The sequence below is a fragment of the Leucoraja erinacea genome, chromosome 2 (assembly GCF_028641065.1).
Source record: "Leucoraja erinacea ecotype New England chromosome 2, Leri_hhj_1, whole genome shotgun sequence".
NCBI classification, from domain to species: Eukaryota; Metazoa; Chordata; class Chondrichthyes; order Rajiformes; family Rajidae; genus Leucoraja; species Leucoraja erinaceus.
Genome location: NC_073378.1, coordinates 76,699,536 through 76,771,624, shown reverse-complemented (window position 1 = coordinate 76,771,624; position 72,089 = coordinate 76,699,536). Strand labels below are relative to the sequence as shown.

The 72,089-nt window shown below is 42.2% G+C and overlaps 2 protein-coding genes across 4 annotated transcripts; one reads left to right on the top strand and one right to left on the bottom strand.

The window, feature by feature from the left end:
• Positions 1-37,820: 37,820 nt before the first annotated feature.
• Positions 37,821-51,160, bottom strand: ndufs6 (NADH:ubiquinone oxidoreductase subunit S6). The gene is made up of 4 exons (XM_055658988.1): positions 51,003-51,160; positions 42,052-42,105; positions 39,887-40,009; positions 37,821-37,959 (listed from the first exon to the last, which is right to left on the bottom strand). Exons 1-4 carry the CDS (start codon positions 51,150-51,152, stop codon positions 37,891-37,893), a joined length of 396 nt encoding a protein of 131 aa, XP_055514963.1. The 5' UTR covers positions 51,153-51,160; the 3' UTR covers positions 37,821-37,890.
• Positions 51,161-53,667: 2,507 nt separating this feature from the next.
• mrpl36 (mitochondrial ribosomal protein L36) lies at positions 53,668-57,310 on the top strand. Of its 3 annotated transcripts, none has more exons than XR_008725827.1 (2): positions 53,668-53,796; positions 56,906-57,045. XR_008725827.1 is itself a non-coding variant. In XM_055658968.1 (2 exons), the coding sequence occupies exons 1-2, from the start codon at positions 53,693-53,695 to the stop codon at positions 57,259-57,261; spliced, it is 549 nt and encodes a 182-aa protein (XP_055514943.1). In that variant the 5' UTR covers positions 53,678-53,692; the 3' UTR covers positions 57,262-57,310. The 3 variants fall into 3 exon arrangements, 1 of the variants encoding a protein (XP_055514943.1); XM_055658968.1 differs by having other exon boundaries at positions 53,678-53,885; positions 56,906-57,310; XR_008725826.1 differs by lacking the exon at positions 53,668-53,796 and adding an exon at positions 55,092-55,668 and having other exon boundaries at positions 56,906-57,039.
• Positions 57,311-72,089: the final 14,779 nt, after the last annotated feature.

The following is a 72,089-nucleotide window of genomic DNA, read 5'->3' as shown; positions in this document are numbered from 1 at the left end:
ACCACTCAGCTCAGTGTTGGTTTGCATTAGCAAAACTTGATTCAGGAAGGTTTTCTTTTGGTTATGTCTTTACACATGTAATAAAAGTCGATCATTAAGCTCTTGAGTACAGAAATTTAGCAACTGAGAAATCTAAAGTGTTATATGAAGTGCAGACATTCCCTCTGAGGACACAAGTCACAAGTTACGCACAGCTCTAAGAACTTCCTTAAATGTATCACACAATAGTGCTTGAGTTTAAACACAGAATAATGGTAAGTTTCCCAGTCTTTTCCACTTGCCATTAGGAGTGTACAGAGTATTCTAGATCCAAGTAGAGGAGTCTCAAACATCAGCGACAGGCCCATCCATCTCCCTGTGTTGGCGTGAGACATACGGCTATGCAATGATATACAGTGCCTATGTGTGTTCCAGACTTCCCTACTTCATGTCTATAATTATGCAGTCCTTTACAAAATTAGCACAGAACAAATGTATGCTGCATTATCCCAATACATCATTTCAAATTTTACTGGGGGAAGGAAGGAAGGAAGGAAGGAAGGAAAGGAAGGAAGGAAGGAAGGAAGGAAGGAAGGAAGGAAGGAAGGAAGGAAGGAAGGAAGGAAGGAAGGAAGGAAGGAAGGAAGGAAGGAAGGGAGGAAGGTAAGGAAGAGAGGAAGGGAGGGAGGGAGGGAGAGGGAGGGAGGAAGAAAGAGGGAGGAGGAGGAAGGAAGGAAGGAAGGAAGAAGGAGGAAGGAAGGAAGGAAGGAAGGAAGGAAGGAAGGAAGGAAGGAAGGAAGGAAGGAAGGAAGGAAGGAAGGAAGAAAGAAAGAAAGAAAGAAGGAAGGAAGGAAGGAAGAAAGAAAGAAAGAAAGAAAGAGAGAGGGAAAGAGAGAGGGGAAGGTAGAAAGGAGAACAAAAGAGAAAGAAAAAAGAAAAGAACGAGAAAGAAAGAGAGAAAGAAAGAGAGAAAGAAAGAAAGAGAGAAAGAGAAATGAAGGAATGAAGTTGGGAAATGAATAAGAACAAACTTTCACTACAAGAAAGTACTTCAAAACTCAGTATGTCAATGATGGAATTTAGAAGATTAGTCAAATGTGAAATGAAAAACGCAGCAGCCAATTTGTGCACAGAATTGTCGTATAAATCGTAATTTTATAAATTGGAAAAACACTGGCCATGTTTTACTCTTTTACTTACAGTCCAATTCCCTTCAACAGTGCTAGCCTGGATTATGCACTTGGGTTTCTGGTGTTGTTACTGAATCGAAAAGCAGGTATCCATTGTCCTCAGATTTCTAGCTGAATTAGGTGAATATAAATAGTAAGATTAAACGAGAACTTACCAGTTTGAAGTTTGATCATTATTTTATGAGGAGTAACGTTGAGGGATTACGTGAAGAACCCCGCCAGGACGCATGCGTGTCATTCTTCAAAGCAGCGGTGTGAAATCACAGATAACTGTAATGACTAAACATAGTAAGATTAGAGAAGAGATACCAGTTGAGTATATGATCAAGGGTGGGAGCGGAGGGCACGTAATCCCTCAACGTTACTCCTAATAAAATAACAATCAAACTTCAAAATGGTAAGTTCTCGTTTAATCTTACTATTTTACTTCGGAGTCACGTGAGTGACTACGTGAAGATTTTAAAGCTCTGTGATTTCATGCCGTGGAAACGAGTCCATGCATCACACCTGCCTTGATTATGGGGAGAATAGTGTTAACATCATTAGACATCAATACGGTATTGAAAACCCAACGATAAATATATTAACACCAAATTATAGCCCCTATTTATGGGGTAAAATTATATTACAGAACTTAAAATTGTTTCTGCAAATGTTCCAGGTTCAATGACTGGTTTGTTATAAAATCGTTGGAAAGTTTTCTCCGTTGACCATCCTGCTGTCTTGAGGATTTGGTCCATAGGAACATCCAACTTCATAGCTGCCGATGTAGCTGCAGCCCTGGAGGAGTGAGATTTAAAAATGCTAGTGTCTACTCCAGCCTTTATTAGGACCTGTTTTAGCCATCTAGAGATGGTCTGGACTGTCACTTTTTTGAGTGGCTGTTTGTAGCTGACTAAAAGTGACATTTCTTTGCCTCTGATGATCTTAGTATACTCCATATATAATAGTAAGTGTGTTACAATACAGAGACGATCATCTGTCGGGTAGGCCCTGAATTCTGTTTTTAGGCCTGCTGACCCCTGTCTGTTCTGTTTGACTAATTCATTGATGTGAAAAATTAAATTTCCAGATGAAATAGTCATGTTGTCCAGCCTTAGTTTCTGTGGCGACTGGACCCTTTGTGCTGTGACCAAGGCCATCAGCATGACTGTTTTCATAGTCAGTTTCTGTAGGGACAGAGCTGTAGCTGGAGACCAGTTTCTTAACCTGGTCAGTACAATGCTCTCATCCCATATTTGGGAGTACCTGGTTCTTGGGGGATTAACATAAAAAATGCCCCTCATGAGTTTGGTTACCAGGGTGTGTCCCAACAGAATGCCGCTCCGTTCCTTGCCACAGGTATGTTGACAGAGCACTTCTGGCGCAGTTGATGGCACTATGACTGAGCCCCTCATTGTAGTGGAGGCTTGCCAGGAATTCCAGAACAGACGGGATGTTCATAGATCTGTGGGTGATGTTATTGTTGTGACAGTACTTCCCATTTCTTGATGACACCAAGTACTGTTTTTTGGTGGACTGTCTGTGGGCCGCTGAAATAATATCCACTGTTCGGTCTGTCAGTCCTAGATGTAGTAGAGGTGCTTTCAAACTCTACAAATTAATAGGTGTATATAATTATGACATGGGTAACCACCCCTTGTTACGGGATGAACCAGTAAATTAGGTCTATGATAGATGGTGATGCATGGTTCTAATACCATGTCAAGTATCCCCGGGACCCATTGTTGAGTAGGCCAATCGGGTACTATCAAAATACCAGACGCGGTCTTGCTGTATTTTCCTAAATACCCGACTGATGAGGCAGAAAGGAGGGAATGCATAAATAAACAATATCCCCCAATGCAGCGAAAATGTATCTGTTGCCGCTGCCCCAGGTTCTGGTTCCCATGAACATAATTTGATAACTGGTGTGAGCCTGGATGCGAATAGGTCGATATCTGGTGTTCCATACCGTGCTGTAATTTCAACAAATACATTTTTATCCAACATCCATTCAGTGTTTTCATTGAATTTGCGTGACCTGGTGTCTGCCACTAAATTTAGTTTACCTGGTAAGTAGGTAGCTGATATCCAAAATCTCTCTGGATACACTATTGCCAAATTGTGTTGGCCAGATTGTCACATGATGTCGATTTGTTTCCAGCCAAATGGTTGATATATGCTACCACGGTGGTATTGTCAATTTGTAGTCTAACATGCTGGTGATATAACCCAGAACAGTATGACTTAAGGCCATGGAATTCACTTAACATTCCCAGGTAGTTTATGCCCAGTGTTTGTAATAATGATGCCTCCTGTGCATTCCATCTCCCCCACAGTTGGAGATGGAATTGGTAGCACCCCAACCAAGTGCACTGGCATCAGTACGTAGTACCACAGACGGGTTGCTGATAATGTTTGGATTGGAACAATGCCTAATGTTATCTTTCCACCATTTTAGTTCCATTATGGCCTCTGTTGGTAGCTTCATTTGTCTGTCAAAATGACCACCATAATTTTTGAGTGATCGTATTTTGCCCTCTGTAATTTTTAATAATGTAAAGGTCGATCTGTGTGGCTGGAAACGCAGCCACTATTACCAATTATTCTTGCTACCAGTCTGATGGATGGTTTTGTGATGTCAATGATTTTGCTGCAAGCCTCCATTAAGGCTGTAACCATTTCTTTCGGCAAAGTCACTGACATGTGAACTGAGTTAAGGGTGAATCCCAGATGATCCATTGTGTTAAATAACATCTGTGGTCACCTCTAATGGGTACTATATAGTAAGCATCTTTAAATCGATGCTTGCCATGTAGTAACCTTAGGAAATCAATTGCATAGCAGTAACAAAGGTTTCCATCTAGTAATGTATATATAGTACGAAAGTATTCAAATTAGTCAAATCTATGATGATGCGGCAACCACCATCTTGTTTATGATAAAGATTTTGGACACGAATTCCTGTGATTCGTGTTGGGTTTCCTCCATTACTCCTTTTTTATATGGGCACTGTAGTTCAGCATGCGCTTTTGATTTTTCTTTGCCTGTAAGCACGAACATTCGGTTCGGTACATGCTGAGCTGGAGGGTTATGTTTTTGTATAAATTCTATGGTATAACCCTATACTTCTGAAAATATAAGTGTCGGTAGTTAATTTGTTCCATGCATCCAGATAGAATTGTAATCTCCCACCAACCTCGTAAGGAACCAGACCCACCTACCTCCATGGTTACTATTGGTAGGTTTGTTACTTTTTCGGCATCCTCCGTGGACGTTGAAGCGCCGGGGTCTGGATCTGTAGTTGGGTCGGTGTTGAGGGTTAGCGCATTCCCCAGGAAGGCCGGTCTGGGCCATGGCCTAAAAAGACCGATGTTCAGTGTTCCTGGCCTTTGTGCTTTCACCAGTTTGTCTTGGCCGACTGGTGGTGCGTAGGGGTGCTTTTTCTGGCCGAAGTAGTTTTTAGACGTTGCTTTAATGAGCCCCAGGGTTTTACCCTCTTCGTCAAGTTCTTTTGCCTGTTTTGATAAGTTGCCTCCAAATAGTAATATTGGTGGTTTGGAGGTTCCAGGTTTGCATAGGCCTGCAAATTAGGGTCTAAAGCCGGTTGGATGGCACTCTTCCTAATGCTGTTTACTCATATTGGTAGTTGCGAAATAAAGCCAGTGCATCCTGGTGATCTTGTGTCATGTCTTTTTCTTTTATTGTGCAGGCGAAAACCGTAATTCCCGCGTTAGGACTTTCAGAACTTTCTGTAGTTTCAAGTTCCTGGCTCTGATTGAGGCTCCGACATGTTTTCAAATACACTGGTTGACACTGGGAACATTCAGTGTTTTGCAGTTCCCTGGTGGTAAGTGTCTTGCTATGGTGTCCAATAATGCCTGTCCTTGTAGCTGGTTGAATGACAAGTAGTCGATACTTGCAGCTATTTTAGGTTCCAGGTTTTGGCCAGTTTGGTTGGGTTGAATAAACTGGGACACCATATCCAATAGGTTTTCTTGCACCCCATGCCCACTAGGGGTATGTTCTGCACACCCCTCTTCAGGGTCAGCCCAGAATTGACCCCCTATACTCCCCTCTGATGAGGGAGGAACACTGTGCAGCCGTACAAGAGGTACTGCTGTAGGACTTACTAGCTGCCCACTGTGACTAGTCTCCATCTCCCGGAGCCTGCCACTTTGGAGTATTTGCTCCAACAGCCGCTCCAACTGGCTCCAATGCTCTCGGGCACTGGCCACTCGCAGCTGCTCCTGTCCTCAAGCCACTCCAACCGGCCCCAATGCTCACGGGCACTGGCCGCTCGCGGCCATTCAGAGTCGGACTCATCGGAGTCAACGACTCTGTTGGTATTTTGCTTCGCTCTACCGCCCGGCCATGGCCGGTGCGGGAGCGAAGTCGGGCACAGCTGTTCCCATTACGGGAGATTGCCATGCCGTTGGCTGCTGCTGCTGGCTACCCGCAACTCCGCGGTTCTCCCCCGCCAGCTTTTTTGCAGCCTTCGTGGATCTGGTGCATGCCTCCACCTGTAAGGTAAGTGGAAGGAATGCAGAGTCTCCTTACCTGCTGTTCCCGGCCTTCAAATTCTGCCGCTAAGGGGAACTTACTCACGTGACTCCGAAGTAAAATAGCCAACTAGATAGCACACCTTGTATTATAATATAATATATTACAAACTTCCTGCTCTGAATTCTAAATTTAATCAGAATATTATTGTTAAAAAGGGTAGATAGGGTGATGAAGAGGCATTTGACAAGCTGGGCTTCATCAATTAAGGCACTTGAGTACAGACATTGAGTTGTTATATTGCAGTTGTACAAGATGTTGGTGAGGTCGCACTGGAGTATTGTGTTTGGTTTTCATCACCCTGCTATTGAAAAGACAGCATGAGGCTAGGAAGAGTACAGGAAAGGTTTGAGAGGTTATTGCCAGGACTGGGGACTGAACAGTAGGGAAATGTTATGCAGGCTGGGACATTATTCCTTGGAGCAATGGAGACAGAGGGGTGATCTTGTAGACATGTATGAAATCATAAGAGGCCTTTATAATGCAAATAGTCTTTATCCTAGGGTGGGGAATCAAGAACTAGAGGTCATAGGTTTGAGGTAAGAGCAGAAAGATGTGAACCTGTGCGTCAACGTTTTCACACTGAGATTAATGGGTATATGGAACAAGCTGCCAGAGGAAGAGGTTGTGTCAGGTTCAATAATAACATTTAAAAGATATTTGAATAGGAACATTTTGGCAGGATATGGTCAAATGCAGGGAAATGGGATTAGCTTGGAGGGGTATCTTGGACAGTTGGGCCAAAGGGCTTATTTTCAGACTCTATGACTCCTTACCTCTATCAGCATTTATGTCAGTAAGAATCTTCTCCATTAATTTCTGCATTAAGTTAAATGCTATGGAACTGGATTTTGTATTTGTGAATCTACAATAATTTATTATGCTACAACATGCCATCATCACACAATAGCCACAAAATGAAAGATCCAAAATGTATTTAGTATTTATGAATGGAAACCCATTGGTAATTTCTTAACAATTCTAGGTATGACTGTTCATACCATGTGTATTTTTGTCATACGTTAAGCAAAACTGCAGGATTATTTTGCCATTTAGAACCTACATCATTTAAGAATTTTTAACATTTCCAGGCACCTATTTACTAAGATTAAAAATTATCTGACTAAGCCATACACACAAAAAAGATGTATTATAATTGTGAAGCAGAATAATGAAAACTTTTTCATGGAATATCTCCTCTCTTGATGTTTATTATCCTGAGCTCAGATCATAGCACTAGGCATGTAACAAAAATCTTATGGCATATAATTTAACCAGTGCATTTCTTCACAAAAATTACAATTTGCAGGAAATATACTAATATTATAAACGATTCATTTTTAAAGTGTACTAAAAGAAATTTGCAAATAAAAATTGAGCTTTTACATAACATAACATCCATAAGTTTGTAACACATTGAGTAACATTATGTAATTGTGTAATGTAAACAAAAATGCTGGAGAAAATCAGCGGGTGAGGCATTACCCTTAAATCATTTCCAATTTTCTATTTAGAATCTATATTAAATACGAATTCTGTTTTTAAAAAAGGTGATTCTCTGTGATCTTTTTGAGGGAGAAGAGTGAATCAAAAATAATAACATTGAAAGTTTGGGGGAGAGGAAGAAAAAAAAGATGAAGAGATATATTCTATGGTAAGTATGCTTCAACAAATTTCATACACATCTGGTCTGCTTGTTTTGGCTATGGGTTTCTGGTCTGCCCAAGCCTTTGGTGATAAATTGTTTGCACATCTTAGATGATAAAATGTTTCTGCTTCTGGACTAATGGACTACCTCCATAGCCTGCCAGATTGCTTGTTTCTGAGTACAGTGCCTGTGTCTGAATTTCTCCGATGTCTGTGTTACTGATCTATCAAGGCATCGAGTATCAGTGTCCCAGTGTACTGGTTGATTCTGGGTGTTACTTGCAGTTGGACTAATGTTTTTTTTTTCATTGTTTGAACTCTTCTTATATATTTCTGCTGGACTACCGTGTAGCCGAACACCACAATTTGCTGTGCATCTTGGAGAAATCAGAGGGATCAGAAATGCAAGTGGTTCATTTTTCTGCAATTAATGGCAGATAAAAAAATTGTAAAGGGTGAATGCACAGAGTATTTTACTGAAGGGAGCGGTATCAAGAACCAGAGCTCATAGGTTTAAGGTGAGTGGGGCAAAAGTTAATAGGAACCTGAGGAACAACTTTTTCATTCAGAGGGTAGTGGTAATATGGAACATGCTGCCAGAGGAGGTAGTTGAGACAGCTTTTTAAAGACCCTTGCACGGGTACATGGATAGGAAAGGTTTAGAGGGATTTCAGCCAAAAACAGGCATGTGGGACTATCTTAGATGGGACTTGATCAGCATGGATGAGCTGGGCCAAAAGGCCTGTTTCTGTGCTGTATGACTTTATGACTCATTGACTCTAACTGACTTTCAGATGTTTGTTAAGATGGATGACAGTACTGCTCCTCCCCAGCTAATGAACATCTGACTTTTGCATGAGCAATTGAGAGACCGGCAATATGGTTTGCCAGCTGCAATGAGCTGCAGGCATCCTCTGACATGTGGGAATTCTGTTTGTAGCCTCATGTTGGGTTATGATCAGTTCACAAGGACAGAAACGCCACAAACTTGGGATGACCTGTATTATCCATTTGAATGTGATTTGTTTATTTCAAATAATTTGATTCATACATCTTTGGGCTCATGCATTTCTTCGGTGAGTTTCTAATTTGCCAACTGTTTATATCCTTTACACCAATCATGAGTCTTGATGGGGCATCTATATTGCTTATTTACTGAGATCATTAAATTGGCTACTTGGCAAGATGGCAATTCTCCATTCTAAAAGGGTTTTAGTTTTTTTATTAAGTGCTTACAATATTCCAACTGCTTTATCCATTTTATTGGTAACTTTTCTTCGGGATTATAGTTCTCCAAATACTATGGTCAAGTGCAATTTCAAATGTCCTGATTACTAGTCCTGTCAAATAAGAATTACTTCGTTATGCACTTCCATGTTGATGATATTGCACTGCTTGTGTTTTTGGAATTTGGAACTGCCTGAATATCTTGGATGTTCTGCCCACCTGGAGTGTTCAGTTATTTATTTCTTGAGTATTGGGTTGATCTCTTGTCTGAACTGTTGGGAAGTTGCATTAATATAGTCTAGGCTTGCCTCTGTATCTCAATTGTTGTATTATCCACACATCTGGGATGTTGTATTGACTTGCATCAGGAATAAGGTGGCTTTGTATCTATGATGCTGGTGCCTGTTTACCTGGCATTCTTTAGATTTAAAATGCTAGATGTCTAAATTTGAAAACAATCCAGAATATGTATCTGTAAAAAAAGGTCTGGCTGTGCAGATACAATTCTGAACACACAGACAGACCACTGTCCCATATACTGCATTAATGAAGATGCAAAGAAATGCAGATTTTTCTTAAGTAAAACACAAAGTACTGGAGTAACTCAGCAGGTCAGACAGGATTTGTGGAAGGAACAGTATGGTAAGGTTTCGGGTCGGGATCCTTCAGCTGAAGTAGGTTCCCAACCCAAAACATGGTCCTTCCATTCCTTCCACAGATGCAGCCTGACCTGTTTGGTTACTCCAATACTTTGTATTTTATCCTAGATATGCATGGCTGCACATACTGGACATATCTGGAATTCTGGAATCACTGTCTACATGGAATTCTGATTTGTCAGTATTTCTGTGATGCAGAATGTCTTTGCATTTGTTTAGGTACAGGTTAGATACAGGTTTGAGTATCTCGATTGCCAAACTGGGGGTAGACTTGGAAAACTGTCTTGTCAGGTGCATCTGAAATTCTGGATTGCCTCTGTATCTGAAAATCTGGATTGTCAGATTACAATATATGTGTGTCTGGAAAGCTGTGTCGCCTGTGGATGTGGGGAAACTGGGCTGTCTGTGTATGGGATATTAGATTGATAGTGCCCAGTTTGATGGACTGCCTCTGGAGGCCTGGGACTACCTGTGCGTCTGGTCTATGCCTTGTCCGTGGGTCCGTGATGCTAGATTAAGCGTGTGATTGATTTTCTCTGCTTGGATTGGACCTAACCGAACCCATTTCCCCGCAGCGGAAGTCCTACTTGTGTGCATCATTTTGCCTCTCGGCTCTGTTCGCCTGGATCACAGTCAAAACATTGTCTGATTGCGTTTGACTTGCTTTAAAAAAAATCCATGATGTATCTTCACGGTATTTCACATGGGCAACTATCTAGTTTGTAGAACTTGAATTGTGTTCATAATTTCTGCCGGCAAACACAGTGCTGTTTATTACACGGGGTGAATGGTCAACATCATCACTTGTAACAATTATGTTAAAAGATTGCTTGTAAATTTAGTCGTATATTATAAAGCCCGAAAGTAAGGTGGGGGCCATATATTATGTACTTGACTTCTGGCGCTATTTGCATTGATAAAAAACAGCTTTGCCAAAAGACAATCGCGTTAAGTATTCATCAGTCTGGAGAATTCGTGAGACGTTTGTACGGTCTTAAATATATCTAACTTGAATAATTAAACACAATGAGACGTGAGCTCAACGGAGATCTTATTTTACTTTTTATCCCGTATTATAAATAAGTAACATATGGAATAATAAATAATAATGAAATTTTGCATCTTAATTTTAGTTGCTCACCCAAGGGCCTCGCTGAATCAAAATGCTATTTCTGGCAATACAGCGCGGCTCTGGAAACAAACGGACGCGTGAAATCAACCCCACTGTTTTCTGCGTAAACATCATTTTGCGCTGCCTCAGGATGACTCCAGTTAGGGTCTTGGGTGGCGCTGAATTTGGGTTCGTTTTACCCAGCTATTCCCCCATTTCATTGTGATGCAGTGGTTTTCAGTCTACTTTAACTAGATGGGGGGAAAAACGCATGTAAAATTAAATATTTAAGATTGGCGGCGCTCCAAAGCAATCTACTTCTCGCATATTGTGCTCTAAATAACTTCATGTATTGATATGCGTTGACCTCGGGTCTGTAATTTCAACGCTCAGCTCTTATCATGGGCCTGGTTGGACACAATTAGGAAGTGTACGGTGCGCATAAGCATAGGTACTCTGTTTATCAGGTGTCCCAGAACATTTCTTTGATATTGGAAATGTAACGGGTTCGAGAATTTACAGAATCGAATCATGTTTGGGTTTTACTGGAATCATAATGTAACTGAAAATTATAAACTTGCACTAAACGCTATTCGCGTCATTTACTTTATCTTGTTGGAGGAGGTGTGTGATGCAGGGACTATCGCAACATTTAAGAAGCAATTAGACAGGTACAGGTCTCTTTACTCAGAGAGTGGTGGCTGTGTGGAATGAGCTTCCAGTGAAGGTGGTGGAGGCAGGTTCGTTTTTATCATTTAAAAATAAATTGGATAGTTATATGGACGGGAAAGGAATGGAGGGTTATGGTCTGAACGCAGGTGTATGCGACTAGGGGAGAATACGTGTTCGGCACGGACTAGAAGGGCCGAGATGGCCTGTTTCCGTGCTGTAATTGTTATATGGTTATATGGTTATATGGATGGATAGGACAGGTTAGAGGGATATGGGCCAAACGCAGGCAAGTGGGACTAGTGTAGATAGGACATGTTGGTCGCTGTGGGAAATTTGGGCCGAAGAGCCTGTTTCCACACTGCATAACTATGGCTCTGTGTATCTGTACACTGTGGAAGGCTCGATTGTAATCACGTATTGTTTTTGTCTGGTTAGCACGCAACCAAAGCTTTTAACCGAAGCCACACTCATTAAAAAAATGTATATCAACAAAAAAAAGTCTCCCCCTCCACTACATCTATTGATTTCCCAGTGGGCAATTCTCTTCTCAGAATATGTTTCAAGGATGCAGCATCTGACCAGATTACACATTTACGGCTCTGAACCACCTTGAGAAGGATCGGGGGGGAAAATCATGCGTAAAACAAACTTTTGTTGTTGGCGAAGCTATTAAAATATCACACTTTCCCATTTGCTGCGACGCACTACACGCAATTCAATATTATCTAAAGGTAGTTCTGAGTTGTGTGCACATCAAATGAAAAGTTAACTGTTGGGTGCCTTACTTTCGGTGAATCTCTGAAAGGACAAAAGTGCTGGAGTAACTCAAGCAGCATCTCTGGATAACATGGACTGGGTCGAAAGCGGTTTTGGGTCGAAACCGTTCTTCAGATCCAAAACGTTACCTGTCTATGTTCCGCAGAGATGCTGCCTGACCTACTAAGTAACTCGTTGTTTTTAGGAAAGAACTACAGATGCTGGGAAAATCTGCATTCCAAATCCGACCTTTCTGTCCTGGGCCTCCACCCTGGCCAGAGTAAAATCCCACCGGAAATTGGAGGAACAGCACCTCCTATTTCTCTTCTGTAGTTTACACCCCAGCTGTATTAACATTGACTTCTCCAATTTCAGGTAGTCCTTCATTCTCCTTCCTTCCCCTACCCTTCCCAGCTCTCAGCCTACCGTCTCCGCCTCTTCCATTCATCCCCCCCCCCCCCCCCCCCCCCCCCCCCCCCCCACATCAGTCTGAAGAAGGGTCTCCACCCGAAACGTCGCCTATTCCTTCGCTCCATAAATGCTGCCTCACCTGCTGAGTTTCTCCAGCTTTTTTGTCTACCTACTTAACTCGAGCACTTTGTAGCCTCATGTGTATTAACCAGCAGTTCATTGTTTCTATATATTTTTTATCTGTTTGGAAATAGCAGATATCAAATGCCATGTCAGATTAAAGCACAAATTATGACTATATTCTAGCCGTAGTGGAACTTCATGTTGAACCCTTTGTGAAACTTGGACGCTTCTGCTTGTTTTATGATATGAGTTTATGATTAAACTATCATTCCCGCGTTGTATTGAAAGCAACAGCGCGTGTAGCTGGTTTCGCTCCGTGCGTTTGATTAAATGACCTTTCCGAAGCATCATTATAGATTCTAGCAATAAATACAGAAGTTAGGCAGCAATTGAAACTTGTTGCAGCATTGAACGACGGCTGTAATATTGGAACTTCGGGCAAGGTTCATTTAAAGAAAATCGTTTTGTGCCATCATACGATCTGTATTTTGCACCGAGTGACATCCAATTAGAATTTTTAAAGGGAAATGAGGTGCTGTTAAAAATAAAGCAAATCGTAAACTAACTTTCGCCTGAGTTTGTAATCACAACTTAAAAAATGTGAATGATTGTGTTTGTACAGATAAACTATTCTATCTTTTTTCCAAATTGAAGGTTTTTATCATTAAACATTAAGTACAGCTATGATTTCATAAATTGTAGTTAAACTATAATTATGGTTTACAGAGGAAGTAAAGTTGTTGCGGGGTCCACATCAAACTGTCATAACGTAGACACTAGGAACTGCAGATGCTGGTTTACAAAAATAAGACACAAAGTGCTGGAGTAACTCGGCGGGCCAGGCAGTACCTCTGACTAACGTGAATATGTGATGTGTTGCGCCGGAACCGTTCTTCAGAATAGCAAAACTTCCGGCATCAGATATTTGGCTGCCCTTTCAAAATAAAAATACTCGTTCGGAAGAATTGCATTGGGTTGCACTGCTCGTTACTGCCGGGAAAAAAAACTTCTGTGTTTGCAAGACTTAATGCATTCAGAAAGAACTATTCGTGCCACTTAGGCGCTGCAACTTTGTGGACTCGGTACAAGGAAATGGAAATTTGTCTTCCTCTCTTCAAATGAGCTTGTCTTTCGGCACCAGAGTGCGCTCTTTCAGTTCGCTTCCAACGAAAGTAGAAACAAATGAATTTAATTGTGTCATATGAGTTAACGGACATTCCTCTCGTATCTGATAGTGAAAATATGGTCCGTGTCGTCCCTTACTGACAATAGTAGCGAGTCGGATTCCCAGGGCCGGCCAACCTTCAAGAGCTGACGGGAGGTCTGAGAGATGTCCATAGACGGACAGCGGCGCTACGTTGATATGACAGAGATTGGTGTACAGGCTAAATCTGTTCTGTTCTATCTTCACTTCGACTTGCTGTGACACTCTCTGACTGCTAGATGGCTCTGTGACTGCGATGACCTCCAAGATGCACTTGAGTATCAAAGCAGTGCCACAAAACCCCACAAAGGTCAAATTAAGATAACTCCAAGAGCATAAAGCTTCAGGCTTTTCCTAAGACTCCCGATTTTAATCTATTATGGTTTACATGCCATGTCCCTGAAACATATTAAAACGCTTTCTAGAAAAAGGTCCAAAATACATGGTTAAAAAATTGCTATTTACGCAACGATGGTCAAAATGTTTCTGTTTCTCATCTTGTTAAAAAAAATGCTGGCTTTTTCGCTCAAAGTGTTTCAACGTAATAACTCCGCCATTATCTTATCTCGGGGTGATGATAGCACCTAATGCATCCGGATGCAGTGAACTGACTGTGAGTTATTGATTAGATAGAGTGCAGTCATTTATAGGAGCGAAATTTACAGAATCCTCGCCAATCATTCTGCGTAGAATTTCATCTCAGAACATCGGCGACAGATTATTGTTACATCCGAGCCTTTTTACAGAACTATAATCAAGAAGACTTAAGATCAAATTCCGTCATCTTGTCTCGAACCGAGAAATACAGTTTGATCGTGTTAGGGAGAAATGAAAAATAATAATGGACCAAGTCACCAATAGGAGAAGCATGAAAGTGTGGAATTAAAGCAATGAAAATAAAATAGTTTACTCTCATGTGTTGATGTTTTAAAAGTTAATTCGGTGGTATGTACGATGCAAGTATAAAATCTACAAAAGCTGTAAAGTACAAAATCTTGAGTTACCATATCACATATCACAATCCAATGGCCATTGGCGGATAATTAGAAGGACGGGGTGCATTGGTTCCACTTGACATTTAATGCAAAATCTTCCAAACGTACAACCTAACCACGTTTGCGCGCCACGATTCGGAGGCAATGCTCATTTGCAAAAGCTCACCAACACTGTGCCATCCCGACAGAGTGTGAGAAACACTCGGGGAATGAGTATTTGACCAGTAAACCTCCTCTACCATAAATTACGCATTTTAACTGTTCATATATCCTTAACTGTTCAATAGCCCCCGTAATCCCGCATATTTAACCGCAGAGCAAGTAGATGGGAGTGGAAGTACATATTCTAAAGATAACAAAACTGTAGGCAAGATGGTACACATATTGAGACTCTAAGCAAAACCAAAACTATCAGATTAACAAAGTTCAATTCATTTGAGGTTCAGAGACATTTTGGAGCAGATATGTTCATTCTTGGAACTGAGCCCTTGAACAGTTCTCTTGCCAAACACTTCCATTGATTTGTTTATATATATATATATGTATTCGTGATTACGTTAATTAAGGTACTATATTAGTTATAAATAAGTTTGAAACCATTAAAGAATAATGAATGCAGTGATTGAGAACCGTTTCTGGGATACAAAAAATAATACATTTGATGCCAGGAAAGTGTAGAATGTAACTTTTGATATGCACTTTGCACGTGCCCAGTTTTCTTTTTCACTATCTGTCAATGAAAATCATAGAAAAAGATGGACTAAGGAAAATGAGCTGAAGAAAACCCAAAACAAACAGAACAAGAAAAGGATTTGACAGGTCAAAAGGTCTTCCCTTATGCCAGGCGCACTACAACATTTCTGCGCAAAGGGTGCAGAAAGTAAGTCAAAGTACCTATCAGATTACATGAAGGCACATCCAACATTAAAGGAAGTATATCAAAACAACAAAAAAACTATTGAATTAAACAGAAATGCCCTCATTTACAAGATTTTTCACTATTTATTGAATTTTGGATACACAAATCAATTTCTCCAATGTCATTGTTTGTCATGTTCTGCACATTTTACTATAGGAAAATTAGAAGAGCTATTTGCAATGCATGTTTTATAAATTTTAACCTCATTACATCAATTTCACAATGCTTTATAAAACACCTAGAATCTAAAGTTGGCAGAGGGATGGTTTGGTTCACCTGTTTGTGTAGTCTCACAGAAATTCATGTCAAAAACCTGGCTGCTCAGCTACAATTTGTTTTCCGTCAAAATGACTTGTTTTTCTTTTGGATTTTTTTTTGTATCCTGCAGTATTCTGAAACCAACCTTAACTTGACCCAAACTATTCCAAAAAGAGACGTTCATCTATGTCAAACTGTTTAATTACATTGGTCCGGGGCCTTCGGATATCTGTAAGACTTAGCCATTTCGAGTAAAAATAAATAAATGTTGCAAACTTGACAGCTCCCTAATCTAAAATGGTTTTTGATGTTATAACTAGACTTTCAGAACAAACAAAATTCCAAGTCAGGCCTGCATCAGGTCTTTCAAAATAGCAAATTGACATTTATTTCCGAAAGCCAGCTGACCATCTCCACTCTTCTCAAAATAAGACTAACTGAATACATTCCCAAAAATATACACTCCTGCAAAATAGCAAGTAAAACCATTTTTGTTTTGCAATTTAGAGAATTTTTCATTCACTTTCTGGAAATAAAAAATATCCTTCCAAGCATTCACGCCAAAACCTAAAGATCTTTCTGAAGTAGACAGCCTATCAGAATTCACCCAAAGTGAAAAGGACAACACACATTTTCACCAAAGCACAGACTCACACCCACTGCCATACAAAGCTAAAGGACAACATTTTCTAAGAGTTATATATATATATATATATATATATATATATATATATGACTAAGATCTCTGCATCCAAGAGAGCAACTTACATTTGTTGTTAGGGAGCACAGAAAATATTTTGAATAGAGGGAGGTGTTGTACCTTTCCCATTGGAGATAGCTGCATCAACTGCCCACCACTCACAAAGGAACATAATATAAATATATTGAATTCAATATGTTTATATTAAATTACAGATATAGGTAAGATAAATTGAACATGTTTTGTGATGAGTTTTGGAACTTGATACTGAGAAAGGTTTTATCGAGGTGCATAATCCAAAACAGGGAGACAGAATCTTAACTATAGAGGCATGATATTCAACTGAATGGTCATGAAGCATTTTTCCACACAAAAGGTAATGGCAGTGTAACCTGCTCCCCTCCCCCACCTCAACCCGCATGCAAAAACAAGCTTTTGATAATGCTTTCTTTTTAAAGAGATTAACAGATGTTTTGGGTAGATTTACAATATAGTAAAAACTATTGGAGAAACATTGTTGCACACAGATGAGCTACCGGTCAGCTATGGTCTAACTGAATGACAGGGTTGAATGACCAAATGGCCTGTGGTGGCAGATGGATATTGGAAAGAAAGGTCACATTGCTTGAAACTGGATGGGGTGCAGGTAGTTTGTATGAAAGCACAATGTAAAGCCTCAACCACCTCCAAAGAACACAAACAGTTATGTGATGGATGGATGGACTTTTCAAATAATCAAAGCTTTTGCATTTATTTTTTACCAAAAGGCTTTTTAAAATGCCTCAAATGTTAATACCCGGTCTTGTGTATAGAGTTCAAAGGGAAAATATTTAAACTGATTTAATGTTTTCTGTGCTTGTTGAAAGATGGGGGCATAAAATATCACCTGACTACTGCTCACCTAAAACCTTACAAAGGGATATTGCAGTTGAACTCAATTCCATGCTGCATGTAACACATACAGTCCCATTAACATTTGAGATGCTTTTATCTTTTGGAATGTAATAAATGCAAGAACGTTTAATTATATGAAAAGTATTCAAATCAATGACATTACCGTTCGGGACTGAAGGTGCATACACTGTGCTTTCTAACCAATTACCTGCATTTTCCACCAACTTATTGCAAATGTGACCTTTCCTTCCAATTTGATTGCAAGCTTCTGGTGTATATACTATCTCTGTGTCTTGGAACTGGTCATTCTCTTCCCTTGTGATGGCTGCTATTAATGTTAATATACTCTGACGGTTGGAGCCTAAATAAGTGTTTCTGACATAATACAGAAGCTTTTGGAGGTGGATAAACGGGCAGCCGGTTTAATGAGGCAAGTTCAGCCAGCCGAGGCCAAGCGCATGACAGCCAGGCAACTTCACTCAAAAGGATTGCACGAACACCGAGAGATCCCCCGTCTGTTGTAACCGCATAAACATAGAATGAGATTAGAAAGGTGAAATGATTATCCACAAACAGTTTATAGTGATATATTGCTGAATGTTAATTTGGTTGAAATTTAGGGACTTAATCCTTATTTTTAATTCACACGTGACGGATACATTTTTTTGGGAAACACGAATTAAAACGTCCTAAGTTTAAAATACCTCGCATTGGTGTCAACGTGAAGCTTGTAATGAATTGCAGCTCACCTGCCCCGCTGAATCACACCGAACGATTATTACTTAAAATTGATAAATATGAATGTATGTATATGCCGCCTGTAGATGATTGGATTGATGTAGATTTCACTATCCCTCCGGGGTGGCGGGATTCCTATACAGTGACACTGCCCATTCCTCAAATAGGCAGAGGCTGACCGAATGCCAAAACATCAACTTGTGTTAACATCCGGAACCGCGGTGTCAGAGATATACAGTGTCGGTTAAGTATGGAGAGGGTAATGAATTTCTGGTTTTAGTGAGATCAATGCAGATTTTAAAAAAAATATTTCGCATCTTATCTCAATTACCTCACAATAAAAATATGGTCAAATATATTCTTAATCTGCGACCTAAACTTACTCCAAGCGAGTTGCATACCAAGATGCCCCTTAAATCAGTAATGACATTTGTTTCTCATTCGTTGCATATGACTTGCCTCTTTACAATAATATTTCATATTTTTTTTAATTGAACTAAAACGCAAGAACCTATTGCCAATAAATCTCTGGCTACCAGACAAGATTTTTAAATATATAAACGTGGATATTCTATAAACAAATGAAATAGCAAATACATATAAATTGAGTTGTTTTTTTACGAGATCTGCGTGAATAATTTGTAGTTTAGGTTTTGTTTTGCTTAATTCAATTTCCCTGGCAGTTGACAAAGAGAGATGGGAGGTAGGCGAAGGAGCTATGTTTTATTCTTCTATCAAACAGTTCTGATATGTGATGTCTGGAAGCCGGAAAATAAGAAGCCACTGATAATTTGCAACATCGAATTATTGATTTACTTATAATCCCTACATTAAAAAAGCACAAATGTACGAGATCCATATATCATAGAAAATGTCAAATATGACATCCCTTTCTTATTTCTCCAAGGAAAACCCCATTATTTCAAGAATGTGAGATGCATGAAGATTAGCTGCATTTTCACCCACATTCAGTGATTATAGAGTTATAGAGTGATACAGTATGGAAACAGCCCCCTCGGCCCAATTTGTCCACACCGGTCAACGTGTCCCAGCTACACTACTCCACCTGCCCGCGTTTGGTCCATATCCCTCCAAATGTGTCCTATCCATGTACCTGTCTAACTGTTTCTTAAATGTTGGGATAGTCCCTGCCTCTGGCTACGTCCTCTGGCAGCTTGTTCCATACACCCACCACCCTTTGTGTGGAAAAAGTTACTCCTCAGATTATTATAAATAATAAAGCTAATTACTAGTTTGTCAAATAAAAATGCCACCGTGTGTCTCTAAACGTATCGCCCGATAAGTGCAACGTATTTAGAAGGGTCTGAAGAAGGGTCTCGAACCGAAACATCACCCATTCCCTCTCGCCAGAGATGCTGCCTGTCCGCCGAGTTACTCCAGCTTTTTGAGTCCATCTTCGTATTTAGGGAGAGGTTTTCTATAGATAACCGACAAACAGATTCGGACGGAAAGCAGGTAAATGAAAAAGTGGGCAGACAGAGATTCGGTCAATGGGTTTTCAAACAAGACTGAAGAATTGCTAATTCTCAAACTCAAGGAACCGTCTCGCAGTTCCCTGGACCAACAGCGCCCTCATTCTGTCGAGGCGCCGAAACAGCTTGAAATATTCAGTACACAGACATGGAGCTCTCCGTTTGACCACGCGTTTGTGCGGGCTTTGATTACCGGGAGTTGTTATGCATCATTCCTGCAAATTCAATGTACGTGATGTTAATATAGTTAGGACTAAACGAATACAAATAAACTTTTCGTGGACCTATTAAACGCAACTTTTTTTTTTCTCAACAAAATCCTTTTAATCTGAAACGACTCCCCTGTTTGCGTTGTGTTGGTTGATATTTGATTGGGTGTGGGGGAGGGGAGGCGTACAACAGGCGCTAAACTGGGCGTTTGCAACAGGGGCTTGACAATACCATGAGGGACCAAAATAGCCAAGTCCCAGGGGACGCGTCTGCTGCATTGGCATGCAGCGGCTCCTGAGCCAACTGACACATAGAGCCATCTATCTACCAGTTAGACGTGCACTTACTTCTCCATGCCTTCGATAGCAGCTGGCCATGGAGTGGTAGTTGTTGGTCAACTACTGCTGCCCCGGGGGTGTTTATTGGGGCATAAGGTCATAAGGTATAGGAGTAGAATTAGGCTATTCGGCCCATCAAGTATATTCCGCCATTCAATCATGGCTGATCTATCTCTCCCCCCTAACCCCATTCTCCTGCCTTCTCCCCATAACTTCTGACAGTTGTACTAATCAAGAATAGTAAGATTAAACGAGTACTTACCAGTATGAAGTTTGATCTGTATTTTATGAGGAGTTACGATGAGGGATTACGTGAAGATCCCAGCCCAGTGCGCAGGTGCGGCATACTTCGAAGCAGCGGTGTGAAATCACAGGATAGACACAATATTTGAAGTAAGATAGTAAAGATCATGAGACATCAGTTTATTAGTTTGATCTATATATTGAGGGTGGGAGCGGAGGGCACGTAATCCCTCATCGTAACTCCTCATAAAATACAGATCAAACTTCATACTGGTAAGTACTCGTTTAATCTTACTATTTTACTTCGGAGTCACGTGAGTGATTCCGTGAAGACTTCAAAGGTCTGTGATTTCAAACCGTGTAACAGTTTTTATTTCACTCACTGCCGAAGTTTTTGAGGGAGGAAGTGTTATCGTAATCAACCAATGGGTCTGCTTTCATAAGAAACAGAAAGGTATTTGTTAACAATAACAACATAAATAGCTCCCCTGAGCTTAAATTAATATTGCAGTTTGTAATATTCTTTCTGCAATTAAATCAGGCTTATCAACGGTTTACAATAAAAAATGTTCTGAACGTCGTTTCCCTTGACCATCCTGCCGTATTGAGAATGTGGTCAACCGGGATGTCCATTCGTTCAGCCGCTGATATCAATGCTGCCCTAGTGGAATGGGATTTAAATGTATTATTATCTATTCCGGCAGCTTTCAGTACCTGTTTGAGCCACCTTGAAGTGGTTTGGCTCATTACCCCGTCTTGGGGTTTCTGTGGTTGACCCATAGGCTTTCCTCTCCCTCTAAGATTGTGGGTTGTGTCTATATATTGTTGTAGATGGGTCACCACTCTCAACCTGGACTCTGGTGGGTAGGCCCGGAATCCCACCAGTGAATTGGGCGTTCCTGGTCCATATAACCATATAACAATTACAGCAACAATTCTAGTCCGTGTCGAACACATAATCTCGCCTAGTCCCATATACCTGCGAGTTAGGTTTTTACCAGACCTAGAATATGAACGTGATGCGTCTGGGGTAATCACCATGTTATCCAGTCTAGTTTTATGGAGTGACTGGACTCTGTGAGCGTATACGAGAGCCATAAGCATGAGCGTTTTTAACATAGATTGAGCAAGCTGAGCGATCTGGCTGGTGCCATTCTCTGAGATATGTCAATATCACACCGATATCCCATACATGGGTATACCTGGGTTTTTGGGGCTTATTATTATAGTTGCCCTTCATAAGTTTATCTTCAGTGGATGGGATCCCATGCTCTGCTGTCCTGCTGTTTTTAGATAAGCAGACAAGGCGCTCCATGCTGTATTTACGGCACTGTAACTCACCTTTTAGTCATGGTGTAGATGTTCCAGGAACTCCAATACATCAGTGGTTGAATAGTTTGGTATGTTGTCCCTGCGTCGTGGCAGTATTTTACCCATGTTAGCTCTTGGTGACTGTTCGCAGGGATGCCAACATGGTGGTAATGGTTCCTTTGGATAATCCCAGTCCCTGGTAAGGTCTATTCAAAACCTGCACCCAGGAGTTTGATGTTTTTATGGCATGGGTGGCTTATGCCTGATACTGGGTTGAGTCAGCAACCATGGTCCACTAGGGAAATCCATAGGTGACTCGCCCACCATGTCGTGATGAACTGGGAACCATGGCTGTGTAGGCCGGTCGGGCACGTTCAATATCTCGGAGACAGATTCCATCTGTATTGCGAAGTGCCCGACTGATGAGGCAGAAGGGAGGAAGGCAAAGCAGGAATTCCCCCTTCCAGCGTGTAGGCATCTATCGCTGCGGCCTCTGATCTGGTTCCTAAGTCACATACATAGGTTACTGGTGATTCCGTCTTGTGCAACCAAATTGATATCTGGCTTTCAAACTGCTTAATACCTTTAGCAGATATTTTGGGTTTGACATCTATTCAATATTGTCATAACTTTTTACCCGTGACGTGGTGTCTCCCACTGTGTTCTAGCTTCCTAGGAAATAGGCAGCTGATAGTTAAAATGTTTTTTGACACGCCATTGCCAGATCTGTTTGACCAATTTGTTGCACGATAATGATTTTATGCTCCCCATATGGTTGATATAAGCCACAACCATAGTATTATCGATCTGTAACCGCATATGTACGTGCTGCATTTGAAATGCATATGTTTTTTAGCCCAATAGGCGATCTCCAATCCCAAATAGTTGATGCCCGGTGTGTGTAGTAACGATGATTCTGAATTGGTCCATCTGTTACCTGTGCTGGATATGGAGTTTAGTTGCTCCCCAGCCTAAAGTACTGGCATCGGTTTTTTAAATAACCAAGTTGGGATTGGTGATAATAATAGGGCTGAAAACTATGCCAAACATATGTCTGCCCACCACTGTAATTGTGATATAGCTTCAGTGGGTACATTCATGATTTGATTATAGTGACCCAAGTACCTTGGCAAAGTAACAGTCATATGGATGGAATTGATATTGAAGCCCAGATAATCCATGGTAGTTAACGGCTTCAATTCTGGTTTATCTGGGCGTGGGATGAACCTCAGTGCTTTAGGGAGCTGTTTCGTAGCTAGAACTGCTGCCACAGCTAATTCCTTTGTTTCCCCTAATATGAGGATATCATCCAATATATGCCATGATTATGCTTGTTTTCTTAATATTTTCATGGCTATTTTTAATATTTATAATAGTTTAGGGCTGAGGTTAGACCATTGGGAATGCTCTATACTCCCATAGTTGCCCTAACCGGGATATCCATTATCCAGGTAAATATTTTAGGTATCTACAATGATCCTAGTGTATGGGTATAAGATAGTTTGCATCTTCCATATCAATGCTCGCCATAAGGTATCCTTTGGAGATCAGATGTCTGGCAGTGACAAAAACCCCGTCTCCATCTTAAAGTGTATATACTCAACAGATTTATTTAGTGATATTAGATCAATGATGATGCTACATTCACCATCTTTTGTAGTTTTAGTGAATATATTCGATACAAATTCCAATGGTTCATGTTTATTCCCATGATCCGTTTAGTAATGAGCCTTTCTAGTTCAGCTTGACCTTCTCGCTTCTCTTTCTTAGAGGGAGAAAATGCCCTTTGGGCGCATTGCTGAACTGGCGCTAATATGCCCAATTTGAATTCAAGTTTTTATCCACTAATACTGTTGAGTATATATTAGTTATTTGTGACAGCACCCCATGCTTTTATCAACAAGTGTAAATGCCCACCCCCGCAGTTAGTAGAACACCCTTATTTTGTGTAAACTGGGAGGAACCAGACTACCTACCTCCATATTCATTGTTTTTTCATGAAGGCTTAGTTTTGCTGGTATGCTGGTGCTGTCGGTGGGGCGGCGCATTTTCCCACGGCTCCGCTCTGGGCCCCTGTCTAAAAAGAACTTTGGGGGTAATGTGAATCGGTCGCCAGGCTTTCACCAGTCCTTGTTCGATATTTGCTGGTGGATGCCGAGGGGTGCTGCCAGCTGGGTGTTGGATGCGATGTCCTGCTCATTCCATGGCCTGCCCTCATGAGGCGCACAGGTTTAGCTGCCTCTCTTCCCGCAGCAGCGGTTGCATAGCCCCGTATATTTGGGGTTGATGGCAGGTCTTATATGCACAAATGTCAGTCGAGTATCCCAAATTTGGGCACATCTTAGGCGTCAGCACACTCATAGTGCAACGGGATAGTCTCATCCTGGGAGAACCACCTTGGTGATCATGGCGTCTCGCCTGCCAGGTGAGTATGATCCATGGAAAAAACGAGCAAAGGCGGTGACATCTTGACCCTCTGTTAGGAGCTTCAAAGTTCGCTGCTTTTAGCTCTTGTCTGCGAGTCTGCTGACCCAGCTGCCTGCAGATTTGCCTCTAGAAAGGCCTACTCCTGCAGGGCTTTGTTTGGGAAGATGGTCGCGTGGAGGAGCCATGTAGTGGCCCACGACACCCAGCAGCTCTTCCTGATCCTGCTCCCCTGGCATACTGCTGTTCTCGTCCGCCTGCCCAGCGTTTAAGCCAGCCCAGCCCTGGCCTCCTTAGCTAGCCTCAAAAGAGGGAGCAAAAGGGTGTGCTGTAAATTGGAGGAGGCATAGCTCAAACTCCGTTGTTGCATCAATCCCTCGACAAGGGAGATGGCTAGTGCAATAGCACTGGGGTAGGAGTGTCAGCTCCCTTGGCATTCAGCCAGTGACCCCTCGTTTTTCCTGGAGGTTTTGAACTCCATGACCTCCTCTGGCTTGGGGAGACAGATATACTTATTTTTGCTGTCTCCACCTGTTCCAGTGTTGGAGGAAAGTTGATTCCTATAGAACCTGTAGTTTTAGTAAGGTTTTGTCTTACCTGTAGTTAGAGGCTGCCTGCCGTTTTTCAGGCGGCATTGTAGCGGTTCCCGGGCGGCGATTCTCCTTGTCAGGAGTCTGCAGGGCTGCCGGTCGGGTTTTTAAATTTCCCTCCGGTCCGCTGCTGTTAACCAAACAGCTGTTCAGCGGACCGGCATCAGCGCAGCTCTCTGTCAGCGGTCCGCAGCGTGTGCGGTCCCGTTTGCGCCTATCCCCCTCCACTGTCGGCTCCTTCGCTGGAGTCGAACGGGGGCCGCTTCCTCTGCTGCTTTGCTCCCCCTGGAGCAAAAACCACAAGGCCCGATTAAGGTAGGTACTTACCTCACGTTCCTTGGTTGCGGGAGCGCCCGACTCCCGCTGGCCGCGTGTGCACAGCTGTGCGATAATGCCGCAACTGCGCACTGGGCTGGGGTCTTCACGGAATCACTCACGTGACTCCGAAGTAAAATCTATCTATCTTTGCCTTAAAAATATCCACTGACAGCCTCCGCAGCCTTCTGATCAAGAATCTATCTCTGCCTTAAAAATATTCACTGACTTGGCCTCCACAGGTTCACCACCCTCTGACTAAAGAAATGTCTCCTCATCTCCTTCCTAAAGGAATGTCCTTTAATTCTATGACAATGGCCTCTAGTCCTAGACTCTCCCACTGGTGGAAACATCATTTCCACATCCACTCTATCCCAGCGTTTCATTATTCTGTATGTCTCAATGAGGTTCCCCCTCATTCTTCTAACCTCCAGCCCAGTGCTGACAAATGCTCATCAGAGGTTAACCTACTCATTCCGGGGATCATTCTTGTAAACCTCCTCTGGACTCTCTCCAGAACCAGCACATCCTTCCTCAGATATGGTGCCCAAAATTGCTCACATTATTCCAAATGCAGCCTTACCAGTGCCTTATAGAGCTTCAACATTACATCCCTGCTTGTGTATACAAGCCCATTTGAAATAATTGCTATTTAATTTATGGCTTCACTGATGATCTTCTGATCAAGAATCTATCTCTGCCTTAAAAATATTCACTGACTTGGCCTCCACAGATTCACCACCCTCTGACTAAAGAAATGTCTCCAATGTGACTTCAGGAGGTCACATAATGGAGAATAAGCCCCAATCTCCATCTACAGGGACAGTGTGGAGAGAATGTCCAGCTTTAAGTTTCTGGTCACTCACATTTCAGAGGACCTCACATGGTCCACCAACCACTGCGCTGGTCAAGAAGGCACAGCAACGACTGTTCTTCCTGAGAACATTAAAAAAGACTGGTCTGCCCCAACAGTTGCTGTCAACCTTCTACCGCTGCACCACAGAGAGCATATTAACGTATGGCATCTCTGTGTGGTATCTCAGCTGCACGGAGGCGGAGAGGAGAGCTCTTCAGCACGTCGTCCACAGAGCGCAGAGAATCATTGGGACAGAGCTACCAGCCTTGGAGGGCATCTACCACACACGGTGCCTCAGGAAGGCCATCAACATCCATAAAAACTCCTCACACCCTTGTAATGGACTGTTTAAACTACATCCCTCCGGCAGACGTTACAAGGCCTTCCACGCCCAAACCTCCACTTAGAAACAGCTTCATTCCCAGAGCTATAGTGGCTCTGAACCGGCCCTGCTGAGTGCCCCCCAACCTCCATGGACTGTCTCCCTCGGATGGTCACGTCACACAGACACATCTGCACTTTAGTCTGTTTGAACTGTTTTACTGTTGTAATGTTATTTTTACAAACCATGTTTCTAGAGGTATCTAAATCTAAATGTTATTAGTTATTTAAGTATGACATTTTATGGAAGCTGCAAACCCAAATCTCGTTGCACTTATGTGCAATGACTATAAAAAGATTTTATTATTATTATTCCAACATGTAGTCAGATGTTAATTGATAGTCACAAAATGTGCAATTGCATTTGCAATATTTTAGGAAACATGCATTAACATATTTCAACACCCAAACATCACTCAAGCATAATGAACAAGCAGAATTTACACCATACAACTGCCAAGCCATTGCTATCTCCTTTGAAATTACAATGATATTACCACCAGTGAAATCCACACCATCAACATGGGGCACACCAGGTTAACAATTGAAGTTAACTGGATCAGACACAAAAATCACTTTCTTGTTGAAGAAGGAACTGCAGATGCTGGAAAATTGAAGGTAGACAAAAATGCTGGAAAAACTCAGCATCAGAATCTATGGAGCGAAGGAAATAGGCAACATTTCGGGTCGAAACCCTTCTTCAGGCTGATGTGAGGGGGGGGCGGGAAGAAGAAAGAAAGAGGTGGAGCCAGTGGGCTGAGGGAGAGCTGAGAAGGGGAGGAGAAAGTAGGGATTACCTGAAATTAGCTAAGTCAATGTTCATACCGCTGGGTGTAAACTGCCCAAGTGAAATATGAGGTGCTGCTCACTCTGGCCATGGAGGAGGCCCAGGACTGAAAGGTCGGATTCGGAATGGGAGGGGGAATTGAAGTGCTGTGCCACCGGGAGATCAGGTTGGTTATTGCGAACCGAGCGGAGGTGTTCCGCGAAGCGATCGCCAAGCCTACGCTTGGTCCCACCGATGTAGAGCAGCGGACATCTAGATCAGCGGATGCAATAGATGAGGTTGGAGGAGGTGCAGGTGAACCTCTGCCACACCTGGAACCAGGGCCGGATTTACATATAAGCTTGACAAGCTTAAGCTTAGGGCCTCGAGATCTAGGGGGGCCTCGCAGAGCCGGATTTACCACTAGGCTTCATAGGCTGAAGCCTAGGGCCTCGAAATCTAGGGAGCCTCCGGCCAAGGCAGGACACCTGCCGTTCAACTCTGGGCGGGCCCCCCTCTCTATCTCTCTCTCGTCTCCGCCCGCCATCCGTATCTCCATGTCCGGGTCTCCGCTCACCAGTCGCTCCTTATCCGCCGGCACGGCAGGCCGCCTTGCACATGCGCACAACCACGGCCAGCACATCCTCCCCCCTGCACATAACCACGGCCAGCACATCATCGGCCGCCCTGCGCATGCGCACTGCCACAGCAACTGGTCGGCGCTGGGCACTTTCTCCCTCGCTTTGAATTGTGGGAGATCTGGCCGCCATTGCTGTCCGGTCGCCACCTCGCCGCGAACGCTGAAAACCAACGCAGAATCACTCCCTGACCTTGGATCTGGAGTAACTCCCTGGAGTAACTCTTGCTTCCGGTTTCCTGGTCCTCCATAAATATTCTAAATGAAATTTAAACTGGAGGTGGTGGAGTGCTGAACAATAACAGCCGATTGCATTTTATCTTATTTATTGTGTGTATACAGGGCCAGATTTACGTATAAGCTTGACAAGCTTAAGCTTAGGGCCTCGAGATCTAGGGGGGCCTCGCAGAGCCGGATTTACCACTAGGCTTCATAGGCTGAAGCCTAGGGCCTCAAAATCTAGGCAGCCTCCGGCCAAGGCAGGACACCAGCCATTCAACTCTGAGCGGGCCCCTCCTCTCTATCTCTCTCTCTGTCACTCTCCGTCTCCTTGATTCGTGACTTGGACCTAAGCAGAAAATGGTTCTCGGGGAAAAAAGATGTACCTTAAATTTAGTTGCTTCTGGTTGGGTAACTATGGTAGGGTGAAGACTATTCCATGCTTTAATTGTGCGGGGGAACTCCATGGAGCAGCCAGCAACTCTGGATAGAAGAAATTGCGTGACATTTCGGGTAGAGACCCTTCTTTAGACTCCCTCTGGTTTTAGTGTTTTTAGTTTAATTTAAAGATACAACGTGGAAACACTGTATTCTTCGGAAACACCTTTGGCCCACCAAGTCCACGACGACCACCGATCACCCGTACACTAGTTCTATCCCACACATTAGCAGAATAAGTCAAGAGTCAAGAGTGTTTTATTCTCTCACGTCCCAGTTAGAACAATGAAATCCTTACTTGCAGCAGCACAACAGAATATGTAAACATAGTACTCTGTAAACAATGTTATAAACGAGAAAACAAAACGGTGTATATTTATACATGAATATATAACTATATAAATATACATATATATGTGTGCATACATGTAATACACATACACACCCACACACCCACCCACACACACACAATTTCCCTCCTGGGATTAATAAAGTTCTATCGTATAGTATCGTGTGTGTAGGAAGGAACTGCAGATGCTGGTTTAAACTGAAGACAGACACAAAAAGCTGGAGTAACTCAACAGGTCAGACAGAATCTCTGGACAAAAGGAAGATATTACGTTTTGGGTTGGGTCTGAAATAGGTTCCTGCACATCTTTGGAATGTGGAAGGAAACAAGAGCACGCGGAGAAAACCCAAACGATCAAATGGAAAAGGAGCAAACTCCGTACAGACAGCACCCATATTCAGGATCAATTACGGGTCTCTGGCACTTTTAGGCAGCAACTTTATGACCAATGTACTGCCCCATAGTCTTGAACTTAATTAAAACATACAGTAGCTGTAAAGAGAGCCTAGGATCCTAGGATCTCTAGATGAGATCACCAGTTGTGGAGCTCCAACCGGCGCGGCCTTGTTGGCTTTGGAAGCTGCGGCCTCCAGTACGGAAGCGGCCGTTCCAAGGTTCCCAAGCCGCTGAGAGGACTTTCCCGACCTCGGAGCAACATCACCCGGCGAGAATGGCCTGGAACATCGGGCCTCCGTAGAGGCAACTGTGGAGGCCTCAATGGGCCCGACTATGGGTGAACTGGGGTTGGGGACTGGACTTTGTGCCTTCCCTCATAATGGGAACAATTGTGGGGGGATGTTGTTTATGTTTAAAACTCTTATTAAGGTTATGTCTGTATTCCTTCTTTATGTGCTGCAAAATGGCAAGAAGCATTTCACTTCACTACACCTAGGTGTATGTGAATGTGACCAATAAAATACCTTTGAAGGGGGGACATAGCGTCACTTGGAGATTTAAAACTGAAAATGGATATTTTCATTTTTTTAGTAACCAACGTACAATTTTTTGTGTATTGGGAAACAAAATATAGTGGCACAACTGGTAGACTTGCTGCCTCACATGCCAGAGATCTGTGTTCCATCCTGTCCTCAGGCACTATCTGTGTTGAATTTGCACATTCTCCCTGCAAACGTGTGGGTTTCCTCCCACATCCCAAAGACGCGTTAGCTTTGTAGGTTAACTTGTCTCTGTAAAATTGCCCCTAATGTGTAGGGAGTGGGTGAGGAAAGTGGGATATCAGAACTTGTGTGAATGGGTAGACAAAAATGCTGGAGAAACTCAGCGGGTGAGGCAGCATCTATGGAGCAAAGGAAATAGGCAATGTTTCGGGTCGAGACCCTTCTTCAGACTGATGTGAGGGTGGGGGGGACAAGAAGAAGAAAGGAAGAGGTCGAGACAGTGGGCTGAGGGAGAGCTGAGAAGGGGAGGAGAAAGCAGGGATTACCTGAAATTGAAGAAGTCAATGTTCATACCGCTGGGGTGTAAACTTCCCAAGCAAAATATGAAGTGCTGCTCCTCCAATTTGCGGTGGGCCTCACTCTGGCCATGGAATAGGCCCAGGATAGAAAGGTCGGATTCAGAATGGGAGGGGGAGTTGAAGTGCTGAGCCACCAGGAGATCAGGTTGGTTATTGCGAACTGAGGGGAGGTGTTATGCGAAGCGATTGCCAAGCCTGCGCTTGGTCTCACCGAGGTTGATCATACGCTGAATAATCCAACCACATTTTTGTTTGGAAGTGGAAAAAATTAGAGAAATGGCATTAATTGCAATGTGTAAAAAGAGTTGAGATACTGTATTATAATTTTGCTACATTACATTGTGGTATATATCATGTCTTGATTGGTGAATATGTTTAGTTTGTGACTTTAGTTGAAGCAGAAATAGTATGTGAATGCTTCATTGAGCATAATTCCGATTGGTAACTACGCACTTCGTCCGAGCACATTATCGCACGCGCCATGCAAGCCGTCTTAAATGACCACCTAAACTGTCATTTGGCAACTTAAATGCTGCCAAGGTTGCCCAGCTGACACCAGAGAAAAAAAATTAAGTGAGAGCACTGCAAGATGTATGTTTTTGACACTGTCATAGGCCTTTCTTACATATGCTGTCACAATGCACTGTAGTCTCTAAACAACCCTTCAGTAATTTTCCTTGCCCTCCATTTCAGAATAATAGTGTTTTAAGCCAATAACTCAACACTAGCACTGGCAATAAATAAATAAATAAAAGCACAGCTTTCCAGCCCCTTATCTCACTGGCCACTCTCGGCTGCAAATCCATGTCAATGTGGTGGACCATCTTCCTCTAGTCGTGGGGGTGGGGCATTGGGAGGGGCCTCACAAGTGGAACAGCTTAGGGCCTCTCTTCATCTAAATCCGGCCTTGGGGATGTCGACAGTGACGTGGATATAGAACAAATGAATGAAAGATAGGCAAAAAAGTAACAATGGTAAAGGAAACGGGCCATTGGTATCTGTTTTGTTAGGCGAGTATGGCAACCTTGTGCGACCTGTTAGGCAGATATATGGAGAGAGTGAAGGGTACAGGGGTTACTTGAAGTTAGAGAAATCATAACTCATACCACTGAGCTACCTTTTTGATTAGCCTCACTTTGACAGTGAAGGAGGCCTATGACAGAAAGGTCAGTGTATGAATGGGAATTAAAGTGTTTGCCAATCAGGAGATCAGGTGGATTGAGCGAAGGGGATTCACTGAAACGATCGCCCAGTCTACGTTTCGTCTCGCCAATGTTTAACAGTCCACATCTTCAACAACGGATATTGTAGATAAGGTTGGAAGAGGCTCATTTACACAATCTACCTTTTTTATGGACCCTCAAGACTATCCTTGATCGGATTTGTTGGCTTTATCTTGTACTAAACGTTATTCATACCAAATCTCGTTGCGCTTATGTGCAATGATAATAAAATATATTATTATTATTATTCCCTTATCGTGCATCTGTACATTGTAAATCGATCAATTGTAATCATGTAATCTTTCTGCAGGTAGACAAAATTGCTGGCAAAACTCAGCGGGTGCAGCAGCATCTATGGAGCAAAGGAAATAGGCAACGTTTCGGGCCGAAACCCTTCTTCAGATGTTTTGGCCCGAAACATTGCCTATTTCCTTCACTCCATAGATGCTGCTGCACCCGCTGAGTTTCGCCAACAATTTTGTCTACCTTCGATTTTCCAGCATTTGCAGTTCCTTCTTGAACATTTAATCTTTCTGCAGACTGGTTAGCACACAATAAAAAGCTTTTCACTGTACCTCGATATACGTGACATTAAATTGAACTGAACCCCAAACGTCACCTATTCCTTTTCTCCAGAGTTGCTGTCTGACCAGCTGATTTACTCCGTTTTTTTGAGTCGATCCAATAAATTAAAATATTGACAGCACCTCGCTGGATCTTATAGGCATGGTTCGCCAGCCAGGAATCATTTTCTGGAGAGCTATACCCACTTGCCTTCACCAGATGCAAAGACTTTAACTCAGCAGAGCTCTGCTTCCAGTGTCCAGTGGCCAGGCCTCAGGTGGAATAGGTACTGTAAGTTCGATTAAGGTAACCAGTCCCTCCCCCACACAACTTCAAACATCTGGCAAAGCCCTATCCACAGTTTTAAAATAAAAATAAAACGGCAGATGCTGGCTGGAAAAGGTGTAAATAATTTAAGTTGATGTAAAAAATAAAATGAACTAAGTAGAAATCAAGAGTTATAAAACGTAATTACAGGAAAGATCATTTAAAATTAACCTCTTTGCACCCATAATCCTTGGCCCACATGCTCAGTGAATCAATGAGGTTTTGGTATGATCAGATGAATGATTCCTCAACATTATGCGAGGGGGGGGTGGGAGATAGCAACCTTCACGTGGTCCGCCCTGTTTCGAAGAATGCAATCTACCCGGCGTGCACAACTAAATAAGATCAAACAGAACAAGTTGTCTTACAACTTTAGGCTGTGCAAGCAATACGCAAGATGATTATGCTGGGGAATTCCAGCAAGACTAGGCACTGGCACTGGTTTCCACGGGAGTCTAGACACAGATCAAACCAATCAATCCTGCTTTCAACATCAGTAAGCTCCAGACTTGTGTGCTTGATCACAGATGTCTGGGTTGGCGTGTAGTTTCAAAGGCTGAACGCTGAGAGTTCCGATCAGAACAGCTGGCAATTGCTTGCAAAACCCAGCATATTATTCTAAAATTTAAGTGATCTCCACGTAAAAACATAGCATATAAAACATACATGGTCTGTGTAAAGCTGAAATGTTGTCTGATAATTAATGGTGCAAGTTATCCCTTCCATGATCCCATTTCTGCACTGCTGATGTATCCCCATGACTTGGGAATGGAAGACATAAGCTCAGGAAACTGTTTATTAATGCCCTGATAATAAAAGCAATATCAACTGTGCAATGGTTGATTTTGAGGACTGTCAACTTGATTAAACAATCATTTATAAATGATTGAATACATTCTTATTTTTCAACTCTGATTTGATCTAAACATTATCTCATTAATTACAATACAATCAAACATCTTAAAATTAGTTACATTACTCCCCTCTCCTCCTCTGCCGCACTCTACAACCTCCCACTGCACCATCACTGGTGGGAATGAATTGAAAACCTTTTTTGTAAGAATGAAAGATTCATAATTGATTGAAATACAAGTTGGAAAACATCCAAAAAATTACTTCATGTTGAATTGAGTTTGATCCAAACGAGAATAGCAAGTTCCCTGATGCCATAAACAAAAGGACTGAAGCTTCCAGTTTTACACATCTCAACTGAAGCCAGATTTTAAACATTCACAAAGCTGAGATCAACTTTAGTGTGACAGTTACATATAATCAGCAAAAAGGGCATTTTATATTGAGCATTACCACCAATTAATGTTGTATCAAATATATTTTTTTAATTCACTGTGATCAATATAAGACCCCTCACACCCCAACATCCCTCACATCAAAGACCCCTCACACCCCAACATCCCTCACATCAAAGACCCCTCACACCCCAACCATGGACTGTTTGCCCTCCTCCCATCAGGGAGGCGGTACAGGAGCCTCAGGTCACGTATTAGTAGGATGAGGAACAGCTTCTACAACAACACAATCACATTGCTGAACTCGGAGTCCCACCGATAGATTTCACTGGTCCCTCCGTCCCCATTGTTTAATTATTCTGTATTTTTTGATTATTCTGTATCTTCTCTCTTTCTATTTTTTTATGCACAACTACTACGGACTGACGCAAAACTGCATTTCGTTGTACTCATACTTGTATTTGTGCGATGACATTGTGCGATAAAGTTGAATTGAATTGAATTGAATAACACGGTGGTGCAGTGGTAGAGATGCTGCCTTATAGCACCAGATACCAGGATTCGATCCCGATTACGAGTGCTGTCTGTACAGAGTTTGTACGTTCTCCCTTGTGAGTTTTCTTCGTGAGCTCTAGTTTCCTCCTACATTCCAACGACACTCATTTTATAATTTGATATGTCTGTATAATATAATGTATTCGCAGAGAATACCAAACGAATACCTAACAATCATTTCACTGGACACCGAAGGCTTTTGATCAAGTGGAATGGTCTTATCTTTTCAGTGTTGGAAAAATTCCAATTGGGAGAAAACTTCACTTCATGGGCGAAGCTTTTATATACTAATCCGACAGCCAGAATACTAACAAACCAAATGCTTTCACCTAAATTTCATTAATTCAGGGGCAATAGACAAGGATGCGCTCTCTCCCTGATGCTATTTTCATTAGCCATAGAACCTCTTGCCGAGAGTATCAGGTCCCATCTAGGCATATATGGATACAATACTAAACATACTCCTAATAACATTTCTCTATATGCAGATGACGTACTCCTATACTTTACTAACCCCCAAATTAGTATTCCAAATTTATTAACTGCTATAGAATAATTTGGTTCCTTTTCTGGCTATAGGATCAATTGGAACAAAAGTGAAATTATGCCAATAAAAGAACAAGACGTCACCCAGCTCCAACAGTTTCCCTTTAGAATCGTTACTGAAAAATTCAGATACCTTGGAGTTTACATTACCAGAAAATATTCCCTTTTGTTTAAAACACATTTCCCACCATTAATTACTAAACTCCATATGTATATTCAATTTTGGAAAACACTGCCTATTTCTCGTCTCAGTAGACTAAATGCTGTAAAGATGATCTTTCTCCTGCAACTTCTATACTTATTCCAGTCAATACCGATATATCTTCCCAAAAGTTTTTTGTTTTTTTTAATTGATTCCATTGTCACTAATTTCATCTGGGACTATAAAAGCCACCGAATACACAAATGACATTGTGCAAATTCAAAGAGAATGGAGGACTAGCCTTACCTACCTTCCTCTTTTTCTATTGGCCAACCAATATTAAAACTATAATTTTCTGGCTGGATGATTCATACCAACAGGCAAACTGGCTAAAAATGGAAAGGGAAGATTGCGTGCCTTTATGTATAGGCTCGATTGTCCTGTCTCCAATATCCCTGAATAAGTCAACGTATGAGCATAACCCGATAATACACAGTACTATCCGTATCTGGACATAGTTGAAACTCAGTCTCAAACTGAGAAACATGTCTCTCCTTCTCCCCATTACAAATAATCCCTCTTTTAAACCTTTACTGTAGATGTGGTTTTTGTTCAATGGAAGAATCAGGGAATGAATACTGTGGGAGACCTTTATCAGAAGGGGACTCTTTCCTCCTTTCAAGAATTGCAGGAGAAATACGAGCTGAACACCAATAACTTTTTTAGATACCACAGGTAACCATATAACCATACAACAATTACAGCATGGAAACAGGCCATCTCGACCCTTCTAGTCCGTGCCGAACACGTATTCTCCCCTAGTCCCATACACCTGCGTTCAGACCATAACCCTCCATACCTTTCCCGTCCATATAACTATCCAATTTATTTTTAAATGATAAAAACGAACCTGCCTCCACCACCTTCACTGGAAGCTCATTCCACACAGCCACCACTCTGAGTAAAGAAGTTCCCCCTCATGTTACCCCTAAACTTCTGTCCCTTAATTCTCAAGTCATGTCCCCTTGTTTGAATCTTCCCTACTCTCAGTGGGAAAAGCTTATCCACATCAACTCTGTCTATCCCTCTCATCATTTTAAAGACCTCTATCAAGTCCCCCCTTAACCTTCTGCGCTCCAGAGAATAAAGACCTAACTTATTCAACCTATCTCTGTAACTTAGTTGTTGAAACCCAGGCAACATTCTAGTAAATCCCCTCTGTACTCTCTCTATTTTGTTGACATCCTTCCTATAATTAGGCGACCAAAATTGTACACCATACTCCAAAATTGGCCTCACCAATGCCTTGTATAATTTTAACATTACATCCCAACTTTTATACTCAATGCTCTGATTTATAAAGGCCAGCACACCAAAAGCTTTCTTTACCACCCTATCTACATGAGATTCCACTTTCAGGGAACTGTGCACAGTTAGGGATTACGTGAGAACATGAATACAAGACTGCTCCTCTGTAAGTTCAGACACACTCGATGAATGTTTGAATAGATATGCAGATACAGAGATGTTGATATCCCACATTTACAAAGACCTCCAAAACAGCGACACTCCGTCATCTGAGATTTATCGGCGTTCATGGGAAGATGAGATGGGTCAACACATCTCCAAGGATATATGGGATGAAAGCCGACAACACATACATCATTGCTCTTTAAATGCCAGACACTGCCTGATAGTTTAAAGTACTGCACAGGCTATATTACTCAAAGACCAAATTGAGCAAGATTTTCCCCAGTGTTTCCCCCTTTTGTGACAATTGTCATTCTGAAGAAGCCACCTAAACCCATACTTTTGTACTATATACAAAAATAGACAATTTTTGGACGGAGGTCTTTAATGTTGCCTCTAAAACAATGAAAATTCCACTAGAACCAGATCCAAAGCTGATAACACTGGGAATATTAGAGGCATGTGTCATACTAACGGTATTTCAAAGACGCTTTCTTGATTACGGTCTAATATCAGCAAAAAAACATATACTTAAATTTTGGAAAAAGACAACAGTCCCCTCAGTGAAGATGTGGATTACGGAAATGACAGAGACACTACATCTAGAAAAAAAATAGGTTTGTCTTGACTGACAAACCAGATCAATTTTTAAAAATATGGTCTCCTTTTATTGAATTTCTTGAACAATACAATGGTTGAACACAAACTCAAAACTGATTGTAAGGCTGGGTGAGCGGGCGCATGGGTGAGTCGACAGACATATCTCTTCTTTCTCCTTCTTTTCATCTTTCTCTTTCCTTTCTTCTCTTTTTTATTTCAATTTAATATTCTGTTTATAAAATGTTAAAATTGAAGCTGTGCTAGAGTTGTAGAACTGTTAATTCATTATTTTTTGTACAATTGCTTCCAATAAAATTATAATTCAGTAAAAAAAAGTCAGGAACAAATCTGAATCTCTGGAGCTGCAAGTGCTAGTGCGACATCCATTATTTCACTCAAGTGAAAATATTGTATAGGCAACAAAATTATACAGTAATAAAACTTAATCACGCTTTCATAGTAGCCTGGAATTAATCCCAAAGGATAACTTTAAAAGTCGCTGCAATTATTAATGTAGGAATTTACCCCCTTTTATTATTAGTACCATTGCATTCCTATTTATTTCCTCTTCCATGACCATTTCAATTCTAATTTACCACTGCTTTGCTGTTTCTTTAGCAATATTTCATTTATGGAGACAGACTTGGCCCTATCATTCCCTTGTCACTTCATTAATAGCCTGCATTTTAACTCAACAATATGAAACATTTTTAAGCTGAAGCCTTGCTACCTGGGACACAGTGCAAGTTGCCACACAACTGCAAATTCTGATCATAAGCAATTATTCAAAATATACGTTATCATTGTATATATGAATTTCAAAACATACCTTATCGCACATCATAGCTACTACGTAAAACTCTGATCAGAATAATTTGAAATGAGAGATATGGCTAAAATGTGTAGATTAATTTATCAAACATTAATCTGTGAAAGTGCTTGTACAGTGAAAGCTGGTTTAAATTAAATCCTTAGTTTCAACGCTTATTAGTTATATTGGTTTCATAAGAGATGTTTTTATTCTATTTTCATTTTAAACTTAGCAACAATCAAACGCAAAGAACAATTAAGTAATTTTCACATCTTTATTTGCCGGCATATAGAAGAGAAAGAAAGTAAGTCTATTCTAAATGATGTCATCTCAATGATGATGCTTCTGTTTAAAACGAAGTCCACAATAACCGCACGTTCCAACTTTTGTCTCTTTATCCTAAAAAAAGAAAGATGAAGCTTTAATTCATTAAATATAACGCAGGATATATTCACCTTGCAATGGTACAGAGCTTTATGCTTAAGAATCATGTCCAGTTATCCAATATCTAAAAAAAAAGCAGCATAACCCAATAGAGTAAAAGTATGATCTCCTTGTGATCTGAACTGTATTGTTTGTTGTTTGTACCAAGGGAGACCTTTAGAAAAACTTCATAAAACTATGTTATTTACAGTTTGTTCTATTATTTCACATTAAGACCAGTCTTGTAAATGTGCACATTGATTCAATTAGATTACATGCGTGATTTACTCATTTACCATCTTCCTTAACTTCGTCATAAAACATAGAACAGCAATGTAGGCCACATGTACACTCAAACCTGATCTGCCAGTACTAAAACAGCTGTCCCTATGCCCTGTCCACTTTACAACCATATCCCCATATCGCCATACTCTCTTATCCTAGAATAAACTCATAATACTTAGCCTCTATTCTTTCTTATCTCTGTCCGAAATAGCTAACTTCATATATTATGCTCCGAATTTTTAATTCAAAAAGACTCTCCAACTTGAGATAAAAGCATCTCTTTAAATCCCTTTCAAAATTTATGGCTATATATCAGTCATACTCAATCTTTCCTCGTGGGAATAAATCCCCTGAATCTCAGGTACAAGCGTAGTAACTAAGGATTTAAAGGTACACTGGCCTCACATATATCCTTTGGCTTCAGAGATCAAAAATATTGCAAATGCGATCTTACCAAACCATCCATAGTAAGACTTTGTCTACATCTCTAAGTTCATTACATTTGTACTGCTCTTTGCAATAACAGAAAACATATCAATAGACTTCCAAATTAATAAATGCACTTGTTTACTTGGAGTGTTGCGAATTAATAAAAATCTAGTGATCTCAGTCTTGAAAACTGATTATAACTAGAATTCCGCATTCCTCAGGGGCGAACATCTCAGATTGCTACTAATCTTTGTATGAAAAAGTGCTTCCTAATTATTTCATTCAGGAATTGAATTTTAGTGACACTTTAACCTCACTTTCAATCAAAATATTAAAATAGGACACCAAAATTAATTCTAATGCCAAGTGCATAATTCAAATCACTAACTAAATATGCAGCATTATATAAACATTTTATTTTATGTATTTTTTCATTTGCTTCCTGAGCCACAACCTGTATGACGTCCGAGCCACATGAAAATGACATCTCCAAAGTACTTTAGTTTGGAGATACAGCACGGAAACAGACCCTTTGGCCCACCGAGTCCACACCCACCAGCGATCCCTGCACATTAACACTATCATGTACACACTAGGGACAATTTACACTTCTACCAAGCCAATTAACTGACAAACCTGTACGTCTTTGGAGTGTGGGAGGAAACCGAAGATTTCAGAGAAAACCCACGCTGTCATGGGGAGAATGTATAAACTCCGTACAGGCAGCACCCGTAGTTAGGATTGAACCCGGGTCTCCAGCGCTACCTCTGCATTCAGCAAGTGGAAAATATCCCAAGAACTGAATCACTTGCGCTGTTATAATTTTGAGGACATTCCCCCAATAAAAACAACAGTTCTAAAAATAAGCAAATGTCTTTCATGGTGATCAGCCATTTGTGCTACTGAATGGATTTGTTTTGTAAAGAAAAATAATAAAAATAGCTTGTATGAAATTTCAATAGGAAATATACTTATGAAAATTGGTAGAGGTCTTATACTGCTTATATTAAAAAAATGTGCTAATATAAATATAATGCTACCACAAATATCCTGTTTCCAGATTTCATATGCATAAAGTATACGGTAATATTTTTCACTAGTTGTTTGCAAAAGTAATTGCTCAGCAACAAGAACATTTATGATCAATTGCTATTGCTGCAACATGCATTATGTAAGTGGTTGCACTTACCAAGTTTATGTACACCTTAGGATGCCCAAGGGCTCCACCACCACCATCACATGAAACCACTCTATCCGTTACCTCAGATATTGGTTCCTCGGCAATTAGATCAATGGCAAACTTTTCATTTACCTACAAAAATAAGATTTGAAAGCAGATTTTTGATTTAACGTTGATTGTAGTAAATGCAAAAATCTCTATCCAGCTGAATACACTTGTGATGTTTTGCCCAAAATGCACTTTGATTTGTTCTGAGAAAGTTACAGCTGTGACCATTTGGCAAGAACTTACCTCAGCCTCTCAAACTAAACTGGACAAGCAATGATGTGTGTCCCTAACCAAATGAAATAAAAACTAAATGAGCCATTCTATCAGAAGTTGAATATGGAGAGGTAATTTACTAAATTTCATTCCATGTCCAATCAGGCACAGAAATAGAGGGAGAAAACCATGGAATTATAAAAAATATGAAAGAGCAAACAAATTAAAAAGTTTTTTTTCAAAGCACACAGCCCATAAACAATAATAAAATCAAACTTGCCAAATAGACAGAATATGCTGAAACCATTCAAGAGAGAGAGAGAAGCATGGTTAATATTTCAGATCAATTACCTTACATCAGACCTGGACCTGATGAAAGTTCATCAACATGAAACACTAACTCATCTTCTCTCCTTCAACAACTAGTTATTTCTAGCAGTTACTATGTTTACGCTATTGAGTGACTATGTTATGTGCCGCCACCTCTCCCCACCAAATCTAATCTTTCGCACCCAAGTTCTGTGCACAATTTAATACATCTGACTGTTATATCACACTTTGACACCATCACACAATTCCCACATTGGTCTATTAGGTGAAACTGCAGATATCCTTTCCTTGAAGAAATGTCAGCATGTTGGTAAAATTTAGTTTTCACGCAGCCCCTCACGCAGATACAAGGGCAACTTGCTATGGATAAGACGAGTTTAACGTTCACAATCTCTTCTATCTTAAAGTTCACTTCAGCGCAGTGCCGTGTCATTGCATTATTGAATGTATTGAGGCTATGGTGGCTCAGGTAAAGAACTAAAGCATTAACTCATCTCTCAAAAAATGCCACAATGCACCCCATATCCAATAAATGAGCATAAGATGTTCATAGATGGGGTGAAATTGTAACTGATAAGATTAATTGATGATAGATATGGTCAAAATTAGTAAGGAGATGGTATCAAACAAGGCCAGTTTTCTCAAAATCACCTACTGTAGATTGATATAGGCCAGGTGCTGAGGGAAATGAGGATAGAGTTGTAGATAACAGGAAAGTGTTAAAGAAGAGCAGGGATTTCAGTGATGACATGTACAATGAGCGATTGGTGAGGGGAGGAGTTGCGATGCTTTGAAGGTAGAATTTGTATGTTTGCAGACAGCAAGAATCAAGTCTGCATTTTGAGAAGAAGTTTGATGATACCAGATGCACCAATGAGAGGGTACTGTTAAAAATAGCAGCTAAAGGAAGAGAAGTTGGGCAAGTCAATACTTTGATTAAAAAAAAGTAAGGTTGAGCTCAGCGAGGGCATGATGGGAGACATAAACATTTGGCCTAGTAACGTAGGGGACGGGAGAAAAAGATCAGTGGCTACTGATCAAATTATCTCCATCTTGATAAAACAAGTGCATGAGCTCCTCACACCTACTGTTTGAGGGGTGATAGTAGGGGTTACAATAGAAACAACTATTAAGAACAATTATGGCAAGAACTGAGAAAAGGAACAAAATAAAGTGCAGAAGTTGATGTTTTTATGTGGACCACCAATCATCCACATTAGGATCCCAGTGGCATGAACAGTGTTTACTAGAGAATGATGGTATGTAATAGATGATTAACTGTAGTATCGTAACCACTGGGAAGTGGTTTCATGCTCTCTCTTTACACAAAAACAGTGACGTTTAAATGAAATTACAGTAAGAGCTCACAAATTGAATCAAAGTAAGGCAGCACTAAGAATTTTAAACACTAATTTTCTTATACTTTTTGAAGTGTGCTTTTAGAACTAAAAGTTCTCATATTAAAGTTGTTTCACTCCTATAAAATTAGTGCTGTTTACCAAATTTTAGTGCATGAACTGAAAAAAAGAGCCAAGTCTTTTTCCGATAGCATCTCAATACAGTCACAATAAAAAAACACTTACTTCTTTTTGTCGAGCAAGAAACCTGACTCTTCTGTAATCATCCTCTTCATAAACCTGAAGCAAAATAACAAAAACTTTGCTATGAATACCTACGTCAATTCCATCGATATCAATCTTCTGCAACATTATCATAAAAACTATACAATCCAAACAAGGGCATTTGATCACTTTGATTTCTTAGCATGAGAACTGCAATTCATCTCAAAGTATGGTTGTATTGGTATTATGTATAATAATGCTTTGAAAGTAGATTTTGAAAATAATGGATTTATTTGACATGACCATAAGAATCCATGGTGAAAGCAAGTTCAGCAAAGGGGGGTGGCCTGGCAGGATTACAAAAATTTCATGTGAAATAATGTGCGCACAACGCACATCACGAGTGCGAAGCCCCTCACGGCCGGGGTCTAGGGCCCGCTTAATTATATTAAAAATGATGCAAAAAAAAGTTGCAAACTATGGGATTCATATTTTTCAGTATTGTTATCAAGAAAGCAGGCCGGAGCGGCGCCTGGTGTCGGGTCACTGCTGCTGCCAGGACTGGGTTCAGATTCAGTCGTTCATGCTCCCGCCAGGCGATGGGAGAACGGTTTCCCTGGACCGCCAGCAGCGGACCCGCTCCCTGGACACCAGGCTGACTGGCGGCGAGGCTCCGACACCGTGGGTGGAGGCGATGGACCGGGCGGGCAGTTTGACACCCCCGATAAAAACAAACAGAACCCCCCTCCCACAACGTGATATTCCAAGGCCCCTCTAACTCACCCAGACTAGACACGAGGCCTGAAAATGGTGATGAGCTGATCCCGCCCGGGTCCACTGCACATGCGCGGAGAGACGGCGTCATTTTGCGTTGCCACTGCAGCACCGGCTTCCCCCAACTGCGCAGGCGTGGATGGTCGCAAATCTTTTTTCCCCAAATCCCGTGCGCCGGAACCAGAATTTCCGGTAATTTCTTTCAAAGTGGAAACACTGATTGCGCTCCAAATTTGATTATTTTTGGGGTTCTTTTTTTACTCTGGAAAAAAAGGTGGGTGCAACCGCACCCATCTCACCCCTCCTTCGGACGGCTATGGATATGCATGATGAAATGGCAGGATTTGCATGGTTAGTACAGCAAACAATATTGATAGACTTCCGCGTCAACCATGATTAACCCAGACAACCCAGTGAACTCTTATAATTCCACAGCACCATTACTGGGGGACTGGGTTTGCGTACGATGAGCTTTTGACAGCACTGGGCCTCGACTCGCTAGAGTTTAGAAGTTGAGGGGGGACCTCATTGAAACATAGAATAACTTATAGAATAATGAAAGGCATAGAGTGGATGTGGGAAGGAAGTTTCCACTGGTGGGAGAGTCTAGAATCAGAGGTCATAGCCTCAGAATTAAAGGGTGTTCTTTTAAAAAGGTGAGGAGGAACTTCTTTAGGCAGAGGGTAGTTAATCTGTGGAACATTGCCAAAGATGGGTGTCAAGGGTTATGGGGAGAAGGCAGGACAATGGGATTATGTGGCAGAGATCCGCCTTGATTGAATGGCGGATTAGACACGATGGGGCAAATGGCCCAGTTCTGCTTCTATAACTTGTGAATTTGTGACATAACAAGCTGTTACAGACCAGTCAAGAAACAGCCAACAATCATGCTCTGCATCATGCCCTTTATTCAATGTCTCAGATTCCTTCCAAGTATATCGTGTCCCACCAACAGAGTAGATGAGACAAAGGTAGTGTGAAAGAATTAAGGTAAATACTGGCAGTCACAGGGCTAAACAATCTGATGTAATAATTGGGCATCATCAGGTCTCACAACCTCAAGTACAATGGAACATGTTGGTGGCTTTTCTCAACTGATGTATCAGGATTCCTTCATGGACGGACAAGGGATATACTCTGGGAGATCAAATTTCAACATCCATCACCAAAGGCTCAATAATACCATTTGCTAAACAGCTCGTCCTGAATGATGCAGCTACCAGACTGAGCCTGTGTCGGGTACAGAACGATGATCCAATACCAGGCATCACATTTTCATCCTTCCCCATTTGTCTGTTGGGGAGGTATTGATCCATTATAACATTAAAAGGGTATAGACTTAGTTCCTCCCACACTGTTGAGTGCATTGGGCAGCAAGCTTTCACCATTCTATTGTGGCAGTTCAGGTTCTATGGACCATCAGCAACAAAATGGTGCTCATGCATAATCTTTAATAGAGGTTATTGGGTCACGAAAACAGTCACCTTGGCTTAGCATGTCCATATTGACCATCAAACACCCATTTACAGTTCTCCAACACTACTGCCATTTTATTTTCCCTACATTTTCCTCGATTGAATGCAGATTCGACCAATGACCTACACAACTAGGGACAATTTACAGGGGCCAATTAACCTACCAACCAATGTTATAGCTGGGTATATATGCCACTCCAGATAGTGCTCAAAGATCCCTCAATCAACAGGTTAGATAAAACCAATAGGTCTGTTATATCTATAGCGGCAGATTTTTATATCGTTCAAGAGATTATTCCCTCTAGCCACCAAAGTAGACTACATGATTAAGGAGAATGTCATAATACGCATGTGAGCTTTCTGTGATACATTTCCTTTCATTCCATCTGTCCTTTCTACAGGTATGGTTGCTGTAGCAAAACTACTTCTCATAGGTTCTGATCTTTCTACAGTTTTGGTAAAGGTAGAACCTTTATTAGTTGCAATTGGTTTACGATCTTCAATAGTCCCGTGGTGTGGCTCTAACATGTATCGCACTTCCTTGTCCAAGAATTTTACCAGGTCTGGTAGCCTGTCTACTTGCTTCCTCTCATCAATTATTTTGCCTGTTTTATATCTCCACTTTTCTCTCAGTCTTCTGGGCAACTTGCTAATGATGACTCTAGTATTACTTGCAAGATTCATTTCCTTCATGTGGCCAAGATTTCTCATCGAGCTGCAACAACCTCTCAGAAATATTGCATAATCATTCAATGCCTCACCATATTCTGACTTGATTTCTTTCCAAGCATGGGGCTGCTCCAGGTATGCGTTAGCAATCCTCTGTTCAGTGCCATAACGTTCTTTAAGTAACCTTCTTGCCTTTTTATGGCCATGGCAGTCTGGCTCATTTTGACAACTTTCTACAAGTACTTGAACATTTCCGCTTGTGTACTTCACCAGAAATCGTAAGCGCTCCTTTTCATCTGTAATTCTCGTTTCTAATACTTCTTCTAATGCCCTTATGAAAGCTTCATACCGCAAAGGATCTCAAAGGTTCAAAGGTTATTTTATTGGTGACATACACCATAGGTGTAGTGAAATGCTTCTTGCCAATGCAGCACATAAAAAAATAAAAATAAAAGAACACAGACATAACAATAATAAAGAGATTTAAACATAAAAAAACATCCCCCCGCAATGGTTCCCATTATGAGGGAAGGCACAATGTCCAGTCCCCATCCCATGTCCACCCATAGTTGGGCCCATTATGGCCTCTGCAGTCGCCTTTACGGAGGCCCGATGATGGTGCTCCGGCGTCGGGAGAATCCTCTCAGCGGCATGGGAAACCTGGAACGGCCGCTTCCCTTACCGGAGACCATGGCTTCCTAAGCCAAGAGGCCGCGCTGGGAAGGAGCTCCACCGCTGGCGATCTTGGCGAGATATCCCAGGCTCCCGATGTTAATGTCAGCGCTGCCGCCAGGAGCTGGCCACTCCACAGACCCGCATCTCCGTGATGTTTCATCGGCGGTCTTCAGCTCACCGGAGCTCCAGCGCGGCGACCTGAGCAAGGCAACGCCGGCTCTTCAGTAGCGCTCCAGTGCTGTGACGCCGCCGAAGCTGGGGTTCTGGGCGGTCCCCTCGGAAAACGCCGCTCCAGGCCCGCTGGTAGGCCATGAGGACGGGTCGAAAGTGCAGTCCGGAGAAAAGCTGCCTTTCCGACCAGGTAGGGACCCTGAAAAGTAGTTTCCTCCATCCCCCCCTCATCCCCCCCCCTCCACCCCCCCCCCCCCCCCCCCCACACCCCCCCACATAAAAAAGACTAGAACTCCAAAAACAAAAAACACTAAAACTCACTATAAATTTTAAAAAGAGTGAAAAAACAACAGCTGCAGGCTGGGCAGCCATACCATACAGGGCGGTATCTCCATCATATGTAGGAATTTCTGCTGGTGGTAGAGTGAGAGAGGTATTTTGTCAAGCTGTGATATGGTTGAATTCAGCTTGCCTATTCGCCCATGCAAATAATCCATCCTGATAACTTTGACCTGGCTCCAACAAACGATAGACAGGCCTCCCTGGCTCAAACTGGCTTGTTTGAGCCTATGCACCAGTCCTCGGAAAGCATGGTCCGCTAATGGCTTGTCCCGAGCATCTAGACGCTCCATAAGTAGTTTGTTTCCATCTAGCACATTAGCTGAGATTAAGTTTTACCCATCTTACTCTGGTCCAATGGGTTTTCAAAGCCATGAAATCCAATGGACCTCGATTGTGGAATTGATCCAGCTGCTGAACAGTTTTTCCTCTTGGTTCAGAGTTCATTGTCTTCGATGCTCTAGAGCCGCATTTGAACCCTCTTTCCAATATCTCCTTTGATTTGCCCACCACCATCTTTGTATCTAGTTACAGTTGTTCCTTTCGTCGCCTCCTTTTGTCACCTCATCTCTTCTTTCATCTGTTCTTCTTGTCGTCTCATCTCTTCTTTTTGTCATCTCATCTCTTCTTTTTGTCACATCTTTTTTCATCTGCTCTTCTTCTCGCTCAATCTCATGTTTCTTCTTCAAGACATCCGCTTCAATTGAGAGAGCGGCTAGGTCAACTTCAACTCCCAATCGAGCAGAAACGCTTGAAACCGAACTGGCTGTAGAACCAGATTTATGTCCTGATCTTCATGTAGATACTTTTGAGATTATCTCATGGTGTAATCTCATCTTCCATTCGTAAATTGTGGTGTAATTTCAGATAACCACTCCTATGCCTTATCCATGAAACCATTGAATATCTTCACCCTGTCTTCCCTCCACTGGGTGTGTCTTACGCATTCTTCCCGAGACTGCTGTGAACACAGCAGCACATTTTGTTTCTTTCCAACCTCTTGGCAGAGGTTCCATAGTTGGCTGAGATTAGATTCTACTTTGATCGCGTTCGGTACTGATTCCATTAGTTTCTTCTGTTTTTCAATTGATTTGGTAACGTTGCCATAACTTGTTTCTCTCCTTCTCGGTTTCTTTCAGGTAGGCAGCTTGAGTATTATCTATTTCTTCTCGATACATGAGTTTTCTGTTGCTTTCAATTGACTCTTGTTCCCATATCGAGTTTTCCTCCTTCTTAGTTTCTTTCAGGTAGGCAGCTTGTCCTTGACTAAGCTTGACTTCGCCACCTTGTGGTTCCTCTGGCGTGGCTTCTTCTTCACCTTGCTCATGATTAAACAGGTCCTGGCAGATTGCCAAGTCTTTTAATTGAACGAACAAAGTCTTCTGCTGGTTGCTCTAATTTAGTTTTGTCAACATTTTCATCAGAACAATAACAAACTGAGACTGTAGCCAACATCTCTCAAACATCCACGGGCTTAACAATGACGTTAGTTCAGAAGGAATGTGTGTATTCGAGACTTCAAAACAAACCAAGGTCAGTTGTCTCCTTTCTCCAGACAGATTGGAAAAACACTTATTTGGCTCTCTTCCAAGCTAGTGGCTCGCATTCATTTATCTGGCTCTTCTTACAAGGAGCCATTTAAAATTAAAGCTTTGCAGTTTCAAAATTCAAAGAATAATAGGCGATTTTACTCACAATATCTTGATAATATCTTCAGATCTTCCGATAAGTCTCTTCGCTGTCGATAGACCTCGAGGCCATCTCTGGCCGAAATCTATTGTCTTCAGTTCCTCGGCTGGAACGGGTCTTCTGGCCAAAGCCTCTTTCGAGATCTTAGCCGAATCTTCTGTCCCCAGCTCTGGGACAGGGTTTCATGTGAGCTCTCCGTGAGACCTTCAGAGCTTCTTTAAAGATAAATCTTCATAACACAGTCTTTTGATTAATAGATTATTTATTGTTGAAGAAAAACCATAAGGCATACATCCAACCTTTTTCCGACTCGTACATTATAATCTTTGTCAAATTCCAGCATATCGTTTTAAAGGTTAGAAAACTCCTCGTGTCTCTGTTAGACTTCACATTGTCAAAGGGTATGCCTTCCTCATGCAAGTCCAAAACAAATCTAAAAACTAAGCTTCTGCGCAAGAAACCTAGCTCCAAACACGCCCTAGAATACGTAATAAATCCCACCCACATAATAACGGGCAGTCTAAAATTTAAAGACACATGCCATAATTAATGACACACAAAAGAGCCAAATGGTAGCGATGTTACAAAACCTACCTTGCAGTTCTGCCACTGGCCGTATGCGCGACTTTGAGGGGGGGGGGGGGGGGTTTAAATGTAGCTTTGTACTGCCTGTCGAGGCGGATTTCCCCAGGCTGCTAGCTGGTGAAGAAAAATCGATTGGACTTCCGTTCCCATTTTTTTTAGTTTTTTTTTTTAATTCGCAGGACAATTTAATAATTGGATTAAAATAAAAAGCGACTTCTAATGCCCTCAACGCCTACAACGTGACGAATTGCAAGAACGGGACAAAACAAAGGGTAAGTCGTGTATTTTACATATAATCCTGCTTCTTGGGATGGCTTTAATCTAATTTTACTTTGCGAAAATGTTATTTGGGCCCCATACAAACCGGCAGTGTCTTTCCTGCTGATATGGGGTTCAAATTCACCGCAAATGCAACGTTCCAATCGAACGCGTTCCAGAATCACCCACTCGCAAGATGATTAAAATGTTCTTTTTTTGGACAATCATGTCATAAGCCGTCTAAAATGTCTATATTTTGTGTTATTCTCTCTCCATGATCATTATTTTTAAACTAACTATTCCCAACAGTTTGAGTCACATGTATTATGCAGAAAACAATAATTTTGATTATATTTTGAGTGGATGTTTCTGGATTAATTTATGGGAATTAAACATTAAATTCCTTGCATTTGGCCTATAAGTTCATGACAGTGAGGTTTAAAAATCATGTTATATTGTGAATTCTTGTGTGAATGTTATTTGGACACTTAGCCTATTTAAAAATGTTAACCTTTTCTTAAGAAATGGATAGATGTTTAGCAATAATAATAATAATTTTATTATTATTATTAAACATCTATTGAGATGTTTAGATCTAGTCATTGAATTTAGATGACTTTAATTGATTAAATTGATTTGATGAAACTGATGAATTATGAATTTCTTGTTGGGTATTTACTATTTGTTTTAGCGTTTAACTTTATCTATAATAACTGAAAATTTCATTCAGTTCTCTTAATTTTTAAGAACGTTATGGGCTTTTGACTGTCCTCGATCACAGCTTTTGAGTTAAGTCAATGGAAAAGCAATAGGGAACAGGATGCTAATTTCCGAGTATGTAAATGGCCATACCTTTTTAAATACTGAAGATATGAAAGTGAATTGGGTATCAAATTAAACTTATTTTTATGCTTTATCTGATAGGACAAATTGCAGACTTGATTTTTAAAATCTCAAAATGTTGTAACATTGCTACAAATGGCCACTACAATATCTGGCTATTAAGGGTGTACAACGGCTACTAGGAAGTTGTTGTCCTGATTATCACCATCCTAAATGATGGCAGAGCCCAGAAGAGGTACAAGAGATGTGCCTGAAGTGTTGAAATCATATCTGTTGGTCAGAGTGGAGTAAAACATTGGTCAGCCAAGGGGCGGAATACAATATGCCACTGACAGAAAGGATGTGAATGCACTGGAAAGGTGTAGAAAAAATCCAAAGACGATGTTTGGGATGTAATGGTTCAGTAGTTGCTGCATTCCAACATATGCTGCTGTGTTTTCCTGCGCCTTTCCCTTTGCCCCACACACACGTTTCCCAGACCTCTCCATTCTTCACCATTCTCTCTTGGACATTCATTGTCCTCTCGCCAGACCCTCCCCCGTTCTTCCCTTCTCTCTCCTCCTGGTCATCCCAAGCCCTCCATCCCGCACTCCCTTCACACCAGGCTAGATGCAGGAAGATTGTTCCTGATGTTGGGGAAGTCCAGAACAAGGGGTCACAGTTTAAGGATAAGGAGGAAATATTTTATGACTGAGATGAGGAAAACATTTTATACACAGAGAGTGGTGAATCTCTGAAATTCACTGCCACAGAAGGTAGTTGAGGCCAGTTCATTGGCTATATTTAAGAGGGAGTTAGATGTGGCTAAAGGGATCAGGGGGTATGGAGAGAAGGCAGGTACAGGATACTGAGTTGGATGATCAGCCATGATCATGTTGAATGGTGGTGCAGGCTCGAAGGGCCGAATGGCCTACTCCTGCACCTATTTTCTAAGTTTCTATCTCTCCCACCCCCACCCTAGACCAGACCACCCTACACCACACTCCCTTCACACCGACATCTCCCCCACCCTGGACCAGACCAGACCACCCTACACCACACTCCCTTCAACACCAACATCTCTCCCACCCTAGACCAGACCACCCTACACCACACTCCCTTCAACATCTCCCCCACCCTGGACCAGACCAGACCACCCTACACCACACTCCCTTCAACATCTCCCCCACCCTGGACCAGACCAGACCACCCTACACCACACTCCCTTCAACATCTCCCCCACCCTGGACCAGACCAGACCACCCTACACCACACTCCCTTCAACACATCTCCCCCACCCTGGACCAGACCACCCTACACCACACTCACTTCACACCAACATCTCCCCCACCCTAGACCAGACCACCCTACACCACACTCCCTTCAACATCTCCCCCACCTCCACCCTGGACCAGACCAGACCACCCTACACCACACTCCCTTCAACACCAACATCTCTCCCACCCCCAGACAACCTAAACCTCCCCAGAACCCAGAGCCGCTCCCTCCACCGACCTGTCCGGTGTGGGTCACCCTCTCCCTCTCCCTCGCCTGCAGGCTGATGCTCGGGCCGCCGCTAACCCGCCTGACGCCCGCTTGCAGGGCCGCCGACAGCTCGCTGCGTGCCCGCCAGAGACGCCGCCCCGCCGCCGCCGCCGCCGCCATGTTATACCGGTCACCTTCAGAGAGACGAGCGGAGCGGAGCGGAACTTCCCTGCTGGGTCCTAGCGCCCGCCCCATGCGCAGAGAGCGGAAACAACCAGTCCTGCAGCCCGCTGGTCTGGGCTATAGTCGCGTCTACTTCAGATCTTGAAGTCAGCCAGTGCATAACTTAGACTGCTCTTTTCCAACCTTCTTTAAAACAAAAAATCCTTCGACAGAACACTTTCCACAGATGCTGCCTGATTAAATGATTAAAACATATTCTGATTTGTAGTACTACTGATTGAGGAATAAATAATGCACACCTAATCTGCATAACATCCCTGTTTTCTTCGAAGGGTGTCGTGGCATTACCTACATCTACAGGATAGTCAAGAGTCAACTAAATGTCATTGCCATCTGTACTGCCAATGGAAAAATTAAATCATTATTTGCTGCAGCTTTACAGATCATTATCCATCAAATGTACTTTAATGTGTTAATAATGCAATAATAAATAATCAATAATACCATAATGGTGTAAAACCGGAGTTCATAGTGCAACCAATGCAGGGTCCATAGTAGACCACAGTTACTGAAGTAAGTCATTGTTATGACACCTGTCCGGTGTGGGTCACCCTCTCCTTCGCTTCGCCTGCCCCACAGGCTGGCGCTCGGGCATTTGAGCGTTTCCTGTAGCGTTTGACAGCACTGAGCCTGTGCTCGCTGGAGTTCAAAAGGTTGAGGGGGAACCTCATTGAAACTTACAGAATAATGAAAGGCATAAAATGGATGTGGACATGATGTTTCCACTGGTGGGAGAGTCTGGGGCCAGAGGTCATCGCCTCAGAATTAAAGGGAGGTGAGGAGGAACTTCTTTAGTCAGAGGGTAGTTAATCTGTGAAACTCGTTGCCACAGAGGGCTGTGGAGCCCAAGTCAGTGGATATTTTTAAGGCAGAGAGACAAGTTCTCAATGGGCCGAATGGCCTAATTCTACTCCTATAACTTGTGAACGTGGAGTTTTACAAAACCTAATGGTTGCTGGGAAGAAGCTGTTCTTAAACCTGGAATTTACAGTTTTCAGTCTCCTGTACCTTCCTCATAATGTTAGTAGCAAGATGAGAGTGTGGCCATGGTGATGCAGGTCTTTGATGATATTAGAAATTCTGTGTAGCCAGACGCTGCTCCAATGCCATCTTTAAATTTGTCAACAATACCACCTTCATTGGACAAATAAAAGGACAAATGAGTCAGAATACAGGAGGGAGACTGAAAATCTAATTGAATGGTGCCAGAGCAACAATGTTTTGAGGAGCTGCTTCAAAAAGACACCAATGTCATCAATGATCCACACCACCAGGCTATGCTGTCATTTCAGTACTGAATTCGGGAAGAAGGTACACGAGCCTGAAAACAGTGACCACTAGGTTCACAAACAACTTCCCAGCAACTATCAGGCTCTTGAACACTACACAACATTAACCTCAGCAACTATGATCTTCCTTGGACAGTGTCTTTAGTTACAATTTTGACTTTGGTTTTGCACTATTATAGGCCAGGTATTAATTCTTAATTTATTATATTATTGATTATTATCTACTTATATGTGCGTTATTAAATTTAAGAGCCTGCAAAGCTGCAGCAAGTAAGAAGTTCATGGTTCTGTTGTCAGCAAAGATCTTATAGCGGTGATCTGCTATAAGATCTTTGGTTGTCAGCACATAGGAGAATTAAACACTCTGGACTCTCACCCCTTGCTGGTGGGGAGGTCAGTACCCGCGATATACTAGGCATTGTCTACCACACTCTGCAACCAGGTTTGAGTTACCGAACAAGGATGTGATGCAACTAGTCAATATGCCTTTTACTACAATTCCTGAAGAAGATTCTCGACCCGAAACATCACCTATCCATGTTCTACAGAGATGCTGCCTGATCTGCCGAATTACTTCAGGTCGTTGTGTCCTTTTGGAAACAAGTTGATAGTGTACTGAATCTCCTCCATCTTTGAAAAAAGTAGAGGTGTTGACGAGCTCTCTTTGTGATTGCATCAATGTCCTGGGCACTGCACTGCTCATCAGTTAGGTTTGTGGAACCTCGGCTTTCTCCTCCTGAAGTCAACAATCATCTTCTTTGTCTTGATAATATTGTTGTTCTGACACCATTCAATCATATTATCGATCTACCTCCAGTCTTCTGATTCATGATACTAATGGTGCTGATTAACCTGAATTTTATATTTCAAACGAAAGATGCCACCTCTGAGAGAGGGACACATTAAAGAATCAGTCTTGATGTGCTTCAACTAGAAGTGAAACCTATCGTGAACAAGTTGACAATGCTGATATTTATATAACAAGTGAGACAGTGACATAGATAATACAATTGCAAACTAGTAATGTTCCCATTATTTTAGAAATCTTTCAGTAATTGTTGATTCTATTGAACTAATTTTGTCAAATCTGTCTTCGACTTCCTATCGCAACAGAACGGATTACAGTTTTGTTTCTGAGGTGACGCCGGGCGTGAGGACCCCGCGGAATCCAGCTGCAGAGTCCAACGCATGCGCCGTGAAGCAATGGTCACCCTGATCCCGGCATCCTTCCTGGAGCGCGAGTACGCAGGCGCGGACCTCCACTGTGCGGTGAAGCGGCGGCTGGAGAGCGGGTTAGTCTTGTCATGTCGTGTGGTGGCCTGTGTGACCGGTAGACCGACCGCCCGACCGCAGGCGCTGCTGCTGCTGCTGCAGCCCTGGGGTATGGGGGCGAGGAGAGAGGGCACATGGGGTGGGCGAGGCGAGGGGCAGGTAGCAACTCTGGAGAAAAGGAGCAGATGACGATTGGGTCGAGACCCTTGGTAGGTGGTGGGTTATTCGGGCCGGGCCGCCCCGGGTGCAGGGCCGGGCTACCCCGGGTGCAGAACCGGGCTACCCCGGGTGCAGGGCCGAGCTACCCCGCTTTCCCGGGTGCAGAACCGGGCAGGACCCCGGGTGCAGGGCCGGGCAGCCCCGGGTGCAAGACTGGGCTACCCCGGGTGCAGGGCCGGGCTGCCCCGGGTGCAGAACAGGGCTACCCCGGGTGCAGGGCAGGGCTTTCCCGGGTGCAGGGCCGGGCTGCCCCGGGTGCAGGGCCGGGCTGCCCTGGGTGCAGGGCCGGGCTGGGCTAGGCTACCCCCGGGGGAGCATTAAGGTAAGAATTTGAGGGGACTGTACTGTTTGCGAAGGAAATGGTTTTTGGACCATCATTTGTGAGGTGCAGGTTTGGGAATTACATTAGTGTTTGGTCATCTGATTTTTTACATAAACATACAGATCAAACAGAAAACGCTCCGTGAACTCAGCTGGTCAGGCCACATTGCTGGTGAATGTAGCAATGATTCTTCCAGGAAATTCGAGCATTTTCTGCTTATTTAATATATGTACAAATAGTAATTTTGCTCTGGTTTCAAGAACATGTTGGAATTACTATATTTGAATTAAATGTTATTCTGATAATAATACCTAAACCTCTCAGTGTGCGAGCATTTCAGCCCACTTTTTCATTTTATGGACCTTTGGGCTGAAAGTATCACCAGCAAAGACTGCACTTAATGTCTACTGACTATTCCGAGAATGTAGACATTACGAATTGCAGATGATGGAATCTGAACCAAAACACACAATACTGGGGGAACTTAGAGGGTCAGGCAACACTGTGGAGAAAATGAACAGGTTGTTTCAGGTTGGGTCCTTGCCGGAGGTTCTTGAATACTTCAAAGATAGACAAAAATGCCAGAGAAACTCAGAGGGTGAGGCAGCATTTATGGAGCAAGGAATAGGTGACACTTTGGTTTGAGATGCTTTTTCGATTTTTTTTTTCCAGCATCTGCAGTTCTTTCTTAAACATTTCTTGAATACTTTTATGTTTTGATCCTGCAAAGGTAGTCGTGGGCCACCACATTGAAACAAATGGCTTGGTAGGCTAAGTCAAAGGTAGTTAACAACATGAGACTGGAAAGTAGTTTTCTGCATTAGGCATGTTTATGATAAATCAAAATGAAGTAGTTATTTGGCTCATAGTCTGCATTTGTACTAATTCTACAACAATCCCATGTTATCCGTCCCACAGTTCCATTAGCAGCTCTGTGTCTCTGCCACTCTACTGTACATTTAAGGAAATTTATAGCAGCTCACCAATCTACACATCTTTGGAATGTGGAAAGAAATTGGAGCACTTGGAGGAAACCCATGTGATCACAAGGAGAATATGCAACTTCCATACAGGAGTTCAGAATAGGAAACAGTCAGACAGTTTACAGTTTACTGTTACTTCGAGACAAGGCAATGGAATCCGGAGCAAAATACAAACTGCTGGAGAGAGGAACTCAGGAGGTCGAACAACATCAGTGGAAGGAAAGAAAATGTCAATGTCCTGATGTTATGAAACAATGACAATTCCTTTCTACAACCCTGGCTGTGAAGCAAGTGGACTGCTAGCTATGGCACAGATGACATATTGTAAACAGGAAAAGAAAATGCTGGAATAAAAATTCTCAAATCAGGTAGCTTTTACCGAGAGATGCAGTTAATATTTCTTTAAAAATCTGTGGAAAGAGAGGAAGAGTTAATATGTCAGATTGATGGTCAATTGTTGGAACTGGGAAATGATAATATTTTTGATTTTCCATTAAAAATAAACAAGTTTGGGTTCTTTCCTTTCAATGTGTTATAAATGACGGTACTTTATCGTGGAGTTAGGCCCAAAGTTTTTTCTTGAAGTTCCAAAAGGAAGTCGATCATAACAGTGCTTCACAAATTCCTTTGCACCATTACCCAACATCTACACCAACGTGCTTCGACTACTAACCTTTGGCATTAAAAACAGGAAGATAAAACTATTGGAGGAACTCAGCGAGGGAAAGGAATTGCCAAGGTTTTAGAACATCAGGACATTGACGTTTCCTTTCCTTCCACTGATGTTGTCGACCCTCCGAGTTCTTCCAGCAGTTTGTTTAGATTCCAATGTCTTGTCTCAAAGTAACAGGAAACTGCTGACTGTTTCCTATTAATCCAAATATTCTGAGGCCAATGGTTGCTACAGTTGGCCGAATTCAACCAGCTTACCAACCATTGGATGTCAGACTGGTAATATATTGCTGGTGAAGTTGCACACTAAGTTGTTGAAAGAATATATATTTCTAGACATCTATGTGCAGTTATTAATATGGTAATTTTTAAGACATCTGTATCATTCAACCCAGTTCAACAGAACATATATTTGCAGGTACACAAAGGTACACAAAAATGCTGGAGAAACTCAGCGGGTGCAGCAGCATCTATAGAGCGAAGGAAATGGGTAACTTTTCGGGCCGAAACCCTTCTTCAGAAATGTACAGTCTGAAGAAGGGTTTCGGCCCGAAACGTTACCTATTTCCTTCGCTCCAGAGATGCTGCTGCACTCGCTGAGTTTCTCCAGCATGTTTGTGTTCCATATATTTGCACTTGATAGGCATATTTTTTCAAAGAAACCCAACTTCCTAAAAAACAGGAAATTTAATAAATATGTAGTAAATATGCTATAATGGAAAACAAAATACATTTAATGAATTACTTTGAAGTGTTTGCTCTGTGTTAAACCTTTGATTAAATAAATTGGATTATTTCTAATCGCTTTCATTTTCTATTAATTTCTGAGATTAAGATTTCTTAAGAATCAATTTCTTCTAGATGCAATACCTCTAGAGAATCAATTTATATTACTATCCTCTGCTTGCCTTAAACATGTACTTTCCATTACAGGTGCCAACAAAATGGCCCTTTTTGTCAAGAATCTGGTCCAAGCAGTCAACAGGCCTCTTTTGCAATGGAATAGATGCTCATTCCTTTGGATGTCGGTTTGTTCGGTGATGCGTAAGCAATCGATTATTGCAGCCACAATGAGGCCCAAGCTGTGGCCAGATAATTACAAAGCAATACGATCAACTGACATGACTTTTCTTGAACCATATCAACTGCAAGGCGTACAGAACTTTGCTGGAATGAAAACAAAGTCTGCTCTAAAGCGACGGTGTAAGGACTGCTTCTTTGTGCGTAGACGAGGACGTTTGTATGTTTATTGCAAGACTCATCCTCGGCATAAACAGAGGCAGGGTTAACCCGGAGATAGAAATTCAAATGATAATAAATTGCAAAGTTGGATTTAAATGCGTACTAAAGGATTTCATATTTTCGATTAAGGTTAATCAATTAAAAAAAAAATATTATCTTATCGGCGGCACGATGGCGCAGCGGTAGAGTTGTTGTCTTACAGCACTTGCCGCTCCAGAGACCTGGGTTTGATCCCGACTATGGGTGCTGTCTGTATGGAGTTTGTACATTCTCCCCGTGACCGCGTGGGTTTTCTCCAAGATCTTCGGTTTCCTCCCACACTCCAAAGACGTACAAGTTTGTAGGTTAATTGGCTTGGTATAAGTGCAACTTGTCCCTAGTCTGTGTAGGGTAATGTTAACATGCATGGATCGCTGTTTGATGCGAAATTGGTGGGACGAAGGGCCTGTTTCCGTGCTGTATCTTTAAACTAAACTAAATAATGCAAAACGTGTATATTTTAATTTAGAAGAATTAAATTTGATTATACATGACTCTTAATTTTTATCCTTGTAAAAAGGGCTCATGTACAGAAAATGAAACAATTGATTATTTTATATAAAGAAAGAGACTTTCATTGAAAATGTAACTTCTGTGACTGGATACTGTCCCAAAGTGTTTGTTGGTGCCAATGAAACTCGTTGAACATCTACTCAGTACTATAACTTAAAATGTATGAAAACACTTTTGCACACAGGAATTTTCTAAAATTTCCAATGGTTCACCTGAATGGATGTCATCTTGTCAATACCCATTGAATATAGAAATATATTTTACTGGTTTCCCTCTTTCCACTCTGGCTGATGCTTTCTCCAGAAAATTTACCAGACACATTTCTTCCATTTGAAGCTACATTGACTCTGCACAATTAGGTTGTGACTTTCCAAGTATTCTGCTATTTCTTCCTTTGCAGTTGAATCAACCATTTTTCCAATGGTAGACATTAGTTGTCATTCCCAAGCTGATTTTTTTTACTTTTGAGACTATTTATTAAACCTGTCTGTACATGTTGAAAGCAGGTCGGACAAAGCAGCAGCGAGAACGACCATTGGCTGGACTTGGTGAGTCACAGGTAGAGCAGGTATAAAAAGGGTGAAAACGGCACTTTAGCAGTCTTTGTGAGTAGCTCGGACAAAGCAGCAGTGAGAACAATCGTTGGCTGGACTTGGTGAGTCTTGAGTGCAGGTTTAAAAAGAGGGCAAACAGCACTTTAGCTGTCTTTGAGTGCAGGTCGGACAAAATGCACATACTTCCAAGCTCATCAGAGTAAGGAAGGTTAGGAGTGAGTGTGGGGATTGGTTGAACAATTAGATTGGTAAATTGGACAATTAAGCAATTTAGCACCTGATAAAAGCAAGACTTGCTCAAGGGGTGCAGCCCTGTCGAGGGAAGTGCCCTGTGAAAAAAGTGCGAGTCTGGCTGCGAGTCTTATGAAAAACACGCGAGTCTTTGGCTGCGAGTCTTGTGAGAAAAGTACGAGTCTTTGGCTGCGAGTCTTCGGGGAGGAGGCTGAGGGAGGACGCCACACCAAACGCTGGAGAGGGAGAGATGAAAGAAGGAATTGGCAAGAAAGCTGATTCAGTGTGATGCTTGCAGGATGTGGGAGGTCAAGGACACCGCTGGTGCCTCTGGCTGCTACAAATGTGACAAGTGCATCCAGGTACAGCTCCTAAAAGACCGTGTTGGGGAACTGGAGAAGCGAATGGATGACCTCGGGTTCGTCCGACAAACTGAGTCGCTCCTCGACAAGTCCTACAGTAAGATTGTTACACTTAAGGTACTGGAAGAGAGAAGGTGGGTGACGGTGAGAAAGAGAAGGAAACATGGAATGCAAAGGTCCCCGTGTTTTGTACCTCTTGAGAACAGGTTCACCCACTTAGAAGCTGTCGGGACAGAAGACGTTAACACACTGAGCGGCGGACTGGCTTGCGAAGTAAAAAGGGCTGCTAAACCAAAACCAAAGAGGCCGACGTCAAGCAACGCTGTGGTAGTTGGAGACTCCATTGTGAGAGGTACGGACAGGGGTTTCTGCGGCAACAGATGCGATTTGAGAATGGTGTGCTGCCTCCCTGGTGCCAGGATCCATGATGTCACGGACAGAGTGCAGAAAATCCTCAAGGGCGAAGGTGAACAACCGTAAATGGTACTACATGTCGGCACAAATGATGTCAGAAAGAAGGGGATGAATATTCTGCAGCGTGACCTTAGAGAGCTCGGAAAAATGCTGAAAAGCAGGACCTCCAGGGTGGTTATTTTCGGTTTGCTTCCAGTTCCTCGTGCTGGCGATTGCAGGCACAGGGAGATACAGGACCTGAATGTGTGGCTGAGGAACTGGTGCAGGGGGCAGGGATTTAGATTCTTAGTCCACTTGGACCTGTTTTGGAGTAAGGGAGAACTGTACAATAGGGACGGATTGCTTCTTAACAGGTGGGGGACCAGCATTCTGGCAGGCAGGTTTGCCGCTGCTACTTGGGTGGTTTTAAACTAAATAAGGAGGGGGGGGGGTCAAATGGGATTGTCAATCACGTAGTTAAAAAGGAAATAGAGTAAAGGGATAGTTAATGACCCCAGAATTAATGGGAAAGAAAGCTCACAAAGGGATAGGAGAGTATGGCCAAGTGTAATGGGGATCGATGTGAAAGGTGGGATGCGTAGGGAATTAAAAATATTGTATATGAATGTGCAAAGTATAAGAAGTAAAGTAGATGAGCTTGAGACTCAGAGGTTGGTAGATATGACATTGTGGGGATTACTGAGACATGGCTGCAGGAGGATCGGGCCTGGGAACAATATTCAGGGTTATACATCCTATAGAAAGGACAGGCAGGTGGGCAGAGGAGGGGGGTAGCTCTGCTGGTGAGGGATGGAATTCAGTTCCTTGCGAAGGAAGACATAGGGACTAACGAGGTAGAGTCACTGGATTGAGTTGAGGCATTGTAAAGGCAAGAAGACACTAATTGGGTGTTATCTACAGACCCCCAAATAGTAGCCCAGATGTAGGGTGCAAGTTGCAGCAGAAGTTAAAACTGGCATGTAACAAAGGTAATGCCACTATGGTGATGAGGGCTTTCAATATGCAGGTCGTCTGGGGAAAATCAGGTTGGTTCAGGACCCCAAGAAAGAGAGTTTGTAGAGTGTCTCCGAGATGGATTCTTAGAGCAGCTTGTAATGGAGCCGACCAGAGAAAAGGCAATTCTGGATTTAGTGTTGTCCAATGAACCAGATTTGATAAGAGAACTCGAGGTAAAGGAACTGCATGATGGTAGTGATCATAATATGATTAGTTTTAATCTGCAATTTGAGAAGTAGAAGGTTAAATCGTTAGTGTCAGTGATGCAGTTGAACAAAGGGGACTGAAGGCATGAGGTGCTGGCCAAGGTAGACTGGAAAGGGATCCTAGCAGCAATGATGGTGGAACAGCAATGGCAGGAATTTCTGGGCATAACACAGAAGTCGCAGGATCATTTCATTCCAAAAAGGAAGAAAGATTCTAAGGAGAGTAGGATGCAACTGTGGCTGACAAGAGAAGTTAGGGATAGAATAAAACTAAAAGAAAAGATGTATAACACAGCAAAGAGTAGCCTGAAGCCAGAGGATTGGGAAACTTTCATAGAACAACAGAAGGAAAAAAAACGGGCAACACGGGCTGAAAAGATGAAGTATGAGGGGAAGTTGGCCAGGAACAGTAAAAGCTTTTTTAGATATGTTGAGGGGGAAAACAGTAGCAAAGTCAAATGTGGGTTCCTTGAAGGCAGACACGGGTGAAATTATTACGGGTAAAAGGAAATGGCAGAAGAGTTGAATAGGTACTTCGGATCTGTCTTCACTAAGGAAGACACAAACAATCTCCCAGATGTGCTGGCGGACAGAGGATCTAAGGGGTAGAGGAACTGAAATAAATTTTCATTAGGTGAGAAATAGTATTGGGTAGGCTAATGGGACTGAAGGATGATAAATCCCCTGGGCTGGATGGTCTGCATTCCAGGGTCCTCGGAGGTGGCTCTAGAAATAGTGGAGGCATTGGTGATCACTTTCCAATGCTCAATAGATTCAGGATCCGTTCCTGTGGATTGGAGGATAGCTAATGTTATCCCACTTTTCAAGAAAGGAGGGAGAGAGAAAACAGGGAATTACAGACCAGTTAGCCTGACTTCAGTGGTGACCTCAGGTTCGTCCGAGAAACTCGTTCCTCGACAAGTCCTACAGTAAGATTGTTACACCCAAGGTACTGGAAGAGAGAAGGTGGGTGACGGTGAGAAAGGGAGGGAAGCATGGAATGCAAACGTCCCCGGGTGTTGTACCTCTTGTGAACAGGTTCACCCACTTAGAAGCTGTCGGGACAGAAGACGTTATTACACTGAGCGGCGGACTGGTTTGCGAAGCAAAAAGGGCTGTTGAGCCAAAACCAAAGAGGCCAACGTCAGGCAACGCCATTGTAGTGGGAGACTCCATTGTGAGAGGTACGGACAGTGGTTTCTGCGGCAACAGACGTGATTCGAGGATGGTGTGCTGCCTTCCTGGTTCCAGGATCCAGGATGTCACGGACAGAGTGCAGAAAATCCTCAAAGGCAAAGGTGAACAGCCGGTAGTGGTAGTGCATGTCGGCACAAACTATGTCGGAAAGAACGGGATGAATATTCTGCAGCGTGACTTTAGAGAGCTTGGAAAAATGCTGAAAAGCAGGACCTCCAGGGTTGTTATCTCCGGTTTGCTTCCAGTTCCTCGTGCTGGCGAGAGCAGGAACAGGGAGATATGGGACCTGAATGTGTGGCTGAGGAACTGGTGCACGGGGCAGGGATTTAGATTCTTAGATCACTGGGATCTGTTTTGAAGTAAGGGGGAACTGCACAAAAGGGACGGATTGCATCTTAACAGGTGGGGGACCAGCATTCTGGCAGGCAGGTTAGCCACTGCTACACGTGTGGTTTTAAACTGAATAAGGTGGGTGTGGTGTCAAATGGGATAGTGGAGGATGGAGTTAAAGGGAAAGGGTTTCTTAAATGTGTGAGCAGAGAGACGGGTGTAAAATAGGGGTAAAAGCAATAGGTAGCAAGGTGAAAATTAGCATGCAGACAAATCCAGGGCAAAAATCAAAAAGGGTCACTTTTCATCATAATTGTATAAGGGGCGTGACATGGTTAATTCAGAAACAATGGTTCAGAACTTGAAGAAAGGTAACTTTGAGGGTATGAGACGTAATTTGGCCAAGATTGAGAGGCGATTAATTCTTAAAGGGTTGACGGTGGATATGCAATGGAAGGCATTTAAAGACTGCATGGATGAACTACAAAAATTGTTCATTCCAGTTTGGCAAAAGAATAAATCAGGGAAGGTAGTGCATCCGTGGATAACAAGGGAAATCAGGGATAGTATCAAAGCAAAAGATGAAGCGTATAAATTAGCCAGAAAAAGCAGCCGACCAGACGACTGGGAGAAATTCAGAGACCAGCAGAGGAGGACAAAGGGCTGATAACCATATAACCATATAACAATTACAGCATGGAAACAGGCCATCTCGGCCCTACAAGTCCGTGCCGACACAACTTTTTTTCCCTTAGTCCCACCTGCCTGCACTCATACCATAACCCTCATCCATATGCCTATCCAATTTATTTTTAAATGATACCAACGAACCTGCCTCCATCACTTCCACTGGAAGCTCATTCCACACAGCCACCACTCTCTGAGTAAAGAAGTTCCCCCTCATGTTACCCCTAAACTTCTGTCCCTTAATTCTGAAGTCATGTCCTCTTGTTTGAATCTTTCCTACTCTCAAAGGAAAAAGCTTGTCCACATCAACTCTGTCTATCCCTCCCATCATTTTAAAGACCTCTATCAAGTCCCCCTTAACCTTCTGCGCTCCAGAGAATAATGACCTAATCTCTGTAACTTAGTTGTTGAAACAGAAGGCTTTCGACAAGGTCCCACATAAGAGATTAGTATACAAACTTAAAGCACATGGCATTGGGGGTTCAGTATTGATGTGGATAGATAACTGGCTGGCAAACAGGAAGCAAAGAGTAGGAGTAAACTGGTCCTTTTCACAATGGCAGGCAGTGACTAGTGGGGTACCGCAAGGCTCAGTACTGGGACCCCAGCTATTTACAATATATATTAATGATCTGGATGAGGGAATTGAAGGCAATATCTCCAAGTTTGCGGATGACACTAAGCTGGGGGACAGTGTTAGGTGTGAGGAGGATGCTAGGAGACTGCAAGGTGACTTGGATAGGCTGGGTGAGTGGGCAAATGTTTGGCAGATGCAGTATAATGTGGATAAATGTGAGGTTATCCATTTTGGTGGCAAAAAAAAGGGAAAGCAGACTATTATCTAAATGGTGGCCGATTGGGAAAGGGGGAGATGCAGCGAGACCTGGGTGTCATGGTACACCAGTCATTGAAAGTAGGCATGCAGGTGCAGCAGGCAGCAAATAAAGCGAATGGTATGTTGGCTTTCATAGCAAGAGGATTTGAGTATAGGAGCAGGGAGGTTCTACTGCCGTTGTACAGGGTCTTGGTGAGACCACGCCTGGAGTATTGCGTGCAGTTTTGGTCTCCAAATCTGAGGAAGGACATTATTGCCATAGAGGGAGTGCAGAGAAGGTTCACCAGACTGATTCCTGGGATGTCAGGACTGTCTTATGAAGAAAGACTGGATAGACTTGGTTTATACTCTCTAGAATTTAGAAGATTGAGAGGGGATCTTATAGAAACTTACAAAATTCTTAAGGGGTTGGACAGGCTAGATGCAGGAAGATTGTTCCCGATGTTGGGGAAGTCCAGGACAAGGGGTCACAGCTTAAGGATAAGGGGGAAATCCTTTAAAACCGAGATGAGGAGAACTTTTTTCACACAGAGAGTGGTGAATCTCTGGAACTCTCTGCCACAGAGGGTAGTTGAGGCCAGTTCATTGGCTATATTTAAGAGGGAGTTAGATGTGGCCTTTGTGGCCAAGGGGATCAGAGGGTATGGAGAGAAGGCAGGTACGGGATACTGAGTTGGATGATCAGCCATGATCATATTGAATGGCGGTGCAGGCTCGAAGTGCCGAATGGCCTACTCCTGCACATAATTTCTATGTTTCTATGAAACCCAGGCAACATTCTAGTAAATCTCCTCTGTGCTCTCTCTATTTTGTTGACATCCTTCCTATAATTGGGCGACCAAAATTGTACACCATACTCCAGATTTGGTCTCACCAATGCCCTTGTACAATTTTAACGTTACATCCCAACTTCTATACTCAATGCTCTGATTTATAAAGGCTAGCATACCAAAAGCTTTCTTTACCACCCTATCTATATGAGATTCCACCTTCAAGGAACTATGCATGGTTATTCCCAGATCCCTCTGTTCAACTGTATTCTTCAATTCCCTACCATTTACCATGTACGTCCTATTTTGATTTGTCCTGCCAAGGTGTAGCACCTCACATTTATCAGCATTAAACTCCATCTGCCATCTTTCAGCCCATTTTTCCAAATGGCCTAAATCACTGTAGACTTTGGAAATCCTTTTCATTATCCACAACACCCCCTATCTTGGTATCATCTGCATACTTACTAATCCAATTTACCACACCTTCATCCAGATCATTGATGTACATGACAAACAACAAAGGACCCAACACAGATCCCTGAGGCACCCCACTAGTCACCTGCCTCCAACCCGATAAACAGCCATCCACCATTACCCTCTGGCTTCTCCCATTCAGCCACTGTTGAATCCATCTTGCTATTCCTGCATTTATACCCAACAGTTGAACCTTCTTAACCAACCTTCCACGAAGAACCTTGTCAAAGGCCTTACTAAAGTCCATATAGACAACATCCACTGCTTTACCCTCGTCAATTTCCCTAGTAACCTCTACAAAAAATTCAAAAAGGCTTAATTAGGAAAGGGAAAATAGATTATGAAAGAAAAATGGCAGGGAACATTAAAACTGACTGCAAAAGTTTTTATAGATATGTGAAGAGAAAGAGATTAGTTAAAATAAATGTAGGTCCCTTGCAGTCAGAAACAGGTGAATTGATCATGGGGAACAAGGACATGGCGGACCAATTGAATAACTACTTTGGTTCCGTCTTCACTAAGGAAGATATAAATAATCTGCCGGAAATGGCAGGGGACAGTGGGTCAAAGGAGATGGAGGAACTGAGTGAAATCCAGATTAGTCGGGAAGTGGTGTTAGGTAAATTGAATGGATTAAAGGCCGATAAATCCCCAGGGCCAGATAAATTGCATCCCAGAGTACTTAAGGAAGTAGCCCCAGAAATAGTGGAGCATTTGTGATAATTTTTCAAAACTCTTTAGATTCTGGACTAGTTCCTGAGGATTGGAGGGTAGCTAATGGAACCGCATTTTTTAAAAAGGGAGGGAGAGAGAAAACGGGGAATTACAGACCAGTTAGTCTAATGTCGGTAGTGGGGAAACTGCTAGGATCAGTTATTAAAGATTGGATAGCAGCACATTTGGAAAGTGGTGAAATCATTGGACAAAGTCAATATGGATTTATGAAAGGTAAATCATGTCTGACGAATCTTATAGAATTTTTCGAGGATGTAACTAGTAGAGTGGATAAATGAGAACCAGTGGATGTTATATCTGGACTTCCAGAAGGCTTTCGACAAGGTCCCACATAAGAGATTAGTATACAAACTTAAAGCACACGGTATTGGGGGTTCACTATTGATGTGGATAGAGAACTGGCTGGCAGACAGGAAGCAAAGAGTAGGAGTAAACGGGTCCTTTTCACAATGGCAGGCAGTGACTAGTGGGTACCGCAAGGCTCAGTGCTGGGACGCCAGCTATTTACAATATATATTAATGACTTGGACGAGGGAATTGAATGCAACATCTCCAAGTTTGTGGATGACATGAAGCTGGGGGGGCAGTGTTAGCTGTGAGGAGGATGATAGGAGGCTGCAAGGTGACTTGGATAGGCTGGGTGAGTGGGCAAATGCATGGCAGATGCAGTATAATGTGGATAAATGTGAGGTTATCCACTTTGGTGGCAAAAACAGGAAAGTGGACTAGTATCTAAATGGTGGCCGATTAGTAAAAGGGGAGATGCAACGAGACCTGGGTGTCATGGTACACCAGTCATTGAAAGTAGGCATGCAGGTGCAGCAGGCAGTGAAGAAAGCGAATGGTATGTTCGCATTCATAGCAAAAGGATTTGAGTATAGGAGCAGGGAGGTTCTAGTGCAGTTGTACAGGGTCTTGGTGAGACCACACCTTGAGTATTGCGTACAGTTTTGGTCTCCAAATCTGAGGAAGGACATTATTGCCATAGAGGGAGTGCAGAGAAGGTTCACCAGACTGATTCCTGGGATGTCAGGACTTTCATATGAAGAAAGACTGGATAGACTCGGCTTGTACTCACTAGAATTTAGGAGATTGAGGGGGGATTTTAAGGAAACTTACAAAATTCTTAAGAGGTTGGACAGGCTAGATGCAGGAAGATTGTTCCCGATGTTGGGGAAGTCGAGGACAAGGGGTCACAGCTTAAGGATAGAGGGGAAATCCTTTAGGACCGAGATGAGAAAAACTTTTTTCACAGAGAGAGTGGTGAATCTCTGGAACTCTCTGCCACAGAAGGTAGTTGAGGCCAGTTCATTGGCTATATTTAAGAGGGAGTTAGATGTGGCCCTTGTGGCTAAAGGGATCAGGGGGTATGGAGAGAAGTCAGGTACAGGATAATGAGTTGGATGATCAGCCATGATCATATTGAAATGCGTTGCAGGCTCGAAGGGCCGAATGGCCTACTCCTGCACCTATTTTCTATGTTTCTATGAAATATGTTGTAGTCAATTATTAAATAGGTAATAATGGGGCATTTGGATAGCAGTAAAAGGATTAGCCCAAGTCAACATGGATTTATGAAAGGGAAATCATGCTTGAATAATCTTCAGGAATTTTTTGAGAATGTGACGAGTAAAATGGATGAAGGGGAGCCAGTGGATGTAGACTTTCAGAAAGCCTTTGATAATGTCCCGCACGGGAGACTGGTGACTAAAATTAGAGCACATGGTATTGGGGATAGGGTGTTGACATGGATAGAAAGTTGGTTGGCAGACCGGATGCAAAGAGTATGAGTGAACGTGTCCTTTTCAGAATGACAGGCAGTGGCGAGTGGAGTGCCGCAAGGCTCGGTGTTGGGGCCGCAAATGTTTACCATATTAATGATTTGGAAGTGGGAATTAGGAGCAGCACTAGCAAGTTTGCGGATGACACAAAGCTGGGTGGCAGTGTGAACTGTGAAGAAGATGTTAGGAGGTTTCAGGGTGACCTGGACATGTTGAGTGAGTGGGCAGATGCGTCACAGATGCAGTATAATATAGATAAATGTGAGGTTAACCGATTTGGCGGCAGAAACAAGGGGACAGATTATTATCTCAATGGCGATAGGTTAGGTACGGGTGAGGTGCAGCGAAACATGGGTGTCCTTGTACACTAGTCACTGAAAGTTGCCGTGCAGGTATAGCAGGCAGTGAAGAAAGCTAATGGAATGTTGGCCTGCATAACCTTATTTCAGTATAGGACTAAAGAGGTTCTTCTGCCGTTGTATAGGGCTCTGGTAAGACCACATCTGGAGTATTATGTACAGTTTTGGTCTCCTAATTTGAGGAAGGACATCCTTGTGATTGAGGCAGCACTGCGTAGGTTCACAAGATTGATCCCTGGGATGGCGGGATACGAGGAAAGATTGAAAAGAGTAGGCTTGTATTCACTGGAGTTTAGAAGGATGAGGGGGGGTCTTATAGAACCATATAAAATTATAAAAGGACTGGACAAGCTAGAGGCAGGAAAAATGTTCCCAATGATGGGCGAGTCCAGAACCAGGGGCCACAGTCTTAGAATAAAGGGGAGGCCATTTAAGACTGAGGTGAGAAAAAACGTTTTCACCCAGAGAGTTTGTGAATTTGTGGAATTCCCTGCCACAGAGGGCAGTGGAGACCAAATTACTGGATGTATTTAAAAGAGTTAGATAGACCTCTAAGGGCTAGTGGAATCAAGGGATATGGGGAGAAGGCAGGCATGGGTTATTGATTGGGGACGATCAGCCATGATCACAATGAACGGCGGTGCTGGCTCGAAGGGCCGAATGGTCTCCTGCTCCTATTTTCTATGTTTCTATGCTACCAGATCCAAAATAGCCTGTTCAATGGTTGGTTCCGTGACATTGTGTTAAACTTATGAAACCCGTTTCCACTCTATTTTAAATTTACAGATTTAGTTCCCACTACATTTAACTTACGGAAGCGGTTCCCATCTTTTTTTAAACCACTGCAGACTTTTCCTGCTGTTTCAACCCCCTAGAGGCTGTTGCAGATAATTTAATAACTTCTTAAACATTGATATTAGATAAATTGATTCTGAGCATTATCTCTCATAATGGAATAGATTATGGAATGATCCTGACAATTTTTCCAGCAACGAGGACATTTGTTGAAGTGAATGAGGTTTGGAAGTTGGCATCATGGCAGTTTAATGAATATATTCAGTCATTTTTTAATAATTGTTCCTGCCACGTCCTCTTCAGATTTTTGAGCCCCATTTCTGGGCACTCTTTCATCACTGCTACAGGGGAAATCTCTCCCTTAACCTCATCTATGAGGATACCAAGGGCCATGTCTGTAATGGGGGGGATGGGGTTGGATGGCCAAAGTCCCTCCACTGAACTGCCTCCTTTATAGATAATTGAAAAAAGTCAGCAACGCAGGCCTCATCAGTAGAGGCAGTGGCCAGACCAAAGTGTCAGAGAAGACCACCCAGCAGATACGAGGACTATGTGATATGTTGAGATGTAAAAGTGATGCATTATCAAAAAATCGAATGCCATATCCTAAATGTTGGAATGTTCAGTTTGCAATGTGATGATGCGGATATCCTTCCAGTTTGATATGGGAGGTATGTCATGATAACTGACATCGTATTTAAATGTATTACGTTACTATGTCAGAAAGGTCAGTTAATAATTCAATTTTCCACTGTATTTTCATTAAATCATTTCTGGGATGTGAACTTTGCCACAACTCCAACATTTATTGTCCATCCTTAGATGCATATTTGAGAAAATGGTGGTCATCCATCTTTTTGAACCACTGCAGCTATTGTGATGAAACTGCTCCCATGTGCTATTTGAAAAAACGTCAAGGTTGTTGACTGAAAAACAATGAAGGGACAGCAGTATATTTATTGATTAGTATTGGTGTCAGGGGTTATGGGGAGAAGGCAGGAGAATGGGGGTTAAGAGAGAGAGAGAGAGATCAGCCATGATTGCATGGTGGATGAGACTTGACGGGCTGAATGGCCTAATTCTGCTCCTTTCACTTATGAACAGTATTTTTTTGAGACAATCTGGTGTGCATTATGAAGTACTGTCATACAGCATACCTGCTGTAAATTTTCTTCTACATGGTCATGGTCAGAGAATTGAGAGAAATGTTCAAAGCTTTGGAGAGCTGATACACAAGGGGTCACAGCTTAAGGATAAGGGGGAAATCCTTTAAAACTGAGATGAGAAGAACTTTTTTCACACAGAGTGGTGAATCTCTTTAATTTCTTATATATCTATGAGTACTGTGTTTACAGTCATGTTATGCTGCAATTAAGAATTTCACTGTTCTGCTTTTGGTCCATATGACAATTAAACACTCTTGATTCTATTGACTCCTGAAGCTGGCCAGGCCAGTTGTATTTGAGATTCAAGGCATTGCACGTGATAGAAAGGCTTGGAAGCAAAAACATACACATTAGCCTTTCTTCTGCTCTGAGTAGCTTGGTGAGATAAGGTGGACAGGAAGGATTGGGCCTCACAGGAAGGATGTGGGTTTGCTTGGACGTGGACGGAAAAGGCAGCAGAGTGGGAAGGAAGATCAGGTGTCGTGTATGTGATCAGTGCGAGGTGGGTGAATTCAGACATGTAATCAAATTGCAGACTGGATTGAAACATAGAAACATAGAAATTAGGTGCAGGAGTAGGCCATTCGGCCCTTCAAGCCTGCACCGCCATTCAATATGATCATGGCTGATCATCCAACTCAGTATCCCGTACCTGCCTTCTCTCCATACCCTCTGATCCCCTTAGCCACAAGGGCCACATCTAACTCCCTCTTAAATATAGCCAATGAACTGGCCTCGACTACCCTCTGTGGCAGAGAGTTCCAGAGATTCACCACTCTCTGTGTGAAAAAAGTTCTTCTCATCTCAGTTTTAAAGGATTTCCCCCTTATCCTTAAGCTGTGACCCCTTGTTCTGGACTTCCCCAACATCGGGAGCAATCTTCCTGCATCTAGCCTGTCCAACCCCTTAAGAATTTTGTCAGTTTCTATAAGATCCCCTCTCAGTCTCCTAAATTCTAGAGAGTATAAACCAAGTCTATCCAGTCTTTCTTCATAAGACAGTCCTGACATCCCAGGAATCAGTCTGGTGAACCTTCTCTGCACTCCCTCTATGGCAAGAATGTCCTTCCTCAGATTTGGAGACCAAAACTGTACGCAATACTCCAGGTGTGGTCTCACCAAGACCCTGTACAACTGCAGTAGAACCTACCTGCTCCTATACTCAAATCCTTTTGCTATGATTGAGGTGTGTTATTTAATGGTGCTGAGGTGTTGAACCTGATGATCTGTGGGGAAACAAGGTAGGATATACAAACAAAGGCCATAACAACTTTGGCATTAAGGTGGAGGGAGATAGCAAACACCAAGCAGAATACTTATACAAAGGTGTAGGAAGGAACTGCAGATGCTGGTTTACACCAAAGATTGACACAAAATGGTGAAGTAACTCAGTAAGACAGGCAGCATCGCTGGAGAGAAGGAATGGGTGTTGTTTCGGTTCAAGACCCTTCTAATTTATTAGATGGTTATCGTTTTAGCCACCTAGGCTGCAGTGGGATTACATACAGTTTCTGTAAATACCTTTGATGAAGCTCTGCTTCAGCTCTTCACCCACAATCTTGTGAGCCTCAAATGTGGAAATTAATTATGCACAAGAATTTAAGTGTATAGTTGTACGCCTTTTGGATTTTAATTATAGTTTTCCATGAGAAAACTTTCAAAATGATTTATATTTAGTTTGCATTTTCGTTCCTGTACCGATACCAACTGCAACTTGCACCAACACAACCTTTTTAAACAAACATGTAATTAAATTTATTTTTATAAATGCAATGATCCATGAAAGTTACCATAACATCAAAGGGCAATAGTAACCGCTTGAATGAAATGAATTAGAAATTAATTACCACTTAAATTAATTTTCCCCACACTCCTGACTCAATAAATGCAGGGAAAAAGGCTGTTCATCTGCCCAATTTGACAGGCAAACTGTCATTTACTTTATTTATTGGAGCCCATGGATCAGTTTCCCTATATCATACCTTGAGGCTTTGTACACATTACAATGCAGGTTGAACAAATTAACTGATTAATAGCAAATCTAATTTTGAGTTTATTGAAAGGCAACTAAAATGTAAGAGCAAGTTCAAACAGAACTGTTCACCCTTTATACCCTCTATCGTGGTTCAATATTTCCAGAAAAATATAGAAATGCATCACCCTTTATAATACAAAGTTAAGGATTAATAATACGTTTCATCAGACTTTGTCTTTTTATATTAAAATTATTAACTTTGATTAGTCTATGACTATGTTTATAGGAAATGTATATATTTTTCTTCAAAGAAACCCCAATATGTCAAAATGGCACAGATAGACTACAGGTCTCACCAAGGTCTCACCAAGTGCCTTATCTTTCCCAATGAACCCAAATAGTTCTAGCATACTATTCCAATGGGTGGTGGATTGTAGAAAACTGTAAGGGCATT

Coding starts and splice junctions, on each gene's coding strand:
- mrpl36 (XM_055658968.1), top strand. CDS start 53,693: ATGCGCCGTGAAGCAATGGTCACCCTGATCCCGGCATCCTTCCTGGAG. Junction 53,886..56,905: donor GCTGCTGCTGCAGCCCTGGG/GTATGGGGGCGA, acceptor TTTCCATTACAG/GTGCCAACAAAATGGCCCTT.
- ndufs6 (XM_055658988.1), bottom strand. CDS start 51,152: ATGGCGGCGGCGGCGGCGGCGGGGCGGCGTCTCTGGCGGGCACGCAGC. Junction 42,106..51,002: donor GGGTGACCCACACCGGACAG/GTCGGTGGAGGG, acceptor ATTTTGCTTCAG/GTTTATGAAGAGGATGATTA. Junction 40,010..42,051: donor TTCTTGCTCGACAAAAAGAA/GTAAGTGTTTTT, acceptor TTATTTTTGTAG/GTAAATGAAAAGTTTGCCAT.